This window comes from Thalia democratica, chromosome 1 (genome assembly GCF_965202585.1).
Source record: "Thalia democratica chromosome 1, ktThaDemo2.hap1.1, whole genome shotgun sequence".
Taxonomy (NCBI): domain Eukaryota; kingdom Metazoa; phylum Chordata; class Thaliacea; order Salpida; family Salpidae; genus Thalia; species Thalia democratica.
In genome coordinates this window covers 70,042,886-70,103,833 of record NC_139165.1, presented here as the reverse complement: position 1 = coordinate 70,103,833, position 60,948 = coordinate 70,042,886, and the positions used below count along the sequence as shown (strand labels likewise).

The following is a 60,948-nucleotide window of genomic DNA, read 5'->3' as shown; positions in this document are numbered from 1 at the left end:
GTAGGACGAGTAAAACTAAAATTACCGAGATTGATAAACTTATAAATACATCATTCATTTTAAAAGTTGGAATGAAAGTATTAGATGTTGAAAATATGTTTAAGTATGAGTTAGGAGTTTTTATGCACAAATTTAAAAGAGATACTTTGCCAGTTAACTTGAAGCACTACTTTACAAGAGTAAATAAAATTCACAATCATTCAATAAGATTTTGAGAGATAAATTATTATATCCCTAGAGTAAATAGTCTTTATGGTTCTAAAACCTTGTCCTATCTTTGATGTTAAGTATGGGAGGAAATTTTAAGAAACCTAAAAGATTAGAGCTACCTTGGAGCTTTTAAATCTGGACTAACAATTGTTTTACTTTAAAATTGATCAGATAGAAGTCAAACTTAATTTTCTCTATATTTTTTTTTAACAACTGGGATAAATTTTCGGTATTGGTATACCTGTAATCTATTTTTGGGCTGATTGATGGTGGTTTGACTGAGTGTGGGCAGAGATTGCTTGGTTTTTGTTTTTTAAATTCAGGATTAAATGTTATTGTTTTGTCTCCATTGACAATGTGGCTTAAGAAAGGTATGTTTAGTTTTTATTTAACTTAAGGGCATAGGGGGGGGGTAAACACCCTTTTTTGGTTTTTGATCTTATTTTATATAGTTTTTACTAAGCTACAAGATGCTTTTTATAGATTTAAAAAATTCAAAATAATTTTTGAGATATAGCCGGTCAAAGTAGGAGCCAACAGTAGGTTCCTTATGAGAGGCGCAAACTAAAACGGCAAATAACTAGAAATCACTAAAAATCTATCTCCTCCTACGTTTTTTGAGATAACTACCTCAAATTTTCAGGAAATGTTCCTTGCAGTATTTAGAAAATTCTGTCGGAAGGAATTAAAAAAAAATTATTAAAAAAAAATTTTAAAATAAAAAAACAAAAAAAAACTGTTTTTTTTGTTTATTTTTTATATATTTTTTTTATTTTTAATTTTTTTAAAAATTCCTTCCGACAGAATTTTCTAAATATATCAAGGAACACTTCCTAAAAGTTTGAGGTAGTTATCTCAAAAAACGTAGGAGAAGATAGATTTTTAGTGAAATAGTCTATTTTTGCCGTTTTAGTTTGCGCCTCCCATAAGGAACCTATTGTCAGCTCCGACTTTGACCGGCTATATCTCAAAAATTACTTTGAATTTTTTAAATCTGTAAAAATCATCTTGTAGCTTAGTAAAAACTATATAAAATAAGATAAAAAACCAAAAAAGGGTGTTTACCCCCCCTATGCCCTTAACTTAATTATTATATCAATTCAAAGAGTTAGATGAACAGAGTTTTTTATTTTTTACAGAGGTACAATTTTATATTTAACTATCTCTAATAATTTGAAAATTATTTACTTGTTAGATTATTAATATCATTAAGGGCATAGGGGGGGGGGTAAACACCCTTTTTTGGTTTTTGATCTTATTTTATATAATTTTTACCAAGGTACAAGATGCTTTTTACAGATTTTAAAAAATTAAAATAATTTTTGAGATACAGCCGGTCAAAGTTGGGGGCAACAATAGGTTCCTTATGGGAGGCGCAAAATAAAATGGCAAAAATAGACTATTTCACTAAAAATCTATCTTCTCCTATGTTTTTTTAGATAACTACCTCAAATTTTTAGGAAATGTTCCTTGATATATTTAGAAAATTCTGTCAGAAGGAATTTTTAAAAAATTTAAAAATAAAAATTTAATATAAAAAATAAACAAAAAAAACAGTCTTTTTTTATTTTTTTTGTTATAAAATTTTTATTTTTAAATTTTTTTAAATTATGTTCCGACAGAATTTTTTAAATATATCAAGGAACATTTCTTGAAAATTTGAGGTAGTTATCTCAAAAAACGTAGAAGAAGATAGATTTTTAGTGATTTCTAGTTATTAGCCGTTTTAGTTGTCACCTCCCATAAAGATTCTATTGTTGCCTCCGACTTTGACCGGCTATATCTCAAAAGTTATTTTGAATTTTTAAAATCTGTAAAAAGCATCTTTTAGCTTAGTAAAAATTATATAAATAAGATCAAAAACCAAAAAAGGTTGTTTACCCCCCTATGCCCTTAATAAGAAAAAAATACAAACAAGTAATAACAGTTTTTTAGTGTGTACTGTACAGTATTATTTGATAGCATATTTGTTTATTTGTTAATTGTGATTTTTTTGACTAATATATTTTTTTCCTTGATCCATTATTAAATTTACTCTATAAGTTAAGTTTTACTTTTTAATTTGTTTTAATGTAAAGTTTATTAGATATTTGTTAAGTTTTCTTCAAAATCTATTTGTACATTAAAAAGTATGATTTCTTCTTGCTTAGATATTAACATTTCCTTAAGTTTTTACAACAATTATAATTATGAGAGTTATCAATCATAGTTATTTTGAATTTTTAAAATCTGTAAAAAGCATCTTGTAGCTTAGTAAAAATTATATAAATAAGATCAAAAAGTTCAATAAGTCCCCAGAAAACGTTTATCATTGCAAGGGGTAGAGTTTGAGACTGATGTTTTTTTTTTTTTACCATAGTTGAGTTATTACATGTATTAGACGTATTAATTTTTTTTTTAAACTTAAGCACATACAAAGAAAATTTACAGATCTTAAAAAAGTGAAGTATGATTTACAGTTTTTGTTTTATACTCATGTTTATTCTTACTTATACATTTAAAGATGAGATGTATGCTTTTCTTTTTCACAGCATTTTAACCATTTCTCCCTTTTTATGTTATTATGGAGCTTTATATTGCATTTTTCTTGGTTATTCAAGTAAAATGAGCAACAAGAAAAATGTGTACGTACATGATTGTTAAAATTGAAATCTAAGGGGAGGAGACAGTGTGGTGCCCATGGTAGACTATGGTTTCCATAGTCAATATTGGCAGAAATGGGTATAAAAAAGAGTGCACACTAGTTGTTTCTTTTAAAAATAATTTAGTTTTGAGCTTATTTAAATAAATTTACTTTAGAAAAAAAACAATTGGTTAATAATAATGTTGATTTTTCATTGATCTTAAGTTTCTTTTTAACTGTTTTAATTAAAACTGCTCAAAAAATGTATGGTGTGAGGTCTTTCACAATGTATGACCAAAAGGTCTTTCTCCACACCAATCCATTGACCATAGTTGTGAGCCTTCACATTTTCTTTATCTCTTCATTCTAAAATTCATAATAAAGTTTTACAAAAAATGTGCAATAATGGAGTACAAAGTTTGTTCGAATAAAGAAAAGCACCTAAGTTAAAATTTAATTATAAATTTAGTATAATTTTTATATAAACAAAGATAAAAAGTTAGATAAAGTTTTAAAACTAAACTTATAATAATTTTTTAGTTTGTTCTGTTTTCACCTTGAATTTTATGTAAAAATAAATTTATCAGTTTGGTAATTCAAATAAGTCGTAAATCCAGGGTCAGAACAAATACCAGTTGTCTATTATTTCAGAAAAACTATATAGCTCAGCTCAGAAATAAAATGTCAAACTAAATATAAACCAAACTATTTACTCACAAAGAATTCATTATTTAGTTATTTGTAAGTAAATAGTTTGGTTTATATTTCATTTGAAAGTGTATTTCTAAGCTATATAGCTTTTCTGAAAATAATGTAAGCTTTGTGAGTAAATAGTTTGGTTTATAAATCATTTAATAGTTTATTTCTGAGCCAAACAGCCTTTCTAAATCTATCGATTTTTGTGTTGATGTTTTTCGCTCAACTAACATTATTTATATATGTTTATTTACATGTTTATTATTTGAATTTAATAAGAATACCACTTGTGCTCTTTTAGGATTGTAAAAAGTATATGAAATATAAGTCGAAAAAACTTTAAGTATTGTGAAAAACGGAATAAAAGTAATACATTTTTATAACTAAGAAACAGGCTAAAAATTATGGTTGATTGTTTTTAAGCATACAAAGCTTTAATCACTAACTAGCTTTTTTTTTCTAAATATCTAATAGTGTTGTTTGTTTCACTTTGTAAGTATACTATGCTTAGTTAGATGAATAAATACTCGAAAAATATAAACTTTTCAGAATTCTTTAATTGTTTTTTATTTCAATCATTTCATTCGTTTTTAGTACTCTTTTTAAACATTCTCTTAGTAATACATTGATATATAGAGTTCAGCCTAAATAAAAAGAAAACCATATTTCAAAATGTTAAGAAAAAGATATATGCCGGCTTTAGCTGTAGTAGGTAATATCAGTTATAAGAGTTGTAAATATAAAATACTCTGCCATGATAAACATAAATTGATAAAGTTGTTTAAGATTAACAAAGTAAGTAATTAATCAATGTAAACAATTCTTATCATACATTTATTCAAATCAATTTTAATATCCTAAATAACTAATACTCGAAGTGCTATAAGCATTTAAATTGATATTAAACGTAGAAACTTTTTTTAGGATTGTTATTTTAACTAGTTTCGGTATGTGTTTCAATTTACCGGATATCAATTCCTGTTAAAAGAACTTTAAATGCTCTAATAAAACTGAAAACAAGTTCAATTTGTTTGATGTCAATCTTTTCAACAAGCTTTAAGAAGACAGTGATGAAAACATTAACATTTTCATTTCAATTGCTCTTACTATGCTACTATTAGGTTCAAATGGATCAACCAAGAAGCAGCTCCAAGACGCACTAGGATTTGTAAAGGGTGAAGATCTTCTTTCTAAACTTAAAGAGCTGAATAGTTTACTCAACTTCAACTCTGAATGTTTACAAATCAAACTTGCTACTTCTGTCTTTCCTTCAAAACAGTTTCAGATGATCACCAAGTATAAAAATGACGTGGAAGCTGTTTTAAAGAGCCAAGTACAATTTTTAGACTACAAGAATAATGCAGATAATCAAAAACTATAATCAATGAGAATTGTACTAATGGAAACATTTATTGAATAACTTAGACTCTGATACTGTATGCGTTTTAGTTAGTTGTGTCTATTTTAAAGGTGAATGGCAAGACAAGTTTAAGTCATATAACATCTTCAATTCTCAATTCTACTGCAGTGAAACGAGAACTTCTACTGTTAAAATGATAAAACAGGAAAAACACCATCTGTATAATTCCGTTGATGAAAAAGAACTTAAGTGTGTGAAGATCCCGTATAAAGACGAAAATTTCAACATAGTTATAAATCTTACCTAATGAAAGAATTTGTTTGAATGAAATAATCCTAAGCTTAGATGACAAAAAAGTTGAAAGCCTCAAAGACAATAGCAAGTTTCATTACAAAAAGGTTGAACTGAAATTGCCTAAATTTAAGGTTGATTATGTTGTAAGTTTAAAAAAAAAGTTCCCATTTGTTGGGAATAAAGGACGTTTTGGATGAAAAAAGTACATACTTTAGTGCAATGTCTAAAGATGCTTTGCAGCAAAATTGTAGACTTTATGTCAGAAGTAGCTCACAAATCTTTTGTTGAGACAAGTGAAGAAGGAACTGAAGCTGCTTCAGTAGGTGAAATATTTGAGAGTTGTTGTTTTTCTTAATCAGAAACAATTCGTTTTACAGTTGATCATTTGTTTGTGTTCATGATTTTATACAAAATCAAACTTTATTCATAGGAAAAGTTACTTGATTGTAAGAAAGTTTTCTGAGTTGCAACTTTTATTTAAGATTTAGTTTTGTAATTTTAGTTTTGCCATATAGAGTTTCGTTTAGTATAATTGTATTTGGTTTATGTCTTTGATGTACTATACACTGGTATATTTGAGATTTCAATAAAATTTATACAACAAGTGCTTTTTTTAAGTCAATTTTGCTTTCTGTTCAAAGTAAAAATACTATGAAAAAAATTAGTTTATGAAAACGATATTGACATTCTAAATTGAAAAAATAATACGTTTGAAAACGTTATATTAAATATATTAAAACAAGTATTTTGTATGAAACAATTTCAAGTTGTACATAAACAACCCTATAAATTTTGAAATCGTTTTGTTTAAATTTAGTTATTAAAAGAGTATTCTGATACAAAATTATTGAACTATCGCTAAAATGATTAGTAGTAAAAAACAATTAAAGTTAATTCATTTAAATTTAAATTGTTTACGATGTCTACTAATACTTAATTTTCACATAATTGGAAAAAAATATTTTAAACTAAGCTTCTAACTGTACAGTGTATATTGTTTATTTTTTATGGATAGCATAAACTACTTTGCAAGTTTATAAAAAAATTTGACTGCTCTTGAAACTTGTGTCCAACTTAAAAAAAGATTTTAATATTTATCGCGATATTTCGTTCGTAGTGATTAACAAAATAAAACCATATAAAGATTGCTGAACAATCTCAAAATAACAGTGTTGTTTGAGTAATCAGGTACTTGTTGATTTATAAGTAAACTAATTATGTCTAATAAAATATAACTAGTGTATAAAAATAGCTCTACTTTCATAAAAATATGAAAAAAGTTTTGAAGGAAAACCTTAATCCGTAAAACAAATTTTATTGATCGCACTAAACAATTTTTTAAATATGTTACAAATAAGCTATACTATCAAGTTTGTTAAATGTTTTCAGACTCTTAAAAAACCAAAACATCCGCAATGATAATCCACGTAATAGTTTTAAAGTAAAAAGATGACAAGCAAAGGTATTGGAATTTATTTATAAAATATTAACAAAAGGAATAACTAAAAACATATGTAGAATAAAACATTTCAATTCCCAACAAATTTGACTATATAACTTAAACTGAAGTGTTAATACTTTATCTAAAACTAAAAAATTCTACAGTGTATTCCGTATTTTTTTTAAAATCCTTGAAAAGTTTCTATCATAATTCTTAAAATGTTAAATAAAAGTATAACATAGATAGAATTATATTTATAACAAAGTGTTTGAAATTGTTTTGACTTACTGTAATATAATTATAATATAACAAATTGTTATACTATATAGTATAATATCATCATATCATTTATTTGTATTAGTCTTTATAATATCAAATTTTGCAAAAATAAAAAAGCATTTATAAATTATACACTTGTTAAATTATTGTTACGACAAACTTGTTTTTAGTTTATCTAAGATAACTAATTAAACTGCCGATTTACTTAAGTTGTTTAATCAGCATCTGATACATATTCTTACACTAGTTATAAGCTCAAACATTATCCTGAATAAGTTTTGCAACTGTCGAATGTATTAATTTGCTGGGTTAAATATGTAAAGTTACCCGTCAGGCGACTATTCATTGCAAACCTTTATAGCAATGGTTTGTGAAAACTGAAAACAAAAGTTTAAACTTTTGTAACAACTGCTTGATGTGAGAACTCATTGATTTGACTAAGGTCGTTTCTCTACCCATTTAGTTTTAAAATTTAATTGAAGTTTCTATAAAACGAAGTTGCTTAAAAAGGGCAAAAAGAAGTTTTAAGAACGACTAGAAATATAAAGTTAAAAAAAAGAACTTTTACTTAAGACTCTAGGAATTGATTTTTGTTAAAAGTAATAATTCACCGAAGTAATTAATAAAGTTTCTTAATATAACTAAAAACATCATTGTAAAGCTAATTTAAGTTTAAACTGTTTAATTAGTAAAAAAATACTATACTATAGTATTTTATAGTAAAAACTATTTATGTTTAAAATTTAAATAAAGCGTTTATTTAATTAAAAAACAACCGTTTTTATTTCTCTTCATTAAATACTTTAACAACTTGAAATTTTTACTTTATTTAAAAACATATTTACTGGTGAAACAATTTTCAGAGTATATTAAAAATTAAATCATTTTTAAAACAATATTAATTTTATTGTGGATATTAGTCAAACAAATGTATAAGGAAAAAGTTAGTTGTTTAAATCTATAGTTTTTATAAAAGATTAAATAAAAACAGTTATTCCCTTTCAAACAATATAAAAATTTTTCATTTAATAACAATCGTTTTTTATATATTTCAAGATAAAAAAAGTACTAAGATAAAAACTTACGATTTATCAGTTTAAAAATCTTTTTAGTAATTTAGCGTAAAAATAAACTTAGTTTAAATATATTATAAGAATAAAAGTATCAAATAAAGAATAGAAACATGTTTAAAGTTTTCTTAAAATTTATTTAGTTGTTCCAAAATCTATAGAAAAAACTTAAATTATTTCATGATTTTTTTTGGTTCTTATAGCTAAACCAAAATTATTTACAAGCAACATGTAAATGATTTTCAACAACAGTTTAAATTAGCTTTTTGATAACTATTAAAAACATCTAATCAAACAATGTTACTTAAAAACTACTTTATTCACTTACATTCACTTCAATAACTATAACTAATATTATAAAAAATATCTATTGAATCGCCTCAGGAGTTGGAGAATATTTTTTGTGACTTTTGAACCTTTTTCTTTTATTTTCAAGTCTGACATATACGGAGGTATCTTCGAATGAAGAAGACATTTTACTTTCAATCAGCTTCATTGCAATGTCAATATACTTTGTATAACTTTTAACATCTTTACAGAAAAAATAACTGTTAGCAACATGATTGTAACACAAAGCTTCATTTAAAAATCTTTCATTTTTTGTTGTAGCTTTACAGTTTGTTTTGATTCGCTTTTTAAGCTCTAAAATGCAATTAATTATAGTATTTACTGTAAGTTCAACTTCTTGATGGTTATGGTTCGTTAACACTGATTTGACGATATAGGATAGCTGCTCACAAACAGTTGCAATTAAGTCAGGTATGTTGTCTTTTATAACACTATTGTATCTCTCTGTGTAGTCAACACAAAGTATATAGAGTAGTATAGACTTTTTGTGTTGACGTGATAGTTTAAATTCAAGTGCTTTAAAATATAGTGACAAGCCAAATTTTTTTGTTTTCGGAACGTTTTCTATAAGCTTCAACAATTCTTTTGAAGATTCAAAAAGTTTTGAGCTGGAAGTGAATTTACTTGTTGATTCAACTGTAAAAAAATCGTAAAGTTACAATAAGTTTACGTATAAAGTAGCCTTTAATTGATTACTTTAAATTGAAATTGGAGGATAATGAGTTTTATTGAAAAGTCACTAAATAAAATGCTTTATTTACAAGCTAAGTATTTAAGTTTTTTTCAATAAAGCATCATTCACGAAAAAATCATATTCTGTATAGCTACTGAAAAGTTAGATTTATTATTTTTTGATGTTTGCTAGTTTTAGAGCAGGAGTTAGCAGCCTGTAATAAGTAAAGGACTAATACTTATAGAAAAAGTTGTCTGCGGGTCGCTTTGTACAGAAAAAAGTCTACCGCGGGCGGTAATGATTTAGAAATGTAGTAATATTCAGTAAAAATAACTATTTCAAACAAAAAACCTTTCAAAAAAAGCAAAAACAAAGCATTAGTAAATATTTACTATTTAACTAAGAGTTTAACTATAGGCTTCTTTCTCAAAAAACGTTTTTTTAATTGTTTTAAAAAGTAAGATTTCCGCTGAAAGTTGAATTGTACATCGTGGGCCGTAGATTTTGCTTTACAGGCCGTAGTTTGCCGACTTCTGTTTTAAATGATTTCTTTTTTTCTTCATAAAGCTAACAGAATCAAAGTTTACAATTAAGGTTTATGGACGAATTAGTTTTTTAGATGATAAAGTATGTTATAATATGTAATAAAGTTTCGACTAGAATAAAATGTTACTTAAAGCCAGCACATAATTAATCCAAACCATTTAAACTTATACTTTGTACGTATTTTGTTTATTATTATTGCATAAATACAAAAAAAGCCTTTTTAAGCGTATAAAAAGTAAAATTCTAAACTGAATTAAAGATATCACTGCAATTTGTCTCTGTTTATAAAGTAAAGTCTAAACTTAATAGTATTGTTTAATTAAAGTAAGTTATATAATCAAAAAATATCTACATTTATAGTTTTTGTTTGAAATTACTTAAAAAATTTACATTTAAAACTTAATTATGTTATTTTATAAAACCCTTAAAAAATTTAAAAAGTTTGAAGTTCAAAGATAAATTTTAATAAAATAATTTTAACGAGTAATTAAATCTGTTTCTACTAAATACTTTATTAAATAAATAAAAAAAAAAGCTTACCATTTAATTTATCAGAAATGTTTGAAAATTCTAATGAACAAGACTTTGCTTCTACCATTCTTTGAATTTTTTATAAACTCTAGATGCTTGCTAGAATTTATATTGTGAACAAAAATCTCAAAAGCACTAAAACTGACTAATGCTGAAATGAATTTAACACTTATTTTAAAGCAAAATACTTTTAAATCTTGATTAATACTGTTTGAAAGTATAAACTTGGAGATTTTTCTTCTTTCTATTTTATTTTTATTTTAATTTATTAAGATGTTTTATTTCAAAAATCAAACGTTCACAAGATCAGCAAACATTGTAAGATCAAAAATGCGGTAAAGAAATTATTAACTCAAGTAAAAAAAAACTTAAGGAAACAGTGAATTGTAGAATATACTTAAAGACATATAACACTATTTAACTCATTTAAAGTTTTACATACCTTAAAAACTATACTTAACTTCTTACTGGTAAAACAATTAAATCCATACTTAACCTAAGTTATAATGCAAGGTATATGATGTAGGCTTTATAAAACTATAAGTTTAAGTAAGGTAACATAAACAAATCTGAGGGCTTAAGAATCAATAAAAAAATAAAAGCAGTTTTCATAATAGAGATATAGTTCACTTTTAAAGCTATTTTCAGTATTGATATGTTTTAAAACCTCATTTATAATGTAATTTATTACCTTACACTTTACTAATGTATATCTATGAAACTAAAACTAGTTGCTATTTATAAATAGACTTATTGTACTCTTTACAGACTTTGTCACAATTGACTATATTTTAACATTACTTAACATAAATTGAACCAAGCCTTTTCAAATTAAGAATTTTACTGGAAACTCTTGTTTCTAAAATTCATACTGCTTGCAGAATTAAAAAAATCGATTTTCTATTGTTGTGAAAAAAGCATTAAATTAATAATGCAGCAGCATAAACTTTTTTCTTTGAGTAAGTGCCGTTTCAAATGAATTTACATATGAAAAAATATTGTTAAACTAAAAAAAAAATCTGTTTTAATTATTATTCTACAGTTATCCTCCCATATTTTCAAGGTGAATTGTTAATAGTTTACGAAACCAATTTAAAAAGTTAAATTAATATTTATACCTAACAAAATACAAAAATCACATATTGCTTTTAAAGTTTTTGTAACTTACAAAAGTTCCACGAGTTTTATAAAAAGTTTTATTATTATATGTGTTTTATAACATGTCTAAACTGTTATATGGCTTTTATTGTTTTCAAATGTACTTTAATTTGGATAAATTTGATTTGATCAAAAGTTAATATTTATAACTGGATAGAAACCAAACTTGTATGTAAATAAAAACAAACAACAGAGTATTAACATTAAGTGTTTGATCAGTATTAAAACAGTTAATAAATTTGTAGCTGCTTATATATATTTTTTTAGGTTTAATTAAAGTGCTAGATTTTTTTTTTATATTCCAATTAAGTTACGCACTAAAAAAAAGGCTTGTACTAGTATATATTTAAATTATTAGGTTCAATATGTAATAACTACACTCTAGTTATATGCATGTTGAAGTATATATTAGTTTGAACTAATTAAACATTTAATAATAACTTTAATAATAACTTTAATAAAAATACACTTTGAAAATTGGTGTTGTGAGAGTTAACAATGGGTTATATTCAAAAGTTATACTAACTTTACTAAATTAAGCATATTTACAAACTAGCGGGTTTGTAATAATTTTCAAATATTTAAACTATGCTTTATTGAAAATATGTCTAATGAAAATAAACAACTCAGAGCAAGTTGCTACAAATAGTTTAATAGAATTTTAGAATTAGAGTTTGATTATTTTCGATAGCTAATTTTAATTAAGATATTTTGGTAGTATATAACTTCATAACATTTTTATATCAAACTAATAAAGTTTGTAAGTGCAACTAAAGTTTTTAACAACTCTTTTTATTAAAAAACTCTGTACAATTTGAATATTTTTAATCGATTTCTTTCATTGTAAACTTGTTTTTAAGTACACATTGATTATATGACTGTGTTTAATATGTATAATTTTTTAATTTTGTAACACATTTTCATAATTAAAGTTAATATAAGCGTTACAACCGCTTGTTGCTTAAATTCGTTAAAAATTTAAATAAATTTTAAAAGCAATTTACACTAAAGATATTTTTTTTCTCAAACAGTTGTATGAATTTTAATTTTATGTGCATAAATTTTAAACTATTTTTGTTTGATTTGATGATCTGTAGTTATTGCATAAATTAACTTGTGTTAAACTTGATTGAAAATAAAAATATCTAAATTTAACTTATTTAATTATGTTTATTTTTTACTTCATACTACCTTTTATAGATTTTGTTAAACTTTCTTTATTTTTGTAAAGTTCGTATCAAATTTTATTACATATAAGTAAATTACGGGTTAATACATAACATTATAATATTATTTTAGAAGATATTCTAATTAAAAAGCAATTCTTTTAAAGTTTTACAATAATATTTTTTAAATTCTGCATTCCTGAAATGCTCATTGCAACTAATGTAAACAGTTTTTATAGATTATCAAACATTAAATACTAACGTAATAAACGCAAACACAAGCAGTAATTGCTGTTAAACATTTGCAAAGTTTTTCTACAAGAGATAACAAAAAGACAACTTTATGAAATTTAGCAGTATGTTTACCAATTTGCAGTAATAAAAGTTATTCTAAAAGAAATGAAAAAGGAAACTTTTTGGAAGTTAGCACATGTTTAACATTTTATATTTTCTAGTTGCTTAGATATCATTTGCTTATAGAATAATCAGTATACTTTTTATTTTTTGTTTAAAGACATAGTTATTTCAGCGCATTTAAAATAGCTTTAATGATAATTTATATACTTTTTTTATTTTTCTATAAAAGCAAGACTTGTTAATTACAATTTTTTTAGTTTCATATTATTAAATTTAACCAGACATACGTAAAAAATTTTAAATATGAAACTTATTTGATTTCCCCAACTTATTTACTTTTTATTTTATAAGTAATAAAAAATTAGACCAAAAAAGATTAATATAACAAAAATAAAAAGTAGCCCAGCTTTTTTTAATTGTGTAAATACTAAATTATATCCATTATGTAAAACTTATAATCTGTTGCTTTAGAGTTTAGCAAAAAATTTAGTGTGCTTAATTAATTTTTAACACGCTTATTTAATATTATATTAAATATTTTTAAACATAAAAGTTAAAAAAAAAAATTGAAAAATATTTTGACGAATTCGGTCTATAATTATTTAAATAGATTTAGTTTTAAATAATGTAACAACCATCTATATGCTGTTTTCAAATTTTTAATTACTTCCTTTCAATTTATTATATAATAAGAATAAAATATAAGTAAAAAGGAAAAATTGTACTTTTATTCTATTTGTACAAAAAATTCAAATAAAAAAAGTTAGTTTTAAGTTACATTTAATTGTTTTTTATTAAATAAATGTTGGTATTAATCGTTTAGTAAACCTTAATTAGCATTTGTTAGTTTGATTTTAAGTGTATATTATCATCTGTATACAGAAGTTTAATTTTATTTTCAAAGTTAGTTACAGAAATTTTTCAGATTTTTGTAAATTTTAAAACTTATGAGTTTGATTTATGTTTAAAATTAGATGATGGAAACAGTAGCGTTTAAAACTTTGTTATATTTATTTTAGGTTTTATTTTGCCTAAAAAATTGATTTCTTTCACAAAAACTAGATAAACTGTACATCATTTTTTGTAACAAAATTTAAGACTTAAGCTGTTTTAACATGAAGTATAAACTGTTTATTTTTTCTTGTTTAAAATAGTTTTATTCTATGTTTCAGTAGTTCAGCTTTATTTCGTGTAGTTTTGTACTTAGCACGAATATTTATGTATAATAAATAATATTTTCTTTCAAGAGTTGGTAATTAAAGTTATTAATCGTTATATATCAAATAGCGTGTGCAAAATACTAAAAAAATTTCTCTCTCATTAAAATCTGTAGTTTTTCAGATTCACTATTTATAAAAAAAAAAATAAAGTATATAAGTACTCACTAATAAAGCCTTGATAGAAACCTGTCAAGGGAAAAAAAAATTGCACCACCTTAGTAATAAAAAAAACTTGAATGATTTAACGTTAGACAAAAAAAAACTTTATTTAAAAGCTTTTTATTTATTTTCATCTACTATTTAGATTAAACTATTTATAAACAAACATGGGAAGCACAAGAAATAAAGTAATATCAATAGACACTCATGTGCATATGATAGAAATAAACAGGTTTCCATATAAATGGCCTAGGCCCAAAGAAGAGAAAAAAATCTATGCAGACTTTTTACCTGAAGATTATGAACAGGAAAGGTTTTAAACAGAATAGTTAGACTTTAAAGTTATTTGTAAAATTTTAAAACTGTAACCTTTAATGTTTAAAAGCGAATGAAATATTTAAATACTTTTTTTCGCGCAGTACTCCACAATCCATAATATTATATATCTACTGTTGTTCTAAACTTTTTTCAAGTGTTTATAGTTTTTATACTTACAGAAAACAAACATCGATAGCATATGCTGTACTAGTGGAAGCCTTTGAAAGTTTAAAAGAAACTGAATGGTTTTTAGAAATGGAACAAAAAAACGCCTTCATCAAAGGTGATAATTTTTTATGTAGAACTAAAACTAATGAAGTAAATTAGTATCGTAGTATTAGTTTTACATTAGTGATGTACCGGACTCACTATCCGGGTCCGGGTCCGGCCGGACATTGCCATTTTTGTCTGATATCCGGGTCCGGCCGGATTCTAATTTGAAAAAAAAGTCCGGATCCGGTTCCGGCCGGATTCTAGTTTAAAAAAAAAAGTTCGGACCCGGTTCCGGCCGGATTCTAATTAAAAAAAAAAGTCCGGATCCGGGTCCGGCCGGATCCTAACAGAGATCCGGCCGGACCCGGATCTAGATAGTAAAAAAAGAGCATACTGAAAAGTATTTTTTCAAAATCAAACCCTGTGTAAATTAGTAAGAGTCATTTTCGTCAGTTAAAACTAAACACCTACCGTGATTGGCTCATTTTGTACATGTGACTAACTTACATTTGTTTACATTTAAACTATGAAATAAACATTTCAGAAATGCAACTTTTTACATATGTTGTAAAATTTAAAACTTTGGAATGAATACTTGCATTATTTATTGTTTAAAGTTAAGCTCAGAGAATATTTAGAGTTAATACGGTTGAATGTACGAGCCAATGAGAATAATTAACGAAATGTTTCAAACTAAATACTGATGCAACAAAACATCAGGACATGACAGACAGTTTATATGTAAGCAGTTAGTTAGTTTGGTGTGCAGCTTGAAGCAACAAAATATCTTGAACTTTTTTGTGAATGCTTATTGTAAGTAGTGTTTTGTTTTGAAAGTGAATATTTCAACCGGTGTTTAATTGTTTAAATATTTAAGCCAGGTTTATAGTTTAATAGTTTTTTACAAATTTACAGTTTCCTGTTTCATAAAAGTTTTATTTAATTTTTAGTTTATTGTTTTAAGTCTTTTGATATAGATTTAAAGAGCTTCCAGTTTTTAAAGTGTTACCAAAGTAATTAATAATTTTGTATATGCTAGTATTTCTTGTTGTGTTTTAAACAAAAGATTCATCACACGAAACTGTCGTGTCTGATTATAGAAAATAGTCTCAGTTAGAATTTAGTATTTGTTAGATATTAATTTAATAAGGTAAGATTTAAATATGATGGGTAGTACTAATAAGTTAAGTTTACCACAATCAGTCCACAACTTTACTACCAAATTGTCAACCTTTGCTAGCTGTCCTGATTATTAGATTAAAGTAATTTTTTCAATTTTTAAAAAAACCTTATTCCGACTCAGGCTTGTTTATACTCACTCTAGATAGTTTTAATGACGTAAACAGTGGCAACCCTGCTAGTTTAAAAATTTTTGGGAATTTTAAAAAATCTTGGGCTGCCTCAGGCTAGCTTAGTTTTTTATAAAAACTCAGGCTAGTTTTCTTTTAGATTTTGAATGGGTTTGAGCTGATCCAGTTTTCAATATTTTGTAATTTTCTAGTGTATTTTGTTCAAAAACTTGATTTCAGATTTTTAATTGTAAATAACAGCTAAATTTGTAAACCTTGTGGCTAGCTGTTCTACTTATTTTTAGATTAAAGTTCCTTTTTTTTTCAGTTTTTAAAAACCTCATTCTGACTCAGGCTAGTGTATTCTAGTGATGTACCGGACTCACTATCCGGGTCCGGGTCCGGCCGGATATTGCCATTTTTGTCTAATATCCGGATCCGGCCGGATTCTAATTTGAAAAAAAAGTCCGGATCCGGTTCCGGCCGGATTCTTATTTAAAAAAAAGTCCGGATCCGGTTCCGGCCGGATTCTAATTTGAAAAAAAAAGTCCGGATCCGGGTCCGGTACATCACTATTTTACATATACTATTAGCCTATCTTATAAGAGTACTTTACGTATATCATAGATATGGTCAAAAGATCTGATGTATAGAAAGACTTCACGGTCATCATATAAAAACTTTATAGAAGTAAAACATATTTTTGTTTAAATTATTATTTAAAGTGTCACTAAAAATATTTTTACCTGTAAAATTTGTACTCCATTTTAATCCTATTACACAATACTTATTATAACAAATACTTTTATTTTAAAACTAGTTCCTATATTTGTAAATTTTTAAGTTACAACTTTCTATAAACTTTTCAATCAGCTCTTTAACACTTTGAAAACTATGCTTTATAAGTAGGATTTTTTAGATGAGTGTCAAATAATAAAAACTGTATATAAAAAAAATTCAAAAGTATCAAAAAAAAGTTTAAATAGTCAAAATCGAACTATCATAATTGACAAAAAATCTATTACAAAGTTAACTTTTTATGCATATTAAATAGGAGTCGTCGGTTATGTTGATTTTACTGGTGAATGTTTTGAAAAAGAGTTGCTGCGACTCAAAAAACTCGGAAAACTTGTTGGTTTACGAAAAATATTAGACTTTTCTGACAAAGGATGGCTATGTAGAGATGATGTTGTTGAGTCTATGAAAATATTAGCAAATAACGAATTAACCTTTGACTTACTTGTTGGTTTTTTAAAGAACAGTTTTTAGAAATAAGTTTTTATATCTAAAATTAAGATGTTTTAATATTGTTTTAATATAAAATAAATCATATTACTATCAAGTTCAAAACAAATTGTGTATCACTTATATAGAAAATTTTTTTGTTTCTTTGAATATTTAAATATTTTTTAAGGTTAGTGTTCTTACACTTTTCTTGGAATAAAATTTTAATTCAAACTTAATTTAAACACTGCATAAAACAAGAAATTTCTCAACGCTTTTAAAAGCTATCAAACTTTTGTTTTAAAACTTAAACTCATACAATTAACTAGACTTTAATTAATATTACATACAAATTTTAAAACTTCATGTAGTAGATAATTACATATTTTAAAATTATACATGTAGATTAAGTCAGAACAACAATACGAAGATGCTAAGCAGTTTTTAAAGCTTGTTCCAAAAAACTTAAAAATTGTAATCGATCATATTGGTAAACCTGATGTGAAAAACGGAGCATCTCAGCAATGGTTTGACGATGTTGTTGAGTTTTCTTCTTACGAAAATGTTTACTGCAAGCTTTCAGGTAAATCTGAATTACTTTATTATTTTACTTATTTAACATAAATACTTGATTTTGGGATAAACTTAACTAAGAATAGTTGAAAGTTAGTTATTAGGTATCAAAAACTGCAACATATGCATAAAAAAAAGTTATACATTTATATTTAGCTTGATAATTTGATATCGCTTTTCGCATTCAATATTTGATAATATTTACTTAAATGGACCCGTTGATTTTGTTAATCATAACATTTGAAGTACAACTATATTAGATAATTTTTCAAGAAGTTTCGAAATACTTTAGATTATATATTATATAAATATTGTTGTTGATTAAAAAAGTTAAAATGTTGATTTCTTAAAAACAATGGTTCATTGTGCATAGTTCGTTTCTAGCAAGAGACTCTGAGACTTTTTTCTACAATAGTATAAAAATAAGTACTGATGTTTTAAATTAGTTTAAAAGTGTTCTGGACAATACGTTAAGATGTATCGAAGTGGTGTGCGACTCGATATCTGAAAAGTGTTTTCTACACCAGGTCCTAGGACTAACTATTTTGAGCGTCTTTTTTTTTGTCGTTCAATTAAATATAAAAGTTTTACAACAAATTTGTCCGGCATAAATACAAACTTTTTATACAGTTGAAATAAACTCGTTTAAAAGTAGATTAGAAAAATACCAAGTCTCATACTTCACTAGTATCAGTAAAGCAAAGTTCAAAAAATCCTACCTATTAAGTACGGTGCTGAATAAAACTAAATATTTGATAAGGTAGCAAACTTGTGGAAAAAGACTTCATATCAAGTAGGCTTTGAAAACGGTTTTTATTTTACAGAAACGTTTTATTTGACTTTGTTTAAGCTTGTTTCACGTAAGAAAATATTTACTATCTTTAGCTTAATATTTGATTAAAAAGCTACAAAAATTTGGATTTGCTATTTATTTAAGTTTGCTAAAACTTATTGAATTTAATAAATAAAATTTTGATTTTAGCTTATTCTTATAACGTTAAGGAATGGTAACTGAAGCTGACTTGGAGAATTGGAAACAGGAAGATTTTACAAAGTACGTGAAACATGTAGTAAGGTGTTTCGGAGTTGACAGGCTGATGTTCGGATCTGATTGGCCAGTTTGCAAGCTCGCTCATGCGAATCTGCCTGGTGTTCATCGGTTGCTGGGTGATTTGTTGGAGGATATGAGTGATGAAGAAAAACATAAAATATTTTACGGCAATGCAGTAATGTTTTACAATCTTAAAGTTTGATATTCTATTTTTTTTTGTTATTTTTTGTAAGTTTTTCGCCAAATTTTTACACTCTTTATACTTGAAGTCTAAAACAAGTCATAAGACGATGTTGAAAATATTGTTTTACAACCCAAAGTAATAAAGCTACAAATAAAAACAAGTCTTAATTTTAAAGTGTGTAAAACATTAATGTCGTATTTGTGCTAATTCAATTTGTAGAAAGTTTATACCAGTGAGATATTTTTACTAAAAAAAAACAGAGCTGCAACTTTTTTAACTCTTGTTTAATTAAAAAAAAAAACGAAACTCTAGCTTTGAATCAAGTTATTTCTTTTAAACATATTGGTTTTTAAAATCTTAAAATAAACTAATGAACGTTTTTTATCTATGTTGATTATCAAATGTACAACATTGAAAATAAAAATTATTAAGCTGAACTTGCTTAAAATATCGACTAATCTTCACGCATAAAATTAAAACGAAATAAATTTTAAATAAAAACAATTTAGCCTTTGAATTAAAATAATCTAAAGAGAAAAATAGATTTAAGAAAACGTTAAATGAAAAATATATTAATAAAGTAAAACAATTAACTGTTTTCAGTCGTTACAAAACATAAGTATGAAAATGAACGTTTTTATTTGAAACTTATTTTAAGCATTTTGTAAACATAAGTAATTTATCTAAAAGGAACTTAAAAAAGTATCATTTAACTTTATCCCCTTTCTTTTTACTTTGTTTCGCTTTACTTGAATCTTTTCCTTTTGTTGTATTTTTACTACTAGTTGCAGTTGTAGCTTCATCAATACCGTTTATTTCCACTTTGGATACTTTTGTAGTTTTTGTTTTTAACAACTTTGTTTTAGCATTTGGAGCAACAGGAGTTCTGATAGTTTTTGTTTATTAAGTATAATAGAGTTTGTCGTTTTATAAAACAAAAACAATGTATAATCTGTATAAGTAATACCATAGTTTACTTGAAATCTATTAAAAAAAATTAAACATGAATTAAAATTTTCTTACTTGCTTACATTGAACTAAAAATACTAGTTTTAAAGTAATAACTTTAGTCTTCTGGGATTAGTGTAGTAAAAACAAGTTTCATAGAGTTTTTCAAAGCAATAAAGTATTAGGCCTTTGTATAGGCCCAGTAAAACGTATAACTTTCGTTTTATTTTTATCTAAAAATAGCTATATACTTACGAAAACACAGTAAGATAGGACATGAGCCCAATAATTGCAAGGATAATTGTTGTTCCACAAGCAATCATTGATATTATGAAAGGTGACAGTTTTTTCTTACTTATTCTTTTTTTAGTTGACGTTCTATTACCTTCAATTTTTTTTAGCAAAACTTTTATGAATATCTTTAATGTTTTAATAGCTTTATCGTGTTAAAACTTTGTTTAAATTTACACCATATCTGTCTTACTTCTACACAAAAATAAAAAAAAACAAAATAGGATTTACTTAAACTAGTTGATTAGAAAATATTTTTTTAGTTAAAAGTTAAAAAAATGTAGATTTAAATTTAAATCATAAATCACGAAAAATAAAAATTAAAAATAAAAATTAAAGTAAGCTGCTAGAAAACTTAGAAAATAAACTTTAAAATTTGATAAAATAGTTAAACAAATTAATAGTATTTAATTATAAGATAATATAAATGAAAGTAAATTTATTACAAGCTTTAAGATTGTTATTTTGTCAACGAAGTTTCTTACCTACACATTTAGGGACATCACCATCAAAAGACCCGTTTTTAAGACAAGTAATTTCTCCTTTCCCGATCATATCATAACCTGGGTCACAATCGACTCTTAATGTTGCTCCGAACGGAACCAAGTGCTTTGAACCTTCGCGTGGACTTTTGCAACCTTTTACTGTTGTAACACACATTGAGTTAAACTTTATTACAGAAAAAAATGCACAAAATATATGAAAAATGTATTCTGTAGCAGAGTTTATTAAATATAAAACATTACTAACAGACTTTGTCATCGCATAATTTTCCCTTCCATCCTATTTTGCAAAGACATTGGTAAGGAGGCTCGCCGTCTTTTATTTCACAAACAGCATCGTTTTTGCAGGGCTGGCTTTCACATGGTGAAGGTTTATCTTCTGCATTTTTATAATCGATTTTACATTTTTTAAGTACAGTTTTTTAATTTGTAATTGCTATTATTATATATAACAACGTTTAGTGTTTAAAGCTATTTAATATTAAAATTACCACAAGGTGTTTAGAAAACACTTTTTGAAACATAACATCATTAAACCAAATGTGATGAAAACTAAATTTTAAGTTGTAGTATAATTTGGCCTATCAAGACATAATTGAGTAAAACTGCAGTTTCAGATTTAGGCTACATCAAAGACAACTTTTTTTCTAAATGTATCCAAAACAGAATATAAAGTTTAACGTAAGTTATATACTTTCAACATTTAAGGTAGTTTATTTAAAAATTTTCATCATAACATAACTTAATTAACCTTCTTCCGAGCATGTCAAACCTTGATAACCTTCACTGCATATACATACGTAAGAAGAAAGTTTGTCCTCACAAGTTGCACCGTTTAAACACGGATTACTGTCACACTCATTTATTTCTATAAAAAACTATTTTTATATTATTGGAAATACTACTTATTTTTAGATATCTAATAAGTATTAAAGCTGTTTGATTATTTTTCTAAGTAGCTGTTGAAAGTTATCTTAATTTAAGTTTCTGAAGGCAAAAATTACAATATTAACTAGTATAAAAATAATAATAGAAGGTTTGTTTATTTGAAAAAAAAATCAGAAAAGAATCAAAAAAAAATTTACTCTTTGATTAATTTTTTTTTAAATATTATATTTTATAGAAAACAGCTTAATCAAAGTTAAAAAAGCACTGAATTATCTACCAATATTACACTCTTTTCCTGTAAATCCAGGATCACAAGGTTTTCTACATTTATACCCATTATCACCATCCACACATTCTAATCCATCTTCGCAAGGATTTGACTCACATTCATCAATATCTATTTAAGAATTATTTAATTGATCGATATTTAATTAATTTTTAATAAGTATGAACAAACAGTTTTCTTAAAAAACTATTAGCACATGATTAACAAAAAATGTAACTATATGTATTTTTTTAAATAAAATGACTTGAGTAAAATTTGTTATTATAAAATTAAAAATATTTTCTTCAAATAAATACGAAAACATTCTAATATTAAGTAAAGTTGTTTGAGTTTAAAACTTTACTAGTTATATAAGTTTTTTTTCTTGTTTAATATGTAATGTAGTACTATTCATGTTAAAAAACCTAATAAGATTTCAAAAACTAAATATACAACTTACTACATTTATAAAAAAACTGACTTTATAACATATATTAATTTTTTTTCTAGTGTAGTTGGGGATTACTTGTTTTTAATATAAAAGTAAATATGAAAATATAACTTTAATTCGAGAAAAACATTTAAATATAACAAAGAATCCTTGTCTTAAAAAAGCTAACAAAAATGTTAAGCTTATAATAATTTCAAAAAAGGTTAATTTTCTTATATGTAAGTTAATATTTTTGTTTTAATAACTTTTACTAGGGACTAAAATTTTTGAAACTGAAGTTTGTTTATTCAACTACATACTTATTTTGAAATTTATGGTCCATATTTTTAGATGAAATTCTCTACTAAAAGTTATAAATTTATAAGTGTTAACTGATTTGAAAAAAAAATTAAGTCGATCAAGAAAAATTATATTTAATAGCTATATTAACTTCACGTTAATAACCTTTTATAATAAATAAAATAGTATTCAAGTAAAAACATACTAGTATCATTTTTAAAGTTGTCCGATTTTGAAATAGAGTAGCGTTTGAACGATAAAAGATTAAAAAATATTTTGCTTGTAGTTTGTAACAGTATGACAAACAACTGTTTATGATAAACTAGAACTATTATTATAAATTTTCATACGAATAAATATTTCTATAAATAAACAAATTAGACACTACTTTAAAACATTAGCTTTTACAACAAACTTTCTGCGCATTCTTCCCCGAGGAAGCCGGGCGCGCACGCGCATATGAACTTCTCTCCCCACTCAGTGCACGACCCTCCGTTCTCGCACGGGTTGGGGATGCACACGTTGCTCCCCTCCTCGCACAGCTCGCCGCTGAACCCGCGGTGGCACATGCACACGAACTCCATGTCGCCCATGTCGATGCACTCCGCCTCGTTCTCACACGGGTTCGGAAGACACGGATCGTTCGGATCCCCTTCTTCTTCTGCTGGTTCTTCTTCCTTCTTCTTTGGCGGCTCCGGCTTCTTTTTTTCATCTCTCTTCGGTGCAACTGTGGTTTTCGCTGTGGTTGTGACGACTTTTGGCTTTTCTGTCGTCTTAGGAGGAGCAGGAGTTGTCGTTGGAGGAGGAGGAGTTTCTTTTTTAGTAATGTTTAAATAAATAAGTTCAATCTCTAACAGCGCTAAGGTTTAGTCTTTGTTTTAAGTATACTAAAGTTTTACTTCTATAAATTAAATTCATTTAATCTTTATTTATAGTAATTGTTTGTTTCTAAAGATTTTAAGCTTTTTTGAGTAATTGGTCTTAAAAAAAAAATTACATGCTAAATTAAAAGCTACCTATACTTAAAAAGGCTTGCTTAATAGATAAGCTGACAAAGTATTTTAAACATAACTTAAATGTTCTTGTAACAATTTAGTTCTTTTATTTAAATAAAGTTAAAAGTTGTCTTTATAAATTGTATCTCTAAACTAAAAACTACCTTTTACGATTTCAATTTGGCAGTTTTTACCTTCAAAATCTGCCGGACACTCACATCTGTATTTATTAATTTCATCTAAACAAGTTCCACCGTTTACACATGGACTCGAAGAACATTCGTTTATGTCTTAAACATTTTAGGTACTTTTTATAAAGATTAAGTTTATATTCAAGTTAACAAGTTTTAATTAATTCAAAACTTAGTTAACAGAATAAAATTTTCTTTAATGAAGTTTTAAAGAAAAAAATCAAGTTCATAACAATTTTTCAAGCGAAACAAACCTTCTGAGCAGGTTTCACCAGCGTACCCAGCAACACATTCGCATTCAAATTCTTCAGGAAACTTTTCCACGCAAGTTGCTCCATTTTTACAAGGCGCCGAGTCACACATTTGTATTTCTGTTTATGAAAGTCAATTAATTGTTTACCAGACTACAAATAAAATTTAACTGTGTTTTGTTTTTTTTAAAAACAATCTCAATTATCCTTAACAAAAAGCTTTTTATAGTTTATTGTTAATTAGTTTATTTGATACCGATTTTAACATGAAAATATTTGTTTGAAGTGCATATTCTAAACTAACTATCCTCGCAGGTATCTCCCTCCCACCCTTTCTCGCAAGTACACTTGTAACCGCCTTCTGAATTTGATTGACAAGTTGCGTCGTTTTTGCAAGGTCCAGATTCACACGGATCAACAACTTCTGGCTCTTTTATGATTTCTTTGAATAATGTTCATTCATGTTTAGCACCTTACTTTTAAGTTTGTCTAGACATAAGAAAGTTGTTTAAATAGTTGCTTATAATAAAAAAAAAAAAAAAAATTAATTTAATTTTTTATCAATGTTATAAAAATTTACTGCATACTTGATAATTATGACAACTTTTTTACGTTAGTTTGAGTGGAGATAGTTTTGATTTAATATTTTGCTACCATAATTAATGCACTTTTTATATTTGTAATTATTTGGAAGTCGTTTTAAATTTGGTAAATATTTTCTCACCGATTTCGCACAGTTCCCCTTCCCAGTCTTCTTCGCACTGACAGGTAAACTTGTTCACTTCATCTTTGCAGGTTGCTCCGTTCTGACAGGGAGATGAAGCGCACTCGTCAATATCTGTTTGTAACTTGCGAGTAATTTATCTTTCTTTTAAATTAAGATTTTAATACTACATAAAAAACCATAAGTCTTTTGTTTTTCTATAAAAAGTTTTTAGCCCACTGAAATCGGTAATAAAATAAATCAGTGAATTTTGCATTTTGTTAAACATTCAAATTACCTCTTTACATCAAATAAGTTGAGCATCATTTTTGTTGTCAACACAAACAGTAGAAAAAAATAGAAGTTTATAGATTGATATCATTTTAAAGATTAGAAAACATTAAAAGTAACTTTATAGGTAGATAAAAAGACAGTTTAAAGTGTTACCAGTTTCACACATTTCTCCTGTGTACCCGTCGACACAAGTGCACTGGAAGCTGTTGACGTCATCAGTGCACGTGCCTCCGTTTTGGCATGGTGACGACACGCATTCGTCGAAATCTGAAACAAATATAAAAATTAAGTTACATGACTTACCACTGTAAAATTTTCCATTTACTTAAAAAAAAAAAATTAAAAGACAGCTTTGTTTGTGTTAAATTATAAAAGTTATCAGATCTTATAATAGTTTTGTTTGATTTTTTTTTTCGAAGATCAACATTTATTATAGATTATGTTAACACATTTAAATTTATTTTTATGAATATCAACAAAATGCTTAGTACTTAGGTAAATATCTATATTGCTTTTGAAGCTAAAAAATGTTAAAGTAAAGGTAAATAGTTAAAAAAAGTAAAATTAATCATTCATAAACACATAATTAAACGCAACGCAATTGTTTAAGTGATCATTAAAAACCTATTAACTGAACTAAGTAAAAAATTTATTACAAAAAAAAAGACATAAAACACACTTATTTCACAGTTTGTTCCTTTAAATCCTTCAGCACATTGACATAGGTACTTGTTAGGTTCATTTATACAGGTTGCTCCATTTAAACACGGATCTGATACACACTCATCAGTATCTGTATTTATAAAAACTGTTTTTATAACTATCTTAAAAAATAATTTTGATTAATAAATAGAATCAAGTGATTGTTTAGAAAAATCTCAAAATTTTTACTGCACAACATATAAGTTTAAAACACTGCAGGTTCAAAACCTTTATTCAATAAACAAATTATCGATTAGTTTATTAAAAGTTTATTGAAGAAAGGTTTTGAACCTGAAAGCATTTTAAACTTATTTGTTGAGCAATAAAAATTTGTAGATTTTCCACACAATAATTTTATTTTATTTTAAATATTGATGCAGCAGAAAAATCACAAACAAAATATTGACTGTGCGCTGGAGTGATTTAAGCGTTACATTCAGTATATAAATCTTGTCTTAAAAAATAGTAGTCATTTTCAAAAATAAACTGTTTTAAATCAAACTTTTAAAATGTACAGAAGTAGAATTTGAAGTGTAGTCTTTTAGAGAGTTTTAGGTTTTTGTTGCAAAAAAAGAAATTAAAAAGCTTTTCAGAAATTTTTTTTTTTCTGCAATACGGACAAACTAAATTTACACTTCGAATAATAAAGAACATAGTATCTTTACATTTTTGTAATTAACTTAAATGCTATAAGAGCTTATCTTGTTTACATATAACATAACATTTTGTACCAATTTCACACGTATCTCCCTCCCACCCTTCTGCGCAAGAACACTGAAATTCCCCATCACTGTCGCTACACATCCCTCCATTTTCACACGGATTCGGCTCACATACGTCTTTTACTGTATTGTAGAGTTTAAGTAAAATTAACTCTAGTATAACGTAAATAGGGCTAATAATTTTTTACTAGCTTGGTAGTTTCGATTTTAAAGTTTATTAGTAAAGGTTCTAAAATCAGTTACAGCAAAATAATTTTGCAGCTAATCTCTTTGTTTGCAGATATAAAAAGCAAAAATAACTAAACTGAAAGGTACTATAAATACAAGCAATAGCTACAAAAATATTTATATTGCTTAGTCACTATTTTATATCTATTATATATAGTTTTATCACTATTGTTTAGTTGTATACTTTGTACTGGTATCTGTACTTAATTAAAAGTTAACATAAGTTTAATCATACAATTTAGATCATCAGACTATAAGCTGTTGGTAGACTGAAACCTGAGTTATTGTTAATTAAATTCGGGTTTCAGTTTACCGAAGGCTTGTTGTTTTATGATCGAAGTGGTATGATCAAACCTTTATGTTAACTTAAGCTTTTCTGAGGGCATATGTAAGTCTAGGCTTAGGCTTTTTTATATTTCGCTGATGTTTACTTATCATACTAATTGAAGGACATTTGTTTAATATAAATTACTCGTACGTTTATTTAGATTGCATTAGCAAAACAAAAGCATAAAATTCTAACCTGGTTCTTCGCAATGCCTTCCAGCAAAATTAGACGGACACAAACACTCGTAATTCATTACATCAATAAGTTGGCATTTTCCATTGTTCTCACACGGATTCGATTCACAAGGGTTCGGAGGAGTCCTTCGCGCATTATAACGCACTGTCAATATTCAAAGCATTCAAGTGTGTACAGCTTGTTATAGTAAAACAATAACTGTTAACTTTAGCTAAAGTTAAAATGGCTAAATATTTTTTTTAAGTTCTATCAAATTTTTTTTTTCAATTATGATATTATCTACAAAATTAGTTTATAGTATTATAGAAAACAACTTAAAACTTATATGTAAAACAGTATATAAACTTAAAAAAAAGACATTTAATTTTGTTTCGTAATTATTCTAAGTGTATCAGAATACTTTTTTTTGATTACAGTACAGAGAGCAAAAGTTAAACACAAGCTAAAACGATTAGATAAAAAAGGCACTAACTGCCGTACTCGACAAGAAACCCCCTTCCTCCGTTTTGTCCGTTTGATACAAATGTCAAGTTTGCGGGTCCCCACCCCACCAACGGTCTCGGAGGTTTTCGAGTTCCGCACAGCTTTTGAGGCTTGCCAGCAAACGAGGAAAATTCCAAGTAGTCATTCGGACAGTTGCCACCGTTTTCTATTTGTATGTCGCGGATGAATATCTAAAATATGACAAACTATAATCAATATTTTTCTTTTTTTCTAAGATAAGTCATAAAAGCAAAAAACTTAATTTGCATAGATGTATGTATGTTTTATGTTTTTCCTTATTAAGGTATGTACTAATCAAAGGAGTGATTTATTTGCATCAATACCTGTTTTAAGTAATCAATAAATTTTCAAAACAACAATCTGAGCCTGATAAAAGTACTGATAAAACTGTACAAGTAGAACAAGATTAAGTGTGGTAATAAAACTAAACAAAACACTTATAAAGTATACCTACTCTAGCAAACGGCTAAAAATAATATATGAGTGGACATATTTTTATTCATGATAGTAACATATAAAATACTATCTGCCACATTAAGATATAGCTGGAGTAAGAAACTATTTTATATTTTACCAAATAAAAACTGTTGTAGCTTAATGCAATAACTTGTACGAAATAAAAAGAAAATGAATGCAAAGAATTTAGAATATTCTACTTTTTACATTTTTATACAAAATGCGTATGAATTTCGTAATGTTCAGCTACGAAATTTTATCTGAAAAAGATCAAGTAGTTGTGAAAACTGCATAAAAGTATATTACAAAAAGTATTTTACTTCTAAAAATTAAGCAAACCTGAATACTATCGATCGGTCGAGCTCTAAACGTCCAGACACAATTAAGGTTGGGTGGGTAGTTGGCCCTCCTGTATCCAGGTAGGTAAACTCTACCGCGTTGCTGTGTTAACACACCACCGCACTGTTGGGCACTAGTAAGACCTGAAAGATTTTTTTTGTATTTCTGTATATAAGGTTGTAAATATGTAAAAATTAAATAAAAGTAAGTATAAATTTTCTTAAACTAAACAAAGTGAAACATAAAATTCAAATATTTATTAAAAAATCTAGTTTATAGTATTTCAATGTTTTTATTTTAAGCGTAAAGTAGTTTAACTAAATAAACACCTATGAAAAAATTATAGTACATGTAAAGTTTTTAAAGGTTTTGTTGTTATCTGTGTTACAACAAAGAAAACAAAAAAAAGAAAGTTGGTATTTTAGGTAAAACAGTAGGCTTAATAAATTTTTTTTAAATGATCAAAACAATTTTGTAAAAATTCTAAAATTTTTATAACGTGTTCTAAGCTCTATATGTTTTTTAAAAGTATTTCCTTTGACAAAAAAGTTTTCTATAATGATAGCTGTTAAGTTACTTAATATTTTCGAGATAATAGTTATTAGTTAAACCTTTTTATTAGTAAAATTAATCTTCTACTTTTAAAAGTTATTAAACAAAACTTACGACTTATTGAAAAGAATAGAAAAGTTATTATAGATAATAAATTCTTTTGTTGTACCATCATAAATTAAAGTAAATTTGTGACATACTAATATAAACTGTATAAGTAAATTTTTGAAATTGCATTTTTAGTAACATATTGTTAAAATGAAGTTGACAAAATAAGTGAACTGTTTCTATTGCAAGTATCTTAACTTTGAAAACGTTTTTAATGTTAAAAATCAATGACGTGGTTGATCAATAAATACTTTTTACCTTTTTAAAATTTATAAGAAAGTTATTAAATGTTTTAATTTCAGACTTATTCACTACAGATTTTCAAACAATATAAATCTTTGATAAAAACTTACACTAGATGTTTTTTTAAACAAAAAATAGAATAATTGAAAACTACTACTTTGTTAAAGTTTTTAAAATGTTTCTAAACAACTTTTAAGCTAAATTGTTTTAAAAATCGAGCGACTGTTTTAAAGTTTTTAAATTCGATCATTTATAGCTAAACTAAGAAATTAAATAAGACAACTAAATTGTTTTATATACTTAGTATATTTACTATTTTAATACTAAGGTATTTAAAAGAATTTAGTTCCCAAAATTAATTAGATTTAAGTGTGACGCCACTTATAGTAACTTCAGAAAATTACAATAAATATCGGAATATAAGTCACTTAAGTACTTGTAATAATATTAAAGTTTTTTAGCATGACCGTAGTTTATCAAAATGAATAAATGGTTAAGATTTCGCAACAACTAAATTTCATAAATGATAAGAAGTGAAAAGTATAACATAGTTATAAATAAAAGTATCGCTGTTTAATTAAAAAAATTTTTAAGAGTAATGTTACGTTATACAAAAATAATACGCCAAGTAAGTTACATTTTATTTTTCTTTAAAGTTTGATAAAAATACACATATATGTTACAAACAGGTGTAAAATTTACATTTGCTGTTGGTTCTTTAGCTTTTGTATAAAGTGATTGATAATTTTTTTTTCGCAGTTTGTTTTTGGGTAGGTGTCAGAAAAGCACAGAGTCACTTTAGCACGGGGTGACACTTTAGCACGAAGTGACACTTTAGCACAGAGTGACACTTTAGCACGGAGTGTTTTTTAGCACGGCGTCACTTAAGCACGAAGTGACATTTTAGCACGTAAATTTTATATCTTTTAAAATGTTTATTTAAATTATGTTTAATTATCTAAAATAATTAACTTAACAAACAAACAATTGCGAAAATTAGTTTTAACACTTTTAAAAATATCGTCATAAAAAAATTATAAATAAAGTTTTTACTATGGGCTTAAAATGAAATAAGAAAGTTTTTAATCTTTATATTTCTCACTTTTTATTTAAAACTTACGCTTGAAGTTTAGTCTTATTGGAATTAGTCAAAGCATTAAAAAAAAATAATTATCATAGAGCTTGTATTTATTACTAAGCTTATTAAAATATTTTTATGTCGAAAACTTTAAAGTAAAAGTATAAAAATATTTTCATCTAAAATTAAATAGTAGAACAAGTTAATAAAGTATTTCAATTAAATTTCGTCTTAATTTTAGGTAATGCTTAAACTTGTAACTTATTTAAAGCTTGTTAAATTTTAGTTTACATGTTGCATAGTTAGTTTTTAGATTTTTTAAACAATACAGTACCTAATGTGATTTAAGCAAAGAAAAAAAAAGCAAAATAAATTCTGTTCTAAAGTGTCACTCCGTGCTAAAGTGTCACACCGTGCTAAATTGTCACACCGTGCTAAAGTATCACTCTGTTCTAAAGTGTCACCCGTGTTTTTCTGACCTATGCTTTTCTGAAAGATAACTTTTGATTTTTAACAGAACGATTAATCAAACTTTCAAACATTTTATGAATAAAAAGTAAATGAAAATATTCTGGTTATCTTTTTTGACTACCTTTAAAAACAAAGTCAGTCTAAATTCAACTAATTTGATTTATATTTTTTATGTTAACTAAAGTTTTCAATATTTCATTTAAGATTAAGTGTGGTAATTAGCAAAGTAGATAAATGATTATTATAGTATGGAATGAAATTTAAACTTATGTTGTGTGATTTTCAAAAACAAAAAATACTACTTTCTTATAATTGAATCTGTTAAAATGTACATATTTTATTTGATTGCTCAAAAACATAATATTTATAGAAAGTTTTGTTATAATTATTATTATTATTTAGTATGCAACTTTATTATCTAGATTTATCTCAAAAACACGTTGTATTCTAAAAATAAATAAAGGAAATAATGAAGGTAATTTTTACTTAAATATAATAAAAAATTGTAAACTGTCTATACTTAAGATAAAATAATCTTCTAAAAAAGTAGTACTATTACTAAAGTAAAAAATTAACTTGATAAAAAAGGAAATATCTAAAGTGTAAAATAACTAAAATTCTGAAATCTATTTTAGATTTAAATTGCAGTAATACAAGTTTTCAATTTTTATCATAATTTTTTATATAAATATCCTTTTACTAGGGCTTGTATAACGAAAAGTAAAAATACTAAGTTATGTGGGGAAACATATGATTTTTGTGTTTGTTAACAAGTACTTAAAACAAAGGGCTCTCAAAAATAACAAAACTCTCGTTGACAATCGATAAAAAAATTATGAAAATTACAATTTAATGCGATTAATCTTCCGAAAACACTTGAAATTACAGGGTTTATACCTACGCTGATTTTGTATTTGTATAAAAATTTCTTTATAAAATAGTTAAAGTTTAAATACAACCTGCACTTTTACCTTATCCAACCTAGATTTCAGTTGAACAAAGTATATGTTATATAATGAAGATTTTTAAAAACTGATTAATAAGATAAGCACCTTGAATAAACTAAAGAAATAAAAGGTCTTAAATAAAAAACTTCAACAATAGGCATTAAAATTAAAAATGTTGATTGTTTACTATAAATAATTTTTTTTACTTGTTGTATTGTCTAACTTAAAATTATTTAGGTACATCAGGACTGTGTTTAAACGTTAGCCATTTGGTTAAGATAAAAAGTATATAAAAACATGTAGTACTGTATAAAATTTGTTTTTTACGTTTAAATATTTCCGAGCAAAGTATCAGAATTCCAGAAATAAATGGTTTTGAATGCTGATAAAACGTTTATTTGTATTAACTTTAAATTTTATGCACTAGTAACTGTGTTTCGATTTTATAATAGAAATCGGACAACTATGCTTTTTAGAGCATTGTTTCTCAGTGTTTTAAAAAAAGCACCTGTGCACAGAACTTATTGTGCACAAAAAATTTGAGGGGTAACAAAAATATTTCAATTATAAGTAAATGATTTACAATTTAGAAATGTCAAAAGTTGTTTCTTCTAGTTTTTGTAATAAAATCTGTTATCTTTTGTTGCTAAAAACAAAAAATAAAACTTTAATAATAGTAATTTTAGGTATAAAAAGTTTTAATAATTACGTATTGTACACAAAATTTCTCTGTAATTATCTTACTGTGCACAGCTTAAATTTTTTTTTTGTAATCATTGTTTTTGAGCCGAAGCTCTCTTAAAAATTTTTTTTTACGTTATTGGGAAAGTAGCGTTTTTAGTGTTTGTTAAACAAACAAAATTAGTTATTCAAATTTACAATATAAAGTGTTTTTCTTTGAGACGATTTTACTATCTGTACCGAAAGAATTAAATTTTGTTTAGTAACTTTTGAAAAAAGAAGAAGTAAATCATTTAAAAAATTAACTATTAATGTAACTTAATTAAGGTTACTGTTTTAATATTTATACATACACTATGCAGGCTTTACGTTAAAAGACACTAAGGTTTAATATAGAATTTTCAATTAATGTTCGTAGAAAACTAATATAAGACTAGTGAAAACTTTGAGAACAAAAGGTAGTAATAAAAAGTATGAAATAATTTTAAAGAGTAATAAACTATGAGTATGTAGTTTATACTTAACAACGGTAACTAAAAAATTAAAATTTAATAATGTGTTTTCTTATTTAGATAGTCTTAAAGTAAAAGTATTAAAAAAAAACCATTCAGGAAAATATTATCTTCTTACAATTAAAATGTAATTAATTTCAAAGAAAAAAATATTATACGAAAGCAATTTTTTTTGATAAAGGTCATCGTAAAAAAATATCTGACACCAAACAAATTATGCATATCATAAAACATAAATACAAGCTGATTAACATGAAATAAAACATACAGTTTTTTATACTAGTTGGCTAAAACTGACACTGATTTTAAAGGACATTTTTGTAGTTTTTAATTGATTTAAGCAAAGTATACCACAGTAAGTACCTTATAAATACTAGCCATTTATATAATAACATAATTATAAATACGACATTTAATAAAAAATAAAATTCTAAAATATTACATAATTTTGATTATTTAAAAAAAAGTAATCTGAAAATTTTATTTTTGGATTAAAAAACTAAAAAAACAAGAATGTTTATTTAAAATAAAGAATATTTTTTTATGAAGTACTAAAACACAAAGTTTACAAATTAAATGTTTTCAAATGGATCCATACGTTATAACAGTAACAAAAACATTTAGGCTTATGATTGTTAAATTCGTAACTATTGTAGTTATAATTCGAAAAATTGATTTTAGAAAAAGCTAAAAGAAACTTTAAATTACAAAACTAAAACATAATACTGAAAAAAAAATTGAAACATAAAAAGATTTATATGCAAACAAAATAATTTATAAAACCTTAGGTAGTGTATTTTTTCTAGGTTGTCTTTACTTTACAAAAAGCTTTAACTAAAATTTAAAGCATGTAAAAACAAAGTATGAAAAGCACAGCAAAACAATCTTAAATTTAAATTACCATATCTTTGTAGTAAATAATTTTTGGTTACCCAAATTTTGTTTAAAAAAGTAAGTTCAACTTTTTTTTAAAGTTTTTGATTGTTTTTGTATGTCTATCTCAAAAAAAAAGAAAGTTATAAAAAAAATCTAAATTTATTATCCTTGATGTTTTAGTTTCTTTACTTCTTGCTGTTTTTAGGCAGCCCTCTGTTGATGCAATCTCTTAACATGTCGTTTTGTTTTTTCAGATCATCTATTTTTTGTTCGGTGTCTGTCATCCATTTGGCGTATTTACTTGACCATGCCTCTTGAAGTTGAAGCTCCTGTACATTTGTTTACAGAAATCTGAATTTCGTTTAATTTTTTTTTATTGAAAAGTTTGTACCATATTTTTCAAAACAAACATTTCCTTAGCTAGTTGATATTGTTATTAAAACTGGACGCAAAAATTTTTCTCCAAGTTTAACAACTTCTAAAAACTTATTCATTTAATTGTTCACAACAAAATAATAGTACTTCTAATGATACTTTTTTAAAACACTTAGCTTTCTATTTAATTTAAACTTTAAATAAAATTTAGTTTAAAAAGTCATATGTTAAGAATAACTGTTTATTAACATTAGTAGTACCAGCAAAAACAACACATATTCTAGTTAACACTGTAAATACTCTCTTTCCTACATTTTCCTAAAGTTAGGGGAATCACGCTAGAAGCATGTACCAACCAAGTTGTACGTTAAAAGCCTATCTTTTTATAAAAGTTTTGTAAATACGTTAAGTAGCGCTTGGAAATATCTTAACATAAATTTTTTAATGGTTTTTTCTTGTTAAAAAAAATAATACCAGTATGTTCTAACTTTAAAAGATTTTGAAAGTTTAGACAAAACATTTTTTAAGGCTTAATTATACTTTAATAGAGAATATAAAAAACTACAAGTTGAACACTTTTTAATAGGTATTATAACATTTGTTTTTACATAAGTCGAGTATGCTTAAATTGACAACAGATTTTCAGTAATGTATTACTTGTTTACTCTCAAGTATGGTAAAAAAATTGTAAAATTTTAATAATTTAAAATTTTTAAGCTTAATGAAATACTTAAAACACCGAATTTTTTATTAAGTATTTTATACATTCTGTCAACTTCTTTTCGTAAGTTGCTATCACAATAACTTTAAGTTAGATTATTGTTGTCAAAAAAAAAGAATCCATATTTATGTAGTTGAAAAACAAAGGACCCATTTTGAGTAAGAACTTGCAGTGTAGTTTGCAGATACAGTTAGGCATTTATTTGTGTTATTTTACACAGAACAATCTATAAAATTTACAGTCATCATTACACATATATAAATTGAAACTTTAAGCTTTTTTTTTGATATCTTTATCAAGGGCAATATTAAGTCAGGTGCCTTTGACAGATAACTACTTGTCGATGATTTACTTTTTATATTAATGTAACTCCAAGCAAAATAAACATATTTTTGGTTAATCTAATCTAATATTAATGGTTTTGAGAATTAAGAGCACTACTTTTTTTAACAAAAAAAATATTGTACATATATGTAATAATTTTTATTAAATAGGTTGTTCTTTAAATATTCTTTAATGTTTTTTTTTTGAGTTTACTTAAATTAAAAAATAACATATACAGCTTTTCTTAATTTAAACGTTTAACAAATTTTAAGTATCAAAGTCAAAAAAAAAGTTTGTTGTAAACTATACACATTTTATATAAACTAAAAAACTTTTCTTTGAAAGAACTGCTCTTTTTCAAGCCACTTTGCCTCTTTTACACTCAAATCATCAACCAATTTTGTATTTTTAGCTCGTAATTCTGCGTTTTCATTTGTTAGATCAGTGATGTGTGATTCCCTATCACTGTGAACATTAGAGTAATAGTAGCAATAAATACTTAAAGAAATCTCTGTTAATTTTAAGAAGCTTGATAGTTCTATCATTTCAACAACAAAGCTTTATACACAATTACTATTCTTTTTTAAGTTACAGAGTTTAGTTTTCAATTTATTTATTGCACCAGTCCAATTTTATACCAGTTATATAAACACAAGAAACTTTTAAAGTAAACTGATAGTATTACTTAGTTCTCCGAGATACTGATTTAAGTTATTTATTGGCTTCCTCTAAATTTTAAAGCACTTTTTGTTCACTTCGAATCTTAAAGAAAAGTACAAACACTTTTTAAAACTTAAAAAAAAAAGTATTACTAGCTTTTAAATTTAAACTTATGCTGCAGTTCTAAATAAGCTTGCTTAAAATTTTGCGTTTTTTCAGTCTCATTCTTAAAAATAAACTTTCTATCAAGTTTATTTAAAACCTGTTATACCCTTTAAAAAGGTAATAAAAATCTAAAATTATTTTCTACCTTCTCCGAGAATTACCAATTCTTTACAACTACTAATTAACTCTAAAACTAAATAAAAAAAACTACTTGTTTTCTACTTTTTTATTTTCTTCTTGCGTAGACTTCAGTTCTAGTTTTTCAAGTAAACTTTTAACTTGGTTTTCATGTGTGGATGACAGTTTTCGTTCTTTTTCTAAGTCTTTGTTCAAAAGAGATTTCTGTTCTTTTAACTCTTTTAACTTTTTTTCCAGTTCGGCGTTCAATGATTCGGTTTCTCTGAGTTTTTTGATAACATTTTTGTTACCGTCATTGTCTACTTCGTTTGTTGGCTTACTTGGCTGACTTCTACTAACCTGAAGCGTAGTTCAAGTTTTTAAATATATCACTATTCATTTACATATAAAATTTGCAAAAATAAAACTTTTGTTGTAATCGTTGGCTTAGAACAAAAAAGCTATTTCAGTAGGTTATTGTGTTAAAAATATATTTATTCCAAATTCCTTATGAAATAAAATTTAAACTACCTGTGGATGTCCTACATGTACTATTTCTCGTTCTCTTTTTATCATCACACTATTTTTTGCTCTTCTTAAGTCATTTAGTCTCTGTTTGAAAATTTTAAATAGTGTTTTTTAACTTTACTTCAATTACTACGTTTTTTTTATAAATAAGTTTAGTTGTGAAATACATGTTAACTAAAAGACTTTAGTTGTTGGGTAACGCTGTTTTAAACGAAAATTAGAAATTAAATTAAGCCTAAAAAAATATTTATATTTATATATTTAAAAAAGAAATAAGTTTGAAAACTGCTTTTAACAAAATATAAAAAATTACTTGTTTCAAACTTGATATTTCTTTTTCAAGGTCTTTTATTTTAAGTTTGTAAAATGTAGTGTCTTCAGGAACATCTTTGCTGTTTCGTTTGATTTTGCTCATTTTCGTTTTTAAGTTTTAAAACACTAACTTAGGCTAAGTGTCTAAAATTCTTTAGTGTTAGGCTTAAACAAAAGAAATTTACGACATTAGTTTCAAGTTTTTTCTGTATTTTTGTTTCAATGCTACTATAATTAAAAAATATTAGAATAAAAACTTTAGAAATTTACACTTTTTAAAATTTAATCTAAAAAAATTTAAAAATCGTCCAACACTAAGCTTCACCTTTTAATTTTATCAAGAAAAGTTTCTATTATTTAATAAAATTGCTTAAAACTGCTGCTGAACTTCTAAAAACAAAATTTACTATTTTCATCACATAAAAAGCTAGACTTTATTCTTAACAAAAAAAAAACAACTTAGTTTCAATGCAAATATTACAAATGAAACCATTATACAACAGTAAAGAAGGATAGTCACTTAACATTTGACAATAGTCAAGAGGGTTTACTTAAAACTTCATTGTACAAACAGTGCACATTTACTAAAGATTTTTTTTACAATTTTTTGCATTGTCAACTTTAGTTGCTACGATCAAAGTTAAGTCAATAATTAAAATGACCAGTACAAAGTTTTACTACTCAAATATTAAAACTCCGAAGGTTTTTAAAATGAAGACTAGAATATAAACTAAAAGGTTGAAATTCTCACTTTAAATATAGTTTTAACTTATACTAGTTGTTAACTTAGAGTTTTTCAGTAGTTTCGATTTTGGTACAATTTTGTTAACTTGGAAAAGTTATATTAAATTAGAAACTATTATAAGCCTGTTTAATTTGAAAAGTTTTTAATAAAAATAAACTAATATTTTTACTAATAGTCATAATTTCCTAAATGATTAGATAAAATATGTATAAAATAATCGTTTGGTACTTCATACTACAAGAAGAAAAAAATACCTTGTCAACTATATCAATAACTTCTACTTCTTTTTTCAAGCTTATTTGTAAGCCTTACAAACTGAAGACGACTAAAATATGTTTTATTTTCAAAAATTATCTATATATTATTCGTATGTTTTTTAATAAACACGACCACCCTTGCCTAACCAAACATTCTTGTTATGATACGATGCAATAAGCGATCGTAAAATTTTAGAAAATAAATATTTTTTTTTTTACAGCGTTATCCTCACGCTACAATCAACATGTAATAAAAAAATAAAAGCTATGTTTTTATCTCGTTTATAAGTTTTAGGAGAATTTAACTATATTATCTTTAAAGGAATACTGGATAATTTTCAGCTAAAACTTTAGATTTATAAAACTAAAATCAAACGTTTTTTTTTTCTTGATTAAGTTTTAAGTCAAATGATTTTTTATTATATACATTTTTTGTGTCTAAACATGTTGTTATTATCTGATAGTAACTTTACAGTGTTTTCAAGAATGACATTGCAACTTTGTTAAAAGTTTTGAAAGCATACTTCTTTATATGATTGTTATGATTTTTCTCTATGAAACTATTGTTGAGTTACAACATATCTTTAATAAAATACTGAATAAGAGTATTAAAAGCATATTTATACTTTGAAAATAAGCAAATGAATTGTAATAGATTAATCAAATTATAAATCTAACTTTTCTAATTATACGACTTTTGAAAATTGCTAAGGTTGTTTAGTATTTAATGTTCATTTAGTTTTAAAACAGATTAAATTGTATAATAACTTTTTTCAACTAAGTGCTTCTTGACTTTCATTCGATAAGTATTATCTTAAAGTGATAGATATGCAAATTATAGTTATAAAAGCATATGCAAATTCTAAAGCTTTTAACTTTTAAAGCAGGAAGTTATTAGTTATTAGTCAGGGTAGGTTATATGTAAACTTTTCATTTACACATATAAAAAGTATTAACCTAAACATAAGAAGCTGTGTAAATTTTTACCTGTTTTGAAGCTGCATAGTCTAATTTTTCATATAAAATATAGTAGTTTAAACTTTAGAAATACCCAAAAAAAAGTTATTCTTTAAAATATTTTTCTAATGATTCAATCAATCAAACATATTTAGATATCTTGATTGAAAATTTAAAACTTAGTTCAATTAACTAAACAACTTAAATTAAAAATTTGTAAGATAGCTTGACTTGAAGTACTGGTAAAAATTTATTTACAAATTTATAAGTAAACAGTGATACTCTGAAAAATAAGCACCATTGAACAACAGTTTAGATTTAAAACTGATGTATTTTTTTAGATTTTACAGATTATCTTTATAAAACAGCTTATAAAAACACTTGTATAAACTTAAGTATGTAAACACGTAAAATATTTTTTCAAACCAGTTTTTTTTAATCGTATTATTATTTAAAAATAAAATAGTTTTTTACTAATATAATATGGGAGTGACAACAAAATGTTGTGTCATCATAGTTTTGTTGTTAGTTGTTGTTGCAGTAGCGGTTACTATTGGGGTTCTTTACGGAGTAGGAGTCATCGGTGAGCTAAAGAATTCAGGTAAAAGTGAAAGAATAAAAAAGTTTTACGGCAAAATTTTTAAGAAACTTATTAAGTTTAAATTTGCCCTTAAAGTTGTTATAAATTTGATAAGAAGTTTTTCTAATAACGTAGTAAACTATTGATGGGTAAAATAAAAGAACTAGATAAACTTTAAGGGAATTAAAAGCTATCTTTGTATTTTCGGACAAAGTTTTAAAACCTCTAACTACAGTGACAAAATGTAAGGTATTTAAATATCTTAGTTTTTTTTTTCAATAAAGCTATTCTTTATGTTAACTGTTTATTGATTAAGTCACATAATTTATCGTAGCTCCGCATTCGAAACCTTAGTTTACAACGAATGAAGTTGGTGTTCTTATACATGTTTTAATATACACTAAGTCATTTTTTTGGTAGATTTTAAAATAGCATACTCATGAATGATTAATAGAAGTAGTCGTGTAAATAAGTCAACAAGAAACATTTGCCTTAAATTTTTTTAAACTATAAAGTTTTTTAGAGATTTACCAGCATTTCTACTTGTAAGCTTCATTAAATTTTATAAAGTAACATAAACCTAATATACAAAGTAAGTCAAACTATTTATTTATATATTTATAAAATAGCATGCTCCTGAATGTTTAGTAGAAGTAGTTGAACAATATATAGATAATAAATAATTCAAGTTAAAGGCTTAAAATAGAATGAATTAATAGTATTAGGAACTTTTAAGTTTAAACGTTTTTTTTAGAGATTTCAAGCATTTCTAGTTAGAAGTTTCTAATAGATTTTATAAAGTAACAAAAACATTATATACAAAATAACAAAAACCATTTAAATTTTTAAGTTGTATTAATTGTGTTACTTGTTTACTAAATTTAGTGTTTAACGAACTTAGTTATACTAAGCAAATACAAATTAAGCACTAAAGCCCTTAAATAAATCATATTTTCAAGCTTTTAAACGTATTTAAAAAAAGTATAAAGTTAAATAAGTGATTAAAATGACAAGTATCATTTACCTTGAAATTTTTTTTATTCAAGATTTTAAAGTTTGTTTTTAAAAGTATTTATGCAAATATTTATACTTAATTATTATCTGAAAAGTTTATGAATGTTGGTTTTCACAGCTTTTAAAAACTGTTACACTACAACCTTTCCACATTTTGTTTTAAAAAATATGTACATTAAAATAATCTTTGTTTTAAAATATGAAACTTAAGTATAAATATAATCTACGTTAATGTCAATGTTTATCTCTTACTATTAAAAAAATTTTTTTTTTACAATTGCTTTAAAAATTAAAATTATCACAAGTTAAACTATGCCGTACTTTCAAAATTTTTAGACTTTTTTCTATTTCAATTTTGTAGGAGATTGCGCAATTCCCGAAGAGCTAAGATCAAAGCTAGAAAATGATGTTGTTAAGAACGGCACGTTTTTAGTGATCACGTGTCTAAATGGATCGAACCCTGACGCCAAGCGTTCCTGCGTAAATGGAATATTAACTCCTTCATTTAAGGACAGCCCTGCAGAGTGTTTCAATGGTAACACAATAAATCAATTTAAAACTTTATAAAAGTATTCCAACGGCTATCACAAACAGATTGTGTGGTAAGTCCGATCAAGAATGCCGTAGCGTCGGGTCAAAAGGTCAAGCACGGAGATGAAGTGACGTATACTTGTGAAAAAGGTTTTGAAACTACGGACAGTCTGAAGTTCACTTGCAATGATGGTGTCATCGACACTCAAAACGTTCAATGTCTTCGTTAGTTCTTATGATTTTGTTGTTGCGTTCAGGTTTTTATTTTGCTGTTTAGGAAAAGTAAAGCCTTGTTTTCTAATTCTGTTGTTGAATTTAGAATCTTATCTTTTGTTTATATAAAGAGTAAATTACGTATCTGTAGTGTTAGTTAAGATCAGTGGTAGGCAACGTAAGGCCAACTCACAGAAATCTCTGGCCTTAGACGTTTTTTTTAGGTTAAATTTTTTTTTTAATATTTTTTTATACACAACATTTTGAAATGCGCTTTTAATTTGCATTTTAGTGTGCTTATTGTATAGTGTTCTTATTGTATTTTTGCTTTAAACGAGTTTTTAAATTTATTTGTTTAAGATAGATTTTTAAAATAACGCAATCCAAAAGACATTTTGTATGGTCTGCGAAAGATTTTTCTGGTAAATCCTACCGACTAGAAAACTTACCCACCATTATTTTTGATATATTTATATTTTATTTTAAACATTAAAGTTAATTTTTTAAAGCTGGACAATTTTTACGAAAACTAGTGAAGTTTTAGTACAAAATAGTTTTGATTACTTTTGCAAAGTTATTATCGACATAAAAGTTTACTAAAACAAAAGTTATAAAACAAACCTCAATAAAAGTGAGTCAGATCTTTTTTTCAACAATACTTAATTTACTATTGGTACAGCTCAAAAATTTTTGAAACAATTAATAGGTACGTATAACTATCAAGAAAAGTTTTTAAAACTAAAACCATAGAAAAATAAAATGATGTTATTAGTTTGCAAAGAATTAGACTCATTTAAATCTTCAATAATAGAAAAAGTTATAGACTAAAACTCTAATTCAAAAACAATAAAAAAATATACATACTATTGCAATGTTACAAGGGCCACGCTAAATATTTGTTGTATGGTTTTTCTGGCTAATGCTTTTAAATCTTTTAAAATGAATAAATTTAACTGGTATGAAAAATACAATTAATTAGTATAGTTATACTACTAAAGTAGAATACTTAACCTTTATAATAGTTTGAAATGATAAATAGTTCATTATGTGCGTAAATTTTAGATAAAGTTTAAAAATTTATGTAAATAATTGCTATTTTCTTATATCATATCCACTTAAAAATACAAATATAAAAAACATAAACACTTTTTTTTTTAATTTACGTTCATTTAACTTAACTAAATATATTCTGAAAACTTTATCAATTTATAAAATGTTTTAAATAGAATAAATGGTTTTTCTAATATATATAAAGTATAATGTATCAATAGCAAACTTTTTCTGTCAGATTTTTTATCATTTTGTTACTATGCACAAACTTAATCAACATTTTATAAAGCTTAAATTTTTAGATTTAAAATATTCTGATTACACTTTTAGCTAAAACTTTAAACTTTAGATACGAATTGAAAATATTTTATTTACATATAACTTTAAGTATTTATCCACTTTTACATCATAAAAATGCTAAAACAATAGTAGACATCTAAAAAAAGTCCAGATTTGTTTTGGAGACGTTAGAGTCATTTGAGTACATTGAAAAATCATTACAAAAAAAATTTTGCAGCCAAAGTGTACAAGTTCGCACAAGGTCCAGGTCAAAAAAATTACGCTGACGCGAGAACATTTTGTCGGACAAACTACAAAGATGGTGATTTGTGGGGTTCAGAGAAAAGGTGGCTTACTCAGAAAGGCAGAAAGTATGTTTTCATTAAAATTGTTGAAAAATAAATATATCTCATCAAAAAATAAAGTGTTGCTTTTTTAGATGTTTTGATTAAAAAGTATATACTAAAAAAATTGTTTTATGTATTATTTTTATGCAAATTATGCACTTTTATTTTTCTATCACAAATGATTTTTGATCATAGCTTTTATGTATAAATCTTGCAAAAGATTAAAATCCTTTAGTAAAGTGCTACACCTACCGGTTAACACTTTGTTCTTAAAATAAATCATAAAAGTTGACTCGTTTCTTGAAAACGTAAAAGAAATAAGCATGTAACATTAAATGTTCTGTTTATAGTTGCAGAATTTACGAAGACACTTTTCACGTTAAAAGGTTTACTAAAGTATACTATACTACTCAAATAATTAAACAAACTAAAATAAGTTTTCTGATGTTAACATCACAGCTCAGTATAAATTCATGCAGGGAAATTCTTACAGCTTTTCCCAACGAGCTTGGAGGTGCATTATGGATTGCCATCGACAAGATACAGGACAAGACAAACTACAGGGTGGCACGCACTGGCGAGTTGGCGGACGCTAGTAACCCGTCCAACCCGTTTGTGGGTCAGTGGTACACCAGTTACCCGATAACTGGGTCGCACGACTGCATAGCTATGTATGACTTACAAAGCACAGGCGCGAACAATTTCAAACCGTGGAACTATAACTGCGCGTACGCGTATTATTTCGGGTGTGAGTATTAATCAAAGTACATGGTTGAAAGTTGTGACCTTGTTATGGTTGTTGACTTAAATTTTTTTATGAATCAAAGCAGTTAGTTTGATCGTATTCCAAGCCAATTTAAATAATCTAATCAATACTTAAAGTATGAACTTATATATTTTTTGGTTGTCGCTAAAGTTATAGTGTAGTAATTTCAGTTTTTTATGCAAAAACTTGTTTTCTGAAGATTTTTTAAATTGTAACAGCAACAACTTATACAATTTATATAATTTTATTGATCTGTTTATTTAAGAGTTAAGTGGTATTTCAAAAAATATTTGGCTTTTAAATTTTATTTATACAGTGCTTACCCTCTTATCCGGACAGTTTCAGTTGAGAAGAAAACTCATAAATTTTTGAATGTTAAACACAAACATTTTTGTGTGATATAAACATTTAAGCTTTCATGCTGTAAAAAAAATTAAAATGTATTTTTAAATTCTACAACTTAGTTTATTACTATGACGTAGTAATACTACTAAAGCTTACATTCAAACTTTGTTGATAGCTATAGATAAGTTTACATAAATTTGATTTATTTGGTTTTTTTTAAATAAATTTTAGTTGTCTTATAAACAAATTCCAATCTTTTATTTCTAGTTAAAAAATAGGATAAGTGGAATTACAAATGATGAATTTTACTTGCCTGACCCTCAAAAAACGTATATCGTTGCAGAGGGTTAGTAAGTCTGTTGTTTTTCTACCTTAGAAAAATTAATTAAACAAGTTAACCTAAAATTTAACTTTTATAATATTTTACTCATACATCATAATTATTATTTGGTTTTATCATAACGATTTTATTATGCATTGCATAATATACAGCAGTTATATTTGTTATGAAAAAGTTTTTTGTACTTATCTAGACATGTTTACAAAAAATTCTCGCCCAACATGTCCGGATAAGTGAATAAGCACTGTACCTCAATCTAAAATCTTGGTTTGATTCCAATAAATTTTTTAATCTTAGAAATTTTGTATACCCTGTATAAACTAACATTATGTTTTTATTTAATTAATTAAATATTTCCTAAATAATTGTTACAAATGTTGCAGATTTCTTAATAGTTTGTTAGGTTAATTATGTTTTTTTTGCAGAACTAAGTAAGATACTTTCAACCAGACTATTATTTTATGTACAAAACACTTTAAATTATCATTTGAAATATATTTTACGTCCAGATTTGTAATTGACCAAAAACTATAAAAATTCTAATTATTATAAGTTATTTAAAACCATCAAAAATTTTTAATTAAGAAACATAAAACTATAATCGTCTCTATTACTCAATTTAAAATCTTCTTTACTGTTTTATGCAATAAAAAGAAGCTAAAATTATGAATATTACATTAATTAATTTGTAAAAATAAATTTTGCTAGACTGCTTCTGTAAGATTAGTCAAAAAACAACGTCAACAATTTAGTGTTTCTTAGAAAACTTTTATTTAAATTTTATTATCTATAAACAATCTGTATAAGCCAACTAATTTAAAATTATTAAAAAAGTTATTCAATATTACGTAGTACTTTAAACAAATAACTAATTATTTCAGAAATATATCAATAAAGTTAGCTTGAAAATGTTGATAACTGTCAAAGAAGTTTTTGAGATCTTTGTTGTAAATGATTTTTCATCTTAGTTATTAGCTTTGTTTTATTTTAAAAAATACTTTAAAACAGCTTAAAAACTTATGCTGAAATAAAATTTAGGTTTTATACAAAACTTACTGAATAGATAGATACTTTGTGCAAGTAACAACAAGACCGTACAAGAAATGGGCATTACCAATGTTATAATTTATCACCCAAATTTATTTGCTTATTATAGTGAGCGATGGAATTTATGAAATTACTTTAACTTTTTTAAAAACATAATAGTTGAAAAACTTTTATCTTACTTTGTTTACTTACAAATAAAATATTTGATTTTTTTTTATATTAAAAATTTGATGTGTAAACATTTTAAACTAGTAGAAAATGAGAAGAGCTTTTAAAAAAGTAGGCTTAGTTAATAACATTACATACACAAACTAGATTTTCAACAGTTCTTTATACATCAAGTCAAAATAGATTGAAAATTTTTTGCTTAAAATTAAATGAAATTCTAGATTAAACTGTTTACAATTCTTATTTTGGTACAAAATTCTAACCTATGTCCAATATTTTCATTTATACATGCACTTTGCACCCAATACTTAAAAGTTGGCAAAATTTTATTTAAAAAGATGAGATTAAAGTTCAAACAAGTTAGACACGGTAGATTTATGTAACAACGGTACTTTTAGCTTGTAGTCAATTTTGCACGTATATTGACTATTGTACACTGTACTGTGCAGTGTATTTTAACAAATATACTTTAAAAAAGATAAATAAAAAAAAGTGCTATAAATAGAAGATTAAGGTATTAGGAGCAGTACATTTTAGTTAAACTGTAAAAAAGTCTAGAGATAACAGGCTGAAATGTTCGGATTCATTGATTGAGATTTTAGATAAAATATTAAGGGTAAAGCTAAAAAATTAATTAATGTTAGGAGAAAAGAAATGGTTTTAAAAATGAAACTGTTTTATGTGTCTTGTGAAAAAGATTTTTGGGCAAAAGTGATTATTCGTTTTAAAATTTACTCATGCAAACGTGATGATAAGTCGAGATCTGAAATTAACTTAGGTTCTTGTAATGTAGGTTAGGTTTAAACGATCTGGTTTTAAATAAAGAGTAGTTACCTTATTGCAACTAAATTAACAAAGTTTAATGCAAAACAAAAATAAATACAGAATTCACCTTTTCTTATTATACTGCTATGGTAGAAAACGGCGTTTTGATGTTAAATAAATTTGAAAAAAAAAAAAAACAAGCTTAAATATACTTTAAAAATTCCCTCATTTTAATATATATTTTGTTGAATATAATGAAATTTTATCAAAACAAACCTGATTTGTTAAAATAGCCTTCTAACTATTGAAACTTTCATTTGTAAAAGTTAATGCATCAAAAAAATGCATGTAAGGATATTGACTCTATTCAAAATAATATATTTAAATGATGAAATTAAGCTGATCAAAATAAAGACAATAAACTTATTGCTTTACATAAAAGTTAAACATATTTAATTAAAACAAAAAAAAACTTAAATGTTTTGAACAATTCATCAGAAATGTCAGAAAAATAACTTTTCAATAAATAATTAACAACAAAATCATATTATTTGATGGTGATAATTGAGTAAAATAGCAAAAATAACTAAAGCTAACAACTATATTGATCAACAGTAAACAAAAAAAGTGATTATTAAAAAATATTTCTCACAAAAGACTCTTAAACGGCTTTAGATGCAGATGAAAACAACTCATCAAACAAGTTAGGCTTTTTAACAACTTTTTTATTAATAAGCCCTGTTGGCTGCTTACGTTTTTTTGGTACGGATTTTCTTTCCTGAGGTAGTAAAAAATCATCCTCTTCATTTTCAAACCTGGCTGACGAAACCATTTGATCGAACTTAAGACTTTTCATCTGTTTTGCAGGTTCCTTTGAGCTGGCATTTGCGCTTGAAAACAGCTCATCGAAATTGTGCTTTTTCTTTGCAGCAGTGTTGACTGAAGGAGTATTTTTAGCATGTTGAAAACTTGACTCGAGTTTATGGTTTTTAGTTTGCTTTAAAGGTCCGTTAAAACTGGGAGTTTTATTAGCGCTCGAAAAAAGTTCGTCAAAATTGTGCTTCTTTTTTGCAGTAGCCTTTTTGTTAGACTTATTTATAGATGTTTGAAACGTAGGTACATCGTGCAGCGTGTTTTTCACTAGTGTGTTATTCACTTTATTCTGAATATTTACTGAGCTTTCTCGACCTGCATTAGAACTTGCAGTTGAAAAAAGTTTGTCAAAATTGTGTTCCTTTACTTTTTTCGATCTTATTTCATTCTGATTTTTGGGCGTGTTCTTCATTTCTATTATATTGTTATTCATTGATGGTTTTTCTATGACACCAGATATATTTCTAATTTTTAAATTACTTTCAGTTTTTAATTTTTTGTTTTCCATTAAGTGACCAGTTTTAACATTTTGTTTCGACAATTTACAAGAAGTTTGTGTCTTTTGTTTAGTTGTTATTCGAGGTCTGACTGTGGAACTTGTTGATTTATTAATGTTAGTTTTTGTTCCAAAAGTCGGTACAAACTTTCCTTCTTTCGACTTTGGCATTTTGCTAAGAAGCTTTTGGTTGTAAGTTGGGACCGTTTGATCTTAGAAAAAAGTTAGCAGATAAAAAGCAAATAACTTTTCTAACAATTCTATAAAACATACATAACACATCAAAATTTAAAAACTGATGATTAAAAACTATAACTATTTAATTTACAAAAAAAGATTTTACCTGCTGGGGCCATTTGAGTTGGAGGTATGACACATAGTTGAGATAGAGGTACCTAATAAAAAATAGAAGTTTACACTGAAGTTTATCTGCAAGAATACAGACTTGCACAGCAAATAAAGGAACAAATATTGTAGACTAAAGTATTTGTGTTAGTTTAAACTTTATCAACAACTAACTTTCTGATCACTTTGTGTGCTTGTTTTTTGTGTAGGGGGTATTTTAGACCTCATTGGCAGTTTTAGTAGCTTTGTATTACACATGCTTCCTGGCTTTATCTAAATTTGCGAAGAAATAGCTTTAAAATTATTAAACTGACACATTTGTTTTTCTGAAAAAAGTTTATTTTATTAATAATATTTGAATTTTACACAATAAACTAAATACTTATAGTAATCAAAAAGCTTACAATGAAAAAACAATTAAAAGTTTAGATATCAAGATTTATAAAAAAAATAAATAAATCTAAACGAACCTTTTAATTTGGCTTCAAACAAAGACTGTTTGGCAAAAACTTATCTAAAAAATAAGGTATACTAACAATTCCCTTCCGCACAATTTCCACCCAAAAATATGTTTTTTCCACCCCTTATTTTTACTTTATTTATTTATTATTTACTATCAGTTTTACCCCTAACCCTTAGTCGGTAAGCGGTTCTCGAATTTGATCGGGTGGGAAATGTGCGCGGGTGGGAACTGAGCGGTACTAAAAAATAAATACACATCACTTTTTACAAAAAATAAAACAGTAACAGAATTAGTTAAACAATCAAACACAAACTTTTATAGCTGGTTGCAAATTAGGTAGCAAAGCAGCCGGTTTGTTCGATAAAAACAGCATTTTCATTCCGCATACTGTGTCAAAGTTTTTCTGCACGTGTTCATAGAAAATCTGCGTCAAAAAAAGTAAGCGTATAAAAAATGACACACTGGTTACTAACTAATAAAGATTGACGAGTGTACTACTATCAAAAACTATTAAAAAACTTTACACTCATTTTCAAAAAACGTTAAATGAAAACCAACCAAACTTAAAACTAAATTCACCAACCTTAGCAACGGACTGTGCGGCATTGGGGCGAAATGGTAATGTTTGAAAGTAGTTGCTTCTTACGCAGCACAGGGGATAGGTGAACAGCTGGTGGGGGATCCTGATGAAGTACACACTGCAGTATATACCCTCCGTTTCCGGCAGCTCGTATCCGTACTAGCAATTTGTATTTATCACAAAAAATTTTAATTGTTGTTTTTAAGTTTAAATAAACTTGTTTGCACTGCTTCAAAAAATGGTACTTTTATTTAGTTGCTGAAGAAATAAATATAGGTATGTTTAAAACAACAATCATTATATTAAAAAAATATGAAAAAAGTATAACTAACTTAAACATGTTTAAATAAACATTGGTGATTTTCACGTAACTAAATATAAAAGCAATTTTATAACAATCTTATTTGATGCTTAGTTAATGAAAATTTGATATTGATTTTAAAGCTGCTACTTGTTAAATAGTATAGATCTTTATTGTAGTTTTTAAAAATTAAGAACTATCAGACTATCTTTTTTTTTCTTGTAATAGTTTATTTTTAAATAAAAATAGGTTAATAAATTTGAATCTAAGTTAAATATCTTAGAAAGCACCATTTTCAGTTTCATAAGGATTCTAGAAAAATTAACGAATCAATAAAAAATAATTTAGCTATAAAAAAACAACAACTTTAAATTATTATCTATAAAAAAAGCGTATAATACCCACTAACCTGTGTGTTCCAATACTTTTTTATACCCGTGTAGTTATTCAAAAGAGGTGAACCATTTTTCTGATGATTCGGTTGTAAATTTCTAAATATTGACACAATTTGCCCCTTTCTCATAGTTGGTAAGATGTGGCACCAACTCAAATTTATCGCAACTTCTGGGATCACATAGTAATGATTCGACTCGAACTTTTTTAGTATCTGTAAGCCAAAGTTTTATAAAACTTTTTATAAAAATTAGAAACACTTTTTATACTATTTGTTTATTTTAATATTACATATTTTTTACGAAAAATAACAAACAAGGCAGGGGCGTAGCGTGGGGAGGGATACTGGCGCATGCGTGCCACCCAAAAAAAAAAAAAGAAGTAAAAAAAACAATGCAATATTTTTGTTCTTTATTGTTTATTTTTTCTGCTAAACTTGTATTTTTTCAACTATGTTTATCTAGCATTCGAAAAGTTAAACGCAATTTTGAATACCAATTAGTGACAAGTTGGGAAAATTACCCAATATACTGATTCGGTGCGCAAGCGAAAGTGCGCACTGATGTTGATGAAAAACTCCATAAGGAAAAATTTTATAACTTTATTAACTTCATAAGAATTTAGACTCAAAAAGTACGCAACTTATTAGTGCACCGCAATAGTATAACCTATAACAGATTTTTATACATAAAGTTTAAAAAAATACATCACGCTTAAAGGAAAATTAGACAATTTTACAAGTTATTTTTTTAATGCTACAATAAATGTTAAGACTACTGCTAGTTTTCTGATCTTTATTTTTGTAAACATACAAGAAAAAGCGTGTCGTCCTATGAGAAATAAACTTTGTTTGTGATTTTTATTTTAAACAAGTACAATTAGATGTACTAAATTTAAAAAGTATACTTTAACTATTTTACAAAGTTGTAATAACAGTAATAAAGTTGGTCTATTATAACTTCTGTGTAACTTTATTCGAATTATGTGCAATAAGGTGTTTTTATCACTATTGTATTGTATATTAAAGAGATTGATATTTTTTTCGTAATAAAACAGATACTTTTGTTTTATTGAATATATTCATTTTTAAAGATAAAAAGTTTACTGTAAGTAGTAAAAACAATTTGTATTTAGTAAGTTTACATTTGTGCAAGTATAAATAATTCTAATGAAATTTATACTTTTTTTAGTTGTATAATTTTGTAATATTTAAGTATTTTTTAAAATAGTTACTTCGAACTCATTTTACTTAATGAATTTATTTCAACTATATTACTTGTAAAAAGATCTTTTTATAGCTAATTAAAAAATTTATAATTTAGTTGCGCATCCCCTGGCCAAAATACCACGCTAAGCCACTGAAACAAGGCTATAATTTTTTTTTCAGATAGATACATATTAATCGCATAATAGACAAAAAAGGAAGTACTTACATACTGTATTTGTATAATTTTATAAGTTACTTAAAGAACACTAAAAAAAGTTTTTCCTATTATTAATCCTTTTTAACAACTAAACAGAAGCATGATGCAAATAAAAAATGCATTATTTTCAAAACCTACCTAATCTAAAAATAAATATGATTAAGCTAATTCTAAATATAGTATGAATAAATTCAATTTAGTTGTTGGTTATCTAGAAGTGCTTGTAAAAAAGATTATTCATTTTTAAAATTTATATTTTCAAATAAATAAATTTGCATTGGATTCTTAGAAGCTTTTATTGTTTTTGATAGTTTAAAAAAATACAAAACAGCTTATAATTTAAAAAGAGACAGGTGCTTCTATAAAAAAAGAATGAGAAAAATATTAATGACTTAAGTTTGTATTTAATTTCATAAATTATAACAAGCAATTTAAATTAGAAAAACAGTTTTTGATACACTCTCGAAAATTTAAAAATTGTATTTAATTGTTATTTAATCTAAAAAGCGTTTTACCTAAACGTAAATAAATTGAACTTTTTAAACAATAGCAGAAACATTTTATAAAAACTTTTATGGCTCTAGTTAAAAAACGAGTCGAAAATAGGCTTATAAAAATGTCAGAGTATTCTAATAAAAAATTCTGTGTCAAGTGTCTTTCATTAAGTTCTTATTAAAAGTTTTTCGTACAGTTAGTAGAATTTTAAAAGTGATAATTAAGTATTTTCTCCAAAAAGTTAAAATATGTCAACAAAATATTAAAATTAAAGTTAATCTACCTACACCAACAAAGTTCAATATTATAAGTTAATATAGAATACAAGTATTAACTTTTTATTGATAAAACCAAATAAACTATTGGTTAATAAATATTAACTAAAAAATACTAACTGATATTTATTAATATATACACAATTACCTAACTAAGCAATGTAAAATGAATTACCTTTATAAAATTAAAAACAATTTGTTGAAGCTTTGCTATTCCCTTATAAATATAAACCATAACTTTTGTTCATATTATAATTTAATGACAAAGATTTAATTATAATCTATTCTAGGGGTTGGCAACGTTTTAAGTAGGCGGGACATATGTGAAATAATTAAGTCCTTGACGGGCCAGAGCATTTCAATTTAATTAAAAAAATCACCAACTGTCAAACTAATTTCAAAAAAATATTAATTTTCTACAAGATTTTTTTACTATATCTAACGTAAGTTTTAATTCTTAATAACTTATTGGTGGGCCAGATTTGTGTGCCGCAATTTTACCTTTTGCGGTCCAGACTCAATTCAAAATGTGCAAATATTTGCAAGCCGTACGTTGCCCATCTCATATTTTTATTAATATATCTTTCTATGTGTGTTATTAAAAAAAAAATTAAAGCTTTTTCAAAAAGTATATAGTCAAAAAAATAATAAATAAAACAGTTGATATAATCTAATTTTTTTACTTCAAGTAAGTTAGTTAAGTTTTAATAGTATATATTATAAAAGAACACTGGTGTCAACTATTGTTAGTATATAAAACAAAACTGATAAATCAAAGTAATCGCTACAAATTTATATGACTTGAACTACACTGAACAACCACAACTTTTTTAAATCTTAAGTTTAACTATTTTACTGAAAAAAAGATAAAATAACTATACTAACATCAGGAGATATACCAAAATCTTCTAGTTTAGGTGGAGGTAACCTGACTAACTTTGGTTTCAGTTGAAATATTATCTCTTGGTCTGATATGTTGATTTCTGCTTCTTTAAAATTTGATTTTTTTATTATTTAATTTAAAATGTATACGCTTAAAAATTATGTATAATTAAATAAAAGAAAGCAATTTATGTTAAAGTAAAAACAAAGTTGTTTAATTTGTAAAAAGAAACGCATTTTTAATATTTTACAAATATAAGACATTTAAACACTTACTTATTGATTCCATTTTACTTTTACTATCAATGAAGTTTGGATCATTGATATAAAAACCTCCTGCAAATGACCATCGTGAAGAAATTCTAAACTTGATTGTGTACCTCAAGCATTGCTCAAAAGAAAAACTCTTGGCGATTGATGCATGAAGAGCCTATTAAGTTTCATAAAAAATGTGATGTTGAAAAACTAATAAGGTATAATCAAATATACAAGCAGACGGAAAATAGTTAATGAAAGTACTAGGCTTAAAATTTATATAAGATTAAAAATAAATGAACTAAAATTTTTTCATTATTAACTTTAAAACACAACATTTCAAGCTAATTATAATATTTAAACATTTAATGAGTAGCTTTATTCAAATGTCTTAAAATATCATTATTGCAGCACAATTATGTTAAAAGGTAATTGGGGACAAAATTACTTTTAAAAATAAAAACAAAGTATCAAAATAGTCAAATACTTTCCTACGAATTGCTTTGTGCATAATTTAAATTATATATAAGTTACAGTTTTAATCTCAAATATAGCTTGAAACAAAAATTAACAAAATATGTAGTTTAAAAACTTATTACAGTTTTTAACTCATTAGGAAAGTAAGCAGTTGTTTTTAAATATTAACAATGTGTGATATATTGAAAGACAATGCTTTAATTTGATTTGATAAGAAATTTTGACAGCTTAAAATATTTTACCAAAACTTAGAGAAATTAATAAGTATAAACTAAAAAGGTAAAAGTACCAGACTAAAATTGTTTCATACTACTTAAACGAAACTTTTAATAAATAGCTCAATTTAATCTTTGTTAATTATTGAAACCTATTTATTATATCCTATTTAAACAGATTAAATAATTTACAGGGGTGGAAACTTGAAGAAACTGTATGGCATAACTGATGAATACATTTATTTCAGAAAATTAATTATTATCAAAACTTAATACTGAAGCATCTTAAAAAATCATATAAATGTTATTTAGGCAGATCAGAATACTTTGCCTTTTCGATATCTTAAAGTAGTTAGAAAGTTATATTTGCTTAACAACAAAAATGTTGTGTGTCTAGCTTGATAGTTGTTTTTAGATTTAAAAATCTTATTAAAAAGTTTAAATTCTTAATTCAAATAAAAAAATTATTGAATGATTTTTATTAATAATTCACTTTAGTTTGAAACACTAACAAGTTGATAGATGAAACTTATTGTAGTAGAATTACTTTGAAAATGTTTTTCAAATTACTAGAGAATGTTACTTCCCAACATAAACAAGTTATTTTACAATTTTTTGACTATTTTATAAAACATAAGCAGATTATAACTATTAAAATTCTTTTTACTCTTCAAACTTGTAATATTAATACAAAAAACTTTTTCACAAAAATTATATTGGGCTTCATTAAAATAAATAATTATAACTTTTCATTAAATAATAATTTATTTTATTAGTTGAAACATAGATATTTTTATACATTTTATATATTTATTTATATTTTTACACAGTAGATTTATTTTTTCAAAGTTAATCATGTTTTGTCAATCGATTATATCTTACGTACCAGATAATTTTTACAGCTCTACAAAAATCATAGGAATCAAAGTATGCGAGTTAAATAGACTCAAACTAAATTAAATTACCCGCCATAAATTTGTATAGGGCTTTATTTCAACTAAACGATATCTCAAACTTTACCTATGCAAAAAGTACTGTTTTTTTTATATAAAGCTTAATATAAGGATCAATAAAAATATTAAAAACAGCTTTGATCCTTTATGATCTCATAAAAAGATTTGAGAGCACATAAAAAGCTAATAGTTCAATGCTAAAATATATGAACCTTAAGTCTACTAATCATCTGTCTTTTGTCAATTTTGTTACTATTTTTTACTAGTTTTCTTAATCGTTTGTTTGTGTTTAAATTTATTTTTTCAGTTTTATGCTGATTTCTTAGATATTGAATGCTTTTTTTTACTTTATTCTTATAGCATTAAACTGACATGTTATAATTATTTTCTATTAAAATAAAATATTATTAGTATGTTAGTAATACACAGTTTTATATTATCACTTACAAAAATATACTCAGGGAAACTGTGAAGATGGAATAATTTAAGCTATTTTAAATGATATTCTGTTTTAATTTAAAACGTACACTAATGTTAAAACTGCAAAGAAAAATTAAAACAAAACATTTAAGTATATTAGATAACGTAACTAATTTATAAGTACTTAACGTAGCTTATATTGCTCTGTACTCTGTATGACATGAGTTGGCAGCCATTTAACTGTTTGATAAGTAACAGACCAAATTTTATTGTAAAAGTTGTTCACAATCAGCATTTTAGAGAAAAAATTTTTTGAAGGTTTTAGTTATTAAAAAACTGAAGTAATAAATAAAAAATATCACTTAAACCATAATTTAAAATGATAAACTAAGCAATAACAAAATACTAGTAATTACTAATTATATCAATAAAAGTCAATTTCACTACAATTTTTTATTGTTTAAAAAAGTAAGTTTTTAAACTGAGGGCTACTCCAAACATCCAATTTTTTTTTATTGCTATGAAACAGAGTTGTGTATAAGAATATTGCCAGGAAATATCTTAGAATTAGTACACAACCAGCCGGATGAAACAAAAACCAGAAACCACATTAGAAAATGTTTCACAACTTATCGAATTCTATGAGTTTTATGCTAAGAAATAAGAAAATTATGTCAAAAATAACTCCATTCTTTACTTTTTTAGCAACAATAGTTCCAATGTTAGTTAAACTGTTCACAAGGAATTTGTCTTAATTATATTAATTTTTAACTTTACAAAGTTTTGTTTTGTTTATTTTTTGTCTATTTTAACTTTTTGGTTTGTTGAAGAAAGTTAAAATAAATAAAATTTACAGATAATTAAGCATACGTTTTAATAAATGTATTGCATAATATTATGTGGTAGATTAAAAAAAAATACTTTTTATTCCACCAAAGGCTAATCCGGCCTCATTTACAAAAAAAAGCTTGCCCAACGTGGCCAGATAAGTAGGAAGCACTGTATATAGATAACAAGTGCTACCAAGGTGAAAAAGCAGAAACTTTTTTTTTCTTTAATTCACTTAACATCTAAAAAAATTACTACTAATCTTATTTTCTTGGCATTTTAAGCAAGGGAGCTAGAATTAAAAAAAATCTTAAATATTGTAAGGTCGTTAACAACTACAGAATAAAAAGTATATGTAATAATATCAACAATTTGCACAGTACTTTTCTTTAATTAATAGCATATGTTTTTCTGTGTTAAAGAATTAACGCAGCTCCACAGAGTTCAGCAAAAACAAGTACTTTAAAAAAGAATAGAAGATAAATATATAATTTTACTAAAATATAAGCTATAATTATCATACACTAGTAACTTATAGTAAATAAAGTATATGTTAATAACTCACAATGTAAAATTGAGTAAATCCATAAGCATTAATCAATAAATGGTGCTATAAAAGTTATATAATGATTACTATTGAAATTATAAAATAAATACTTATGGTATTTAAACTTTTCAATATAAATAAACTTCCCATATTATTTGTGAAAACAGTAAAACTTTTATATGAATATTAATTTTTTAAATTTAAGCTATGTTAGCTTATCAAAAAATAATATTTTAGTAAACTAGTCTTTTTTTAATTCTGTTATTTTCATAAAAAAGTCTATTGAAATCTTTAACTTGATATTTTATATCTTAAAAACAATTTTGAATTCTGTAAAGCTGCAGTAATAAAGTTTTTCTGAATTTTTATTTTTTGCAGTGAAAAGAGAAGCAAATTTTCACTTTTATACTTAGTATCAGCAATTTAAGAGTAAATTTTAAAGTATAAGAACTGCAAGATTATAAAAAGCTTGATCTATAATAGCTCTGCTTTAACAATAAAGTCACAGTGAGAGTCTAATCTAAATAAATATTGCTGGCAGATATGGTATCTGGTAAAAAAATACAAAGTAATGTTTAATGGCTAAAAACTTATTAAGTGAGCTAAAAGCTTGGATACAAATAAAATGCTTTAATATAAACTATCAGTAAGTTACCGTTGTTATTGATAGTTTATGATTTTAACAATATTTTGCTTAGTCAGGAAAAACAGAAGAAAATACTTTTATAAAGTCATTTAAGTTTATTAATATTATTTTAGTGAAGCTTTATTTACACATAATCTTTACAGTGGAGGATAGATAAATTAGACAATTTACACAAATAAAGTAAAATTATTACAAACATTTTCAAAATTATAATTTTCATGAATAGCTTATCTTATTTTACTTATCAAAGGTTTTTAAATTTCAATATCAACCATTTAAATTATTTTAACCTTTAAGTTAAGCCTTTTGCACACATCAGCCATTTTAGACTTATAATAATCAATACTGACAACAGCATCTATTATATGTCTATCATCTTCACGAGGAAATGCCAGCACATCTTTGGTCACACACAAAAGCTGCCTGCATTTAAAAATCTAAAAAAAAAACTTTTTTTAATTTCTTTGTTACTGAAACACTTACAAAATAAAACAGTACAGAATACTGACCACAAACTATTGATGTTATTGTTTGAACAAGCTTACCACTCTTAAAAACAAAAATGGTCAGGGTTTTAAATTTTATTAAAAATAATGCATTTATATGGATTGACTTCAGCTTTAAAAAATTCCTTGTCAAAATCCTAAATGAAATTTGCCTGACCGTTATAACAACAGAATATTAAACTATTTCATTATACACTCATATTTTATATTACCTATAATAATTTAACTACCTGCAAATAAAAACTGTGCTTTTTATTCTTTCTTTATATTAATGTAGAAACTTTTAAAAATTTATAAAACATCATAAACTACTAAGTAACACTATTTATCAAACAATAATTTGAAATTAAACTAATCATGATGATAAGTGTTTCATAAATTCAGTAGAAAGTACTTAAAACACTTTGAAAAGATGTAAATAATACTCTTAGAAAATTTATTGGAAAATAAAATTTGAGCTCAAGTGTAATAAGTTGTTTATTGATTATTTTTAGTATAAAGTATTTTTTTTACAGGGTTGACACTTTTTTAGTGAAAAAACTGTCCTGGTTCATTCTGAGTTTTTTTCAAATCCCTAAAGTTTATTTAAACATCAAAATTAATAAAAACAAAGTTCCTCAACAAAATTGGCTATAATAGTACAAAATATTGGAATTAAATCAACTAAATATCATTCAAAGTCTATATAAAATTATTGTCCAGAAATTTTTTTAAATCTTAAAACTACACAATACTTAATTAAAAAACAAAGCAACCCTGATTTTTAAAAAATCAAAGTATCCTGAGTTATTCTAATATTTATAAAATTTTGAAAACATCCTGAGTGTCCTGAGTGTGTGGCAACCATGATTCTATCTTAAATTTTGCCATGAACAATTTTATAACAAATTCAACTTAAGTAGCCATATTTTACCTATCTAGGTTGATAAACTTAGATAGGTTAAATAGGGCATAGGGCTAAACCACTTTTTTTTACAATTCGATCATATTTTGTTTAGTTTTAACTAAACTACAAATTATTTTTTTACATTTGTAAATTCAAAATAACTTTTGAGATGTAGGCTTCAAAGTCAACTATAATTGGTTCCTTATGGGAGGTGCAAAACTAAAACAGCAAATAGCTAGAAAACATTAAAAAGTCTATCTTTTCCTACGTTTTTTGAAATAACTACCTCAAACTTTCAAGAAATGTTCCTTGCAATATTTAGAAAATTCTGTTGTAACAAAATTAAAAAAAAAATTAAAAATTAAAGTTTTATGTAAAAAATCATTTTTTATAAATTTAATGTTCAACCATCAAATAAAAACTAATATATAAAAAAATAAACATAATATTGATAATAAATTTAAAAAAATTCATTTAGTATTCTGAATCTGTTTTCTGTTCAAAACATATAAAATATTTAAAATAGTGCAGTTATAAATATATTAAATTATATTAATTACAAAAAAAATATTATATTTTACTAGAATAGAAATCATAATAGAAATAACATGTTTTACCTGAACTTGTACTCCTTCAGATAAGTCATCCAAGATTTTTAAGACAACATGACATAATTTATTTAAAGCAGGCTTTTTGGCAAAGAATGAATAACTTTCTTCAGACATTTTCTCATTAAGATTATGTAATCAAACAAAGCAAAATTGCATAAAAGTCAATACATTTTGTTTACACTAGCTGTTTTGTTAAACCATAACTTAATGTTTCTAAATAAGTAATACAAACTCAAAAGCATAACTTTTAAATTTTTAATTTAAGAAAAATATAGAATAAAAAACTATCAATTTAAAACTCTTAATCTGCATACTTACTTGATCAACAGAACAAATAAGCTATGTACTTTATTTTACTAGTTTAGAATTAGTGCAAGTGTCACCTTCGAACTGGTCGTTATTTTGAAAACTTTTTTAAGTACGAAATTAAAAGATATTAGACACCACGAAATTAAATACTTCAAGGGGTAATGTTGAGAACAAGTTTTGGGGTTTTCACGTAAATATATGGTTTTATGTGAATTTAGTTACATATTAAACAAATTTCAAGATGAAAAAACCTAAGCAAAAGGGACAAAACTGACGCTTTTGGCAATTATTACTTCTAATTTTTCATGAATCTTTACAAAAAAATATTATTATAAAAGTGTTAGAACATGATAAAGTATGATTTAATTGAAACAAAAGTTTTGTTCGCTTTTTTAATCAAACTTTATTATGTAAATTGATTTGAAGCTAAAAACGAGCCAAGACTCTAATAAAAACTATTTGTAACAACTAGAAATGAAATACTAGATTAAAAATGTGTATCGAACTAAAGCACGGAATGTAATATTTTGTTTTAAAATAAACAAAACACTTATATGTATATATTAGGAATTCAGTTAAAACTGTGTGAGTAAATGCGTCGGCCAAAACTAATTCTTAAGTTAACAAATCATATGAATAAATTAAAAGCATTACTAATTTGCTTTTTTACTTAAAAAAAAATTAAGCAGGCTAGTTTCTGTTTTTTTATATTTAGTTGTATTATTTATATTTAAAAAAGAATGTTTTGGGTAGAATTTTATTTGTTTATTACAAAGTATTATATATTAAATATCACTTAATACTGAATGTGTAAATTGCTATGTTTACCTTTCTCAAACTACATTAAAAGTAAAAAACAAAATTCATTTTTTTTGTTTGTAATTCAGACTGCAGTTTGCAGGTATTTTGGAATAGTAAAACTATAATACTTTAAAATATAATGTTTTTAAATAGCAATTGAGATAAAGAAGTCAAAAAAAGATTATACAACAATGCTCGCTCATAATTAAATAAAACAAAGAAAGGCAGTCAAAAAACACAAAACTGCTCTAATTTCCTTGTTTTAATTATAGTTCGAGCTTTGACTAAACTTTTAGTTTAACGTTTTTTTAGAATTTAAAAGCCAATGCAAAGCAATTAAATTAACTTACAACTATTAGCGAAAAAAGCGGAAAAAC

At 25.3% G+C, this 60,948-nt stretch overlaps 3 protein-coding genes across 3 annotated transcripts; 1 reads left to right on the top strand and 2 right to left on the bottom strand.

Moving 5' to 3' along the window:
- The first annotated feature begins 14,298 nt into the window (after positions 1-14,298).
- LOC145838558 (L-fucono-1,5-lactonase-like) lies at positions 14,299-19,001 on the top strand. The gene is made up of 5 exons (XM_082946178.1): positions 14,299-14,444; positions 14,629-14,732; positions 17,006-17,193; positions 17,581-17,758; positions 18,751-19,001. The coding sequence occupies exons 1-5, from the start codon at positions 14,299-14,301 to the stop codon at positions 18,999-19,001; spliced, it is 867 nt and encodes a 288-aa protein (XP_082802304.1).
- A 257-nt stretch (positions 19,002-19,258) lies between these two features.
- Positions 19,259-29,279, bottom strand: LOC145836612 (uncharacterized). Its single transcript, XM_082944426.1, has 18 exons — positions 29,183-29,279; positions 28,517-28,659; positions 27,690-27,891; positions 27,218-27,361; positions 26,476-26,589; positions 25,722-25,835; positions 25,196-25,309; positions 24,770-24,883; positions 24,350-24,487; positions 24,049-24,165; positions 23,768-23,893; positions 23,024-23,422; positions 21,891-22,010; positions 21,477-21,593; positions 20,973-21,104; positions 20,708-20,866; positions 20,187-20,316; positions 19,259-19,869 (listed from the first exon to the last, which is right to left on the bottom strand). Exons 1-18 carry the CDS (start codon positions 29,241-29,243, stop codon positions 19,689-19,691), a joined length of 2,625 nt encoding a protein of 874 aa, XP_082800552.1. The 5' UTR covers positions 29,244-29,279; the 3' UTR covers positions 19,259-19,688.
- A 4,718-nt stretch (positions 29,280-33,997) lies between these two features.
- Positions 33,998-37,328, bottom strand: LOC145844615 (uncharacterized). The gene is made up of 5 exons (XM_082952015.1): positions 37,188-37,328; positions 36,878-36,958; positions 36,441-36,706; positions 35,737-35,869; positions 33,998-34,313 (listed from the first exon to the last, which is right to left on the bottom strand). The coding sequence occupies exons 1-5, from the start codon at positions 37,287-37,289 to the stop codon at positions 34,170-34,172; spliced, it is 726 nt and encodes a 241-aa protein (XP_082808141.1). The 5' UTR covers positions 37,290-37,328; the 3' UTR covers positions 33,998-34,169.
- Between the last annotated feature and the right edge of the window lie 23,620 nt (positions 37,329-60,948).

Bases quoted from the DNA above. Each gene is read 5' to 3' on its own strand.
- LOC145836612 (XM_082944426.1), bottom strand. From the start codon at position 29,243: ATGATGGTACAACAAAAGAATTTATTATCTATAATAACTTTTCTATTC. The intron at 25,310-25,721 runs GTGTGTTTTATG...TATTTGTTTCAG, and splicing joins AGGAACAAACTGTGAAATAA to ATTTCGACGAATGCGTGTCG. The intron at 20,317-20,707 runs GTAAGAAACTTC...AAAAAATTGAAG, and splicing joins TGATGTCCCTAAATGTGTAG to GTAATAGAACGTCAACTAAA.
- LOC145838558 (XM_082946178.1), top strand. From the start codon at position 14,299: ATGGGAAGCACAAGAAATAAAGTAATATCAATAGACACTCATGTGCAT. The intron at 14,445-14,628 runs GTTTTAAACAGA...TTATACTTACAG, and splicing joins GAAGATTATGAACAGGAAAG to AAAACAAACATCGATAGCAT. The intron at 17,194-17,580 runs GTTGGTTTTTTA...TTATACATGTAG, and splicing joins AATTAACCTTTGACTTACTT to ATTAAGTCAGAACAACAATA.
- LOC145844615 (XM_082952015.1), bottom strand. From the start codon at position 37,289: ATGAGCAAAATCAAACGAAACAGCAAAGATGTTCCTGAAGACACTACA. The intron at 36,959-37,187 runs GTAATTTTTTAT...ATTTTCAAACAG, and splicing joins AAATATCAAGTTTGAAACAA to AGACTAAATGACTTAAGAAG. The intron at 34,314-35,736 runs GTTTTTTAGTTT...ACAAATGTACAG, and splicing joins AGCAGTTCTTTCAAAGAAAA to GAGCTTCAACTTCAAGAGGC.